At 47.4% G+C, this 70,771-nt stretch overlaps 2 protein-coding genes across 2 annotated transcripts; one reads left to right on the top strand and one right to left on the bottom strand.

The window, feature by feature from the left end:
* The first annotated feature begins 17,021 nt into the window (after positions 1–17,021).
* Positions 17,022–49,379, top strand: CCDC63 (coiled-coil domain containing 63). Its single transcript, XM_032876109.1, has 12 exons — positions 17,022–17,148; positions 20,347–20,441; positions 20,839–21,008; positions 23,834–24,023; positions 27,718–27,837; positions 31,473–31,654; positions 32,671–32,852; positions 34,516–34,736; positions 40,070–40,144; positions 43,595–43,787; positions 46,850–47,053; positions 49,176–49,379. Exons 2-12 carry the CDS (start codon positions 20,433–20,435, stop codon positions 49,319–49,321), a joined length of 1,692 nt encoding a protein of 563 aa, XP_032732000.1. The 5' UTR covers positions 17,022–17,148; positions 20,347–20,432; the 3' UTR covers positions 49,322–49,379.
* A 515-nt stretch (positions 49,380–49,894) lies between these two features.
* MYL2 (myosin light chain 2) lies at positions 49,895–58,385 on the bottom strand. Its single transcript, XM_032876296.1, has 7 exons — positions 58,279–58,385; positions 56,734–56,823; positions 54,546–54,621; positions 53,138–53,242; positions 52,467–52,545; positions 52,330–52,378; positions 49,895–50,297 (listed from the first exon to the last, which is right to left on the bottom strand). The coding sequence occupies exons 1-7, from the start codon at positions 58,279–58,281 to the stop codon at positions 50,199–50,201; spliced, it is 501 nt and encodes a 166-aa protein (XP_032732187.1). The 5' UTR covers positions 58,282–58,385; the 3' UTR covers positions 49,895–50,198.
* Between the last annotated feature and the right edge of the window lie 12,386 nt (positions 58,386–70,771).

Below are 70,771 nucleotides of genomic sequence, written 5' to 3'. Positions count from 1 at the left end.
GAAAAGATGTTGTGGAAAATTTCCCTCCATTCTCTGTCTCCCAGCTGCCCAATTTCCATCCCTTTGCCCCACTTCCCAACCCAGGAAACCCTGTTCTGAATGTCTGTCTGTCCTCCTCAACATCCTTATGCTGATACGTCGAATCCGAAAGCTGGGTAGTTTCTAGCGATCTGAAAGGAGCAGAGCAGAAATGCCAACAGAAGTTGCTTCTAGAACCATAAGAAGCAGAAGGGGTAGGAGGTGGGGCCTGGTTTCTGAGCCTGGCTGCTTGGGTTCAAATCCTAGTGTTGCTGCTTGCCAGCTACAAGGCTGGGTGCAAATTACTCACCTCTCTGGGCCTCAGTTCCCTCATCTGTAAAGTGGGGGTAATGATCTCAATGAAGAGATGACGTCAGCTACTGTTTATTAAGCGCTTACATTAAGTCTAGCATGTAATAAATCCCATATAAGCGTTTTCCCTCTGAAGGTATAGAAACAAGGGGACACTAAAAAAAAGTTTGTACTTGGACCTACAGATTCAGAATTTCCTGGGTCTGGGCTCTGCCACCTGCATTTTTAACAAGTCCCTGGGGGATTCTAAATATGAGAGCCCCCCCCGCCAGCAGAATTCCAGGTTGCTCCTGGGTCCTGTTGGATACTTGCTAGTTTGTGGGCATCTAAGACAACTGGGTCATTTTGAGATCAGAAAAGAATAACAGTTGCCCCCTCCAAGAAAAACGTGCCGTGTTCCTGAGAAGAGGATTTCCTGTCCAAGTTCAGGGCCCAAACACTGACATTTCATTCCCCGTACCGTTGCAAAGGCTTGGGAATCCAATCCTGCCCTGGGGACCTCCTCAGTTGGCAGTGCCCACTCACCCCCACCTTGATTTACCATCTTCAAACTCTTCCCTTTTTCAAAGAGGCCAAGCCCTGCCTCATCCATGCTCCCAACAACAGGCTGGAGAAGTCATGGGTTGTGCAAATTAATTCAAGGGCCACCTTGACTATTGACCTCTTAGGAGTACAAAGTGTTCTTGAGGAGTTTGGCTCGCTTCCTGGAGACAAAAGGTGACACTAATTTACCTCTGACTGCTTTTTGGGTGTTAAAAAAAATCCCAGTGTTCTCTTGGGGCAGCTGCCCCAGTCATTTACTCAGTCAGTGAACCTTACTGGATCTGGGTGCACCCCTACTTGGCACAGAAGACACTGACTTCTTTTTCTTGCCGCTTATTTGCTACCATGATATTTTACTCATTATCACAATTGCCAATTTACTGAGCTCTTTATCCCCATTAACATAATTAATTCTTACAAGGACCTTTGGGGCAGAACTGTTGTCACCCCCAGTTCACAGAAGAACAAGTTGAGGCCCGAGTGCTATGTGTCTCCCCACGTCCTTTTTCAAAGCAAAAGAAATCCAACTGTTAGCAGGGAACATGGCCGCCTGGAATTTTCCAGCCTCCTTTGTGAGTAAGTGGGGCCGTGTGACTGAATTACGGCTAAAGGAAGTACGGGTTCTGGAGAACTCTGAGAGACGTGGATGTGCTCCCTTTGCTCTTGCTTCTTTGTCCCTTCTTTTACCTGCTGTCTGGAACCCAAATGCCGCCATCTTGGACTGTGTGGTGGGGCCCCAAGTGAAAGTGCGTCTGGCTGGGACACCCCTGTGTCGCTGATCCTGCCCAACAGGACTGTTTCATCAGAGAGAAATAAGCAACTTTCTTCTTTAAACTTTTTTTTTTTTTTTTTTTTTTTTAATCGAGCCAACCTCAGTATCAAACACAGTGGCAGAGCTGGGATTTGAGCCTCTATCTGTCTTGGTCTGGAAAACCTATCTGCAGTTGTGAGGGTGTATCCCATAACCCTGTGAAACAGGTACCACCTTGGTATGGGGGAATCGGGAGCCAAATTCCATGTCATCCCTTAGAGGCCCTCTGCCTGACTCATCTGATTTGGAATCTGGGGGAGGATCTGAGGCCACAGGCAGTGGAGGCTGAGGGAATCCATTCCTTTATTCCACAGATGTTTATGAGCACACTGTGGGCCAGCCCTGTGTTTACTGCTGGGCCTTCTGGGTAAGGGCCTTGGGGAATTGCAGTGGGACCCCCAGGCCTTCCCATTCTTATATCCTTGGCATTGTGGCATTGCTGTCCCTCCCATCAAGAAGTGGAGTCTGTTTCTCCAGCCCTGCACTCTGGACTTGGCCATGTGGGTTGCTTTGGCCCATTAGGGCATAACAAACATGATGCAAGCAAAGGCCTGGAAGCCGTTGTGCACTGGGGAGTGTCTATTCCTGCCACGAACCCTGTAATCACTGTCCGAGGGAGCTGAGCTATGGCTAGGCTGCTGGATGAGGGATGCGGTGCTCATTGAGCTCCCTGAGCATGTGAGTGAAGAACTTCTAGATCTTTCAGTCCCATATAAGCCGCCCCAGGACACAATGACCCAGAGTCATGAGAAATAGTAAATGTTTGTTGTTTAAGCCTCTAAGTCTTTTGGTGTTTTGTTAGTCAGCAAAAGCTGACTGGCTCAAGGGGTATCAGTGGGCATATGCTCTGGCTACAAGTTACGATAGCACATCCTCATCTCACAGATCAAGGAGTTGGAGGTGGGCTGGGCAGTGCTGATACTGCCATTCAGTGATGCCATAAAGGGCCCAGGTTTTCTCTGTCTGGCCCGCCATCTTCAGTGTATTGCTTTATTCCCTACCCTTGTCCCCTCCTGTTGTCGAGGTGGCTGCCCTATACTCCACACATGATGTCCTCACAAGACAGCATCCCAAGCATGAAGTTGTGACTCAGCAGGTAAGAGCCTTCGTTTTGTACAGCTCTTTATCAGGTATAAAAATATTTTCTAGAAGTTTCCATCTTTAGTTCATTGGCTAAGACATGTGTCTGCCCCTAGACCAGTCATCGGCAAAGAGAAGTAAGATTGGCACATTCGGCTTTGACTAATCATGATTTGTCCCCTGAGGTTGGGTGTATTGCTGCCTAAATAAAACCAAGTTTCCTCTAGCAAGCGAGTTGTGGGGAGTGGCTGTTGTGGACAGTTCCTGCCACACTGGGGACATGATATGAACAGGGTTTCCGTGGCTGAAATGTGCAGCATGTATCCAAGAAAGTGGCAAGCAGACCGATGTGGTCAGAGGAGAGGAGAAGCAGGGCCTGGAAAATGTTTCCCAGAGTCACTGTCATGGGTGTCCCAGGATGATTAAAAACAGGGTTCTTTGGTCAGGAGAGTTTAAGAAAGGTCGAGCTGCACAACCTACAGTTTGTGTTGCTGTCACTGTTGCAGGCCTTCTGGGAGCCTCTAAAATGCAAATAGGCTACCACTAGTTTTCAGGGACAGGAGTGAAGTAAGTGGGCTGTAGTCTTCCCTAAACTGACTCGTCCACAGAAGGTTATTTTCCTCAGAGCATCTTCTGGTACTTCCGCTCAGGGAACACGCTTTGGGAACTGCTAAGAGCCGATGAGTGTAGTGGTTCCCCACCATGGTGATGGTGCCCAATGGGCAGTGTCTGGAGACATTCTGAGTCATCATTACTGCAGGAGGAGTGCGGGGGGGGTGGGCAGGGTGCATCCTTCCACCCACAGGACAACCCCCCACCCTTTCCCTGCCAGACAAAGACTTACCGGTTCAAAATGTCAGTCGCCCTCACAAAAACTTGTGAATGTTCATGGCAGCATTATTCATGATTCAAAACATAGAAACAACCCAAATGTCCATCAAGCGATGAATGGACAAAGAAAATGTGCTCTATCTCTACCGTGGACCGTGGTTCAGCCATCAGAAAGAATGAGGTATTGACCCATGCTACAAAATGAGTGAACCTTGAAAACATTATGTTAAGTGAAAGAAACCAGATACAAAAACCACATGCTATATGATTCCATTGATGTGATGTACCCAGAATAGGCAGGCCCACAGGGACAGAAAGTGGATAGTGGTTGCCAGCAGCTGACGGAAAGGGGGATGGGAAGTGACTGCTAAGGGATGTGGGGTTTCTTTTTGGGTGATGAAAATGTTCTAAAATTGTGATCATAGTTACACAACTCCGCGTATACCAATTAGCACTGACTTCTGCATTTAAATGGGTGAATGGAAGATATGAGAATTATATACCAATGGAGATTTTTTTTTTTAATCAGTAGACAAGATTGACAGACCCTAAACTTATAGGTAATCAGGCTGACAGAAGAAAGTTGGGGATCAATGAGGGGACCATGAAAGGCAGGCTAAGGAGTTCAAACTTTATTGTCCTGATGGGTGACAAGATTAGTGGACTCATCCCCGACTATACATCCGTATTTCAGGATTCTTTGAGCATCTACTCTGTGGGCGTTTTCATGTACATCACCCACTGTAATCTTTATGATGAGTGTAGTTAGGTCTGCTCCCATTGTAGAGATGAGCAAGCTGAGGCTAGGAGAGGCTCACTGGCTTGACTGAGACTGCGCAGCTGGTAAATTGTAGAGCTGGGGTCTGGACACATTTGGATTTGTTCTTGACCCCAGGGGCTTTCCACTCTTGTGTGCTGACTCTCAGGGAGGGCAGTGACCCAGGGGGTGGCACGTGGGTCATCTGCATTGTCTCTCTCCTGCCACAGCCTTGGTTGGAGCCTGAGGTCTTGGGGGCACCCCAGAAGGCCCCCCCCCCGGAGTGCTGACGATTCTCTTTTCTCCTCCTCCCTCTGCCCATGCTGCAGCTGGCATCTGGATGAGGGTTGGTTGCTTAGCAACATGGATACAGATTCTGCCCTGAGCCAAGGGAACCATCTCCTCATTCTTGGCTGTGGGAACTTCAGGGAGAACAGCCCCGGGGGGGGGCCTGAGGGAGCCAGGAAGGAGTGGGGAGGACAAGGACAGCTATGTCCCTGGGAGGACCTAGAGAAGGAGACACTCCTTAAGGGGAAGACCCAGCTGCAGGGGACAGTGAGAGAGAAGCAGGATACTTGAGTCAATTGTAGCAATATTATTACAAACACAACTCCATTTCTTGAGCACTACCTTTGTGGCAGGCGCTATCCACAGTCCTCCCCCAGTACCATGCAGTAGATTACTATTCTGATGACCTCTTTGCAAATGAGGATCTGGGGCCCACAGAAGCTAATCAACTTGTCATGCAGCCAGACAGTGGGGAAGCTGGGATCTGCACCCAGGCCTCGCTGACACCCAGCTCGGCCCCAATTACAGCCCTAGTTGGGAACTTGCTGGAGAAAATCCACTGTGTGGCTTCAAAGAACCCATGTGGCCTGCTCTACTCTCCCTGTCCCTCTGCTTGTCCTGGACATATCGTCCTTGCTTCATTTCCTCAAACACTCCAACCCCCGTCCAGCCACAGGGCCTTTTCACTGGCTGTTCCTTGTGCCTGGGATGTTCTTCCATCTACTCTTGTCCCTTGGTTTACTCCTACCCACCCATCTGGTCTCCAGTGGAACAGCATTCATTCATCCATCGATCCAAACACAGTTACTGAGTGCCTGATGCCAGGCAAACATTAGCGAATAAAACATACACGATCCCAGTCCTCTCAAAGCTTATAAACACGTAGAAGAGACAATTAATGGACAAGTCACAATTGCATGGGAAACATTCCCTGACTCCCCAGACCTATGATAATAATCATTAATTATCAGTTAATTGCAGAATTATTTATTCAATGCTGGTTCTCCCTTCCTAGGCTCTAGGTTCTGCGAGGCCAGGGACTGTGAGGCTGTATTGTAAGGGTCAGTATTATTATTATCCCCATTTTATAGATGAGGAAAGTAAGGCACAGAGAGCTTAAGCATCGTGCCCAAAGTCCCACAGCTGATAACTAGTGGAGCTGGGATTTGAACCCATGGCTCCAGGGTCCAGGTTTTCTATCAGTAGGCTATGAGAAAGAAAGAGAGAGAGAGAGAGAGAGAGAAAGAGGAAGGAAGAAAGGGAAAGAAAAGGGAGAGAAAAGGGAGGGAGGGAGGGATGGGAGATGCGGAGGAAGGGAGGAAAGAGGTGGGCAGATGGGAAGGAAGAAAGCCCTCATCGTGGTTGTGCATTCGGTGGCCAGCCAGACCCTGCAGGAAGTGATCTGTTTCAGAGCCAGGCCCAGCCTCCTGGGTCCCAGCTTTCCTAGCAGCTGTGTGGCAGCCCAGGGTTGCACAACATGCTGGGAAGCTCCTTACATAACATGCCACCCACCAGCTTGCTTTGGGCCACGGGGAGGGAGCCGGAGAAGACAGTTTTGAATGTCAGAGGAACCTTTTGGGATCTGCATTCCAACCTGTGCTTCTTAGCCGGGCAAACTAGGGTGTCAGGAGTACAATCTCACAGCTCCTGAATCTAGCCCAGGATTCTGGAAAGTACTCAGTTACTCTGCCCCAGTTTTCTAGAGAGCGAATTCTCAACATCTATGAGCCAATAACCTGGGCTTTCTGGGGCCTTCTATGGTCTTATATTAAGGAAGGATTCTGGCCAGAGTTTTATATAAGGCTGGGGCCAGGGAACAGAGCCAATCCCTGTTTATACAAAAGAAGTCTGATGTTACTGAGTTTGGACCATGTGTCAAGCCTTGTGTTAAGAATTTCACATGGATCCCCGCCTCCAATAGCATATAGTGAAGGAGAACTTACTAATTCTATTTGACATAATTTTGTTCCCTTTCTTACCAGCTATGTGACCTTGGGCAAGTCCCTTCATTTTCTGAGCTTCCAATTCTGTTTGACATTAGCAAGAAAAAGGGATTCATTCACAGTCACTTGCTAGTAAGAAGGAAAGCCAGATTTCTCCATCCACCAAAAATTGCTGATCTATGGAAACTTACTACTATTTTTGGGGCAGAGAGTAGGCAGAGCTGATTAAAACTCCACTTCTGCTCTCAATGAGATTACAGTCTTTTTTTTTTAATATTTTATTCATTTATTTGACAGAGATCACAAGTAGGCAGAGAGGCAGGCAGAGAGGCAGGGGTGGGGGGGGATGCAGGCTCCCTGCTGAGCAGAGAGCCTGATGTGGGGCTCCATCCCAGGAACCTGGGATGATGACCTGAGCCGAAGGCAGAGGCTTTAACCCACTGAGCCACCCAGGTGCCCCCGAGATTACAGTCTTGAGAAGAAATAATGGCTAGTGTGTTTTGTTTTGTTTTGGTTATTTTTCCTTGACCTATTGCCTGAATCAGTAATACCTGCCCACGTGGACCACTGCATGGGGGATCTGTAGGGAAAGGTGCCGGGATTGATTAGTAATGTCTGCCACAGAGCCGCAGTGAGGCACCAAGTACCAACCTTGTCTGGAGTTGGAGACAGCCCAGGTAGAGTTTGGAATGGGATCGCTCAAAAGCAAATGAGGGTCTGTATGAAGCTCTACAGAGGTGGGAGGGGAGGAGGGAGTTTGCATCTCAGGGAAGACTATTTAAAATAAACCCCAAAACCTCTGGAGATGATGACAGGTGAGGGGAAAGACATGGATGTGGCTGTGAAGACACGCGGTGTAGCAGCTGTCCAAACTGGAGATATTCGCAGAGGCAGGACAGCAGCCTAGAGAGCTCACAGGCTCTGGGCGAAAAGAAACTCTGAATTCAAATCCTGCCTCAGTCCCTTGTTTAGCCTGCGACATATCACTTAACTTCTCAGAACCTCAGTTTCTTGTTCTATAAATCGGGGGTCGGGGGGTAGGTGATTGGGATGATTGCTGAGTGCTCATTCTTGCTGGGCGAACCTGGACAACAATGATCAGAGTAGCGGGGTGGGCGCCACTCCCAGCAGGCTCCGGGGGTGTCATTCACTGTTGTCCGTGTAAATGGCGCCCCCTGGTGCACCAAAGTGAATGATAGCTCCTGGGGTTAGGCGACATGGCCGAGAGGCCCAGAGAGGTTCTGTCACTCGCCCAAGTCGCACAGCTAGCACCTGGCGGTGGCAGAATTTGAGCTCAAGTCTGATTCCACAGCCCAAGCCTATAAGCACCATCCCCTCCTGCCCACCACTGGTTTGTCAAATCAGGGAAACAGTTCAGTGTCCATGACCGTTGGAACTTCGGGAGATTGCATGAGCTGTGTACCTTCCCCACGTGATTTTCTCACGTAACAAATGAGCTCATGCCTGCAGAAATCCCGAGCACAGTGCCTGGTGTGCAGTGGAAAGTAACTCACAGTGAGGTGCCTGGGTGGCTCAGTCGGTGGAGTGTCCAACTCCTGCATTGGACTTGGAGCCTACTTAAAAAAAAAAAAGAAAGAAAGAAAGAAAGGAAAAGCAACTCAGAGTAGTGAACAAGAGGCATGCTGGGAAATTGAATCCCCCCTTGCAGCTAAGTGTCCGAGGGCAACTGGAAAGGAAGAGGGATAGAGCAGCATTTTCAATTAAAGGGAAGCAGATAAGTCCTTGGGCTTGAGGCAAAGAGGTAAAGGAAGCCAAAAAAAAAAAAAAAAAGATTTGAGGTTGAGAGCAGGGCTCAGATCTCAAAAGGGCCACTGGTGTACCAGGTAGCAAGGAGTTAGGGTATCACAGGGGACAGGAGCTGAGCTGAAGGTGGAGGAACTCAGCTTCCTGAACCAAACCACCTACATCCAGACAGCATGGGGCACCCCCCCCCAAAAAAAAAGCTGGCAGGCTCAGGGTGGGAAAAGGGAACTTGGAATGCTCTTAACCAGAAGAAGGTAGGGAAGGCTCAAATATGTTCATCACATGCATGATTTGAAAACATTCTGGTCACTCTCAAATTTTTTAGTTTGACAACTATTGATTCAACCAGCTTTTATTTTCTGGGTCTTTAAATGATGTGGAATTTGGTGGCATTTCCAAGTGATGCCAATTCAGGGTGGGCAGCTGAGGGGCTGGGCATGAGGTTTGAAGAGATGCGTGTTTAACTACAGCCCTACATCAAGTGGCCTCTGTGTTCAAGCCATAGACATTCCCAGAAGACAAAAAACACACCCTCCCCCAACTCCCTGCTGTTATCAATCAGCCAACAGCTCAGGAGCAGGTGTGCCTGAGTGAATTTTGGGGTCATGGCAGGTAATCCATCTGGCTAGGCTGAAGCAGGTGACCTGACTGTCCGCCTGATCCTGAGCCACCAAATAAGGGGATTAATCTAAACCTCTCAGAGCAGAGGACGATTTTCGAGAAATCCTGGGACCCAGAAAACGGAAGTTGGACATAGTGGCCTGAGGCTTGCTTACTGGGGTCATTTAGGAAAACTGCCATTGTGGTTGAGACACTTCAGGGTGTGGGGGGGGGGGCAGGAAAAAAGTTCAGAGGGGTCTGGGAGGAACAGAAATAGAAAATTGCTGAGGGGGCTGCCGCTGGAGCGAGCTGGGAGTTCATGCATTTTTCAAGGGGTCAGTTATGACCAATGCTAGCTGATTGTCACTGAATAGAGCCAGATAGGCTGGATTTGGGTCCTGCCTCCACTTCTTCGCTGTGTGACCTTGGGCAGGTCACTTACCCTCCCTGGACCCCAGTTTCCTCATCTGTAAAATTGAATAATAATGGTACCCACCTCATAGAGATGTTTGAATGAATGTTTGCAAATGCCCAGCACAGTGTCAGGCTTGTAGTGAAAAGCACTACATATCAATGTAAATATGTCAATTCCAAAGGCTTTAGGAACTGTGTTAGGAACCAGGATTTCAAAGACCAAAAGATGCTTCTGGTACTCTTGTCACTTAGGAAATTCCAAGGGTTTTAGGAGTTCTGTGTCAGAAACTGGGGCCAGAGACCAATACAGTTGACTGCCCCCTGTACAATGTAGGGGTTGGGGCACTGCCCCCCCCCCACAGTCAAAAATCCCCATATAACTTTTAACTTCCCCAAAACTTAACTCCTAATTGTCTACTGTAGGGCAGAAGCCTTGCTGATAATATAGTTGATTAATACAATTTCATATATTATATATATTAGATACTATAGTCTTATAATAAAGTAAGCTAGAGGGAAAAATGTTAAAAATCATAAGGAAGTAAAAGTACATTTATAGCACTGTACTGTGATTTATTGAAAAAAACCCACATATATGTGGACCCATGCAGCTCGCACTCGTGTGGTCCAAGGGTCCACTGTGTGTTGTGTATATTTTCTATGATTTCACAGGGGGCCACCTGGGGAAGCCACCAGGGTCAGGCAGGAGGTAGAGAGAGTGTGGGGAAAACACAGGCAAGAGCCGTTATTGTGATTTCTGCAGGAAGGAATGGGCAAGCCAGGGTCAGGAAGCTGGGAAGGATGAAGACTGGATCAGTTGAATAATTACAGCAGGCCCAGGGGTGCAGGCTCTGTCCCCAGTTGTCACTCCCTGGCCCTGGGGTGATTAGGTCAGGGGGATAAGAGCTGCGAGCTAAGAGCTTGATAAGGCAGGCTTGCGACTGGCTGGTTTGCATGTGAAAGGTGTGCTGGCGGGCGGCTTGTTGGCTCTCTCTGGAAGGAGCTAACCTTGGGAGAGGCAGTCCTTTCCTCTCAGAGCGCCTACAAGCATCAGTTCACTCCGTCTCTGTAACCGATCTGCTGTACCAGTTGGAGTGACTTCGGGCATTAGCACCAGAAGAATGGATTGAGAGAGGCTCAAGAAATAAGATGCTTAATTCAGTGCGACATAACAAGAGGGCTTGAGGTGGAAGCTTCCAGCTTTAGCTTGTCAACTCAACAGTATCATCCAGGACACATACCATTTGTCTCCTTTGCCTTTTTTCCTGCCCAGCATGTTGGTGATGTCTCTCTCCCTGTGGTCCCAAGAAGGAAAGAGGTTTCAGGGACGGTTGCCATGGAACCATGCCAGAACTTCGCAGTGGAAAACAATGCAATTATTTCTTGCACTCAGCGGGTGGAGGTGACTGCAGCAGGACGGTGTTTCTGTCCCACGTGGTGTAGGGACAGGATGGCAGTGGGGCCATCCACTGAACTGTCTTCAGCTGGCAGCTGGGCTAGGCTGGAAGGACCAAGGAGGCTTTGTTCACGTGTCTAGGGCTTGGATGCTCCTCGGGGTGGTTTCTTGTCCCATGGCTAGCTTGGGCTTCCGCATAACATGGTGGTCTTGGAGTGATCAGATGCCCCTCCCAGTGGCTGGCTTCCAGGGCAAAAGGGTGTGTGTGTGTGGGGGGGTTATGTGTGCCAGGGCTTTCTTAAGGCCTCACTTCTAGTGCATTCTTTAGGTCAAAGCCAGTCACAAGGCCAGCTCCAATTCCAGGGGAGTTTTTGGAGTTGGTCACCTGCCACTCCCAGCAAAAGTAGGAAAAAGAAAGAAAGGAAAGTAGAGAGGGGGATTTGGTGAGACAACTGGTGGTATTGGCCTCACACAAGCTTCAGTGTCCCATGAAGAAGAGGCCGGACAGAGCTGGTCTTTTGTTAGAGCAACGGGGTGGCATGGCGAGTATTCATACTTCTTGGAGCACCAGGCTAACATAAGGCACCCAGTGTCTTCTCTTTCCCTCTCTCTCTTTCCCTAGCTCAGCTTGCTCTACCTGTCCCTAACCTCCCCTGGGTGGGGGAGCAGGACCATGAGGGGGAAGAGGATGGTTACACCTATGGGGATGGGGGAGGGCTCAGTTATTTTAAAAAGATGGAAGGATTTGGCACCACTCCTGGTGCCAAATTGAAATCAATGCTGGCTTCACTCCCAGGCTGGTTCCCATCCCCTCCAGAGGGCAGACTGTCTGCAGCACCGAGTCTGGGAAGGTCACTTGCTTGTCACAGGAGGTGGTGGGGGAGGGGCCATGACCCTCAGAGCCCCAGTAGAGAACTAAGTCCCACTCAAGTGGGTCAAGGGACTTTAAAGAAGAGACTTCTTTCAGAGTGTGGACAGGGTTAGGGGCAAGGGAAGGGAGGTCAATGCACAGAGAGTGGCGACACAGGGAAGTCATTACTACCCTTAATAAAGGCTTAAGAAATAGGACTGATGCTTAATTCAGTCTGACCTAACAGAAGTCTTGAGGTGGAAGCCCCAGCTTTGGTGTATCAACTCAACAGTTGACAGGAGGATAGGAAGGGACCAGAGTGATGGAAGCCCAGAGAGGGCTGGGGCTGCGGGGGTAGCCATCCAGAAAGCAGCAGAGACATGGTGCTCAAACAAAGGAGTCTGAAAGAAATGCCCTACCTCCCTCTCCCGCAGCCTGCTGATCTCCTGCGGGTCCCTCCCATTGGCTACACCCACCTGGAAGGAAAACAAGGGAGCCCGTGGGTGATGTGGACTCAGGGCAGGCAGAGAAGGGTAGAGAAAGAACGGGTAGGGTGGGCAAACGATACAGGGGTGTTATGCGTATGCCCAAGAGAGGTGGTTATATTTGCAATTATTTTTCAATATTCCAGAATGTCCCATTAATAGATATGCCACAATGTAAAAAATTAAAATAAAAAAAACCCTCTCTCGTTCATCTCTGAAAGAAAACTTTTTGATTGAAGCACAATATATGTATAGAAGAGATACCTATCAGAAATGCAGTTTGAGGGGCGCCTGGGTGGCTCAGTGGGTTAAGGCCTCTGCCTTCCGCTCAGGTCATGATCCCAGTGTCCTGGGATCAAGCATCGGGCTCTCTGCTCAGCAGGGAGCCTGCTTCCTCCTCTCTGCAGTTTGATGAGTTGTCACCAGTGAGCTTATCCATGTAATCAGGTCAAGAAATAGAACATTCGGGGATACCTGGGTGGCTCAGTGGGTTAAGCCACTGCCTTCGGCTCAGGTCATGATCCCAGGGTCCTGGGATTGAGTCCCACATTGGGTTCCTTGCTCAGCAGGGAACCTGTTTCTCTCTCTGCCTCTGCCTGCCACTTTGCCAGCTTGTGCTCTCTATCTGACAAATAAATAAAATCTTAGGAAAAAAAAAATAGAACATTTGAAGTCCCCCGACTGCCTGTCAGTATGTCTGCTTTAACTCCCTTCCAGTAGATAACCTGTATTCTGACTTCTAATTGTACAGGTGCACTCCCCAATTTTGTATTTTATATAAAGGACATCCTTCAGCATGAGCTCCTTGGAGTCTGGCTTCTTTCACTCTACATATTTTTTTGTTGTTGTTGCTTTTAACTTATTTCCGCTTGTCCCTGCAGAGATATTATTACAAGGGGCATCTTTGTGTCTATGGTTTGTTTGTTTGTTTTTTGTCTGTGACTTTTCTTTTTTTTTTTTTTTTTAAAGATTTATTTATTTGGGAAAGAGAGAGAGAGAACACAAGCAGGGGGAGGGGCAGAGGGGAGGGAGAAAAGAAGACTCCCTGCTGAGCGGGGTACCTATTGCTGGGGTCAGTCCTGGGACCTTGAGATCAGGCCCTGAGCCAAAATTAAGAGCCAGATACTCAAACAACAGAGTCACTGAGGGACCCCTTTAATTTATTTTCTTAGGAAGAACCCCCAGATTTAGGTTTCCTGGGTTGAAGGGTATAAACATTTTTAGAGCTCGTGCTGTGGGAGGTCACATTACTTTCTGAAAGATGTGTGGTTCTCATCACTCCCTATGTTAGAAGCCTACCACTGAGATGACAGTCAATGTTTTGGGCTTTAGTGAAAGGAAGGGCAAGAGGGAGTTAGTTTTGAATCCTGCTGGGGAGGATTCTGAAGCTGTAAATATGAATTAGGGACACCCAAGCCATATGTACTTTTTCCAAAATTATTTGTTATTTTGTTTAAAAATAAAAACATTCTGGGGCACCTGAGTGGCTCAGTGGGTTAAGCCTCTGCCTTTGGCTCAGGTCATGGTCCCGGGGGTCCTGGGATGGTGCCCCATATTGGGCTCTCTGCTCAGCAGGGAGCCTGTTTCCTCCTTTCTCTCTGCCTGCCTCTCTGCCTACTTGTGATCTCTCTCTGTCAAATAAATAAATAAAATCTTAAAAAAACAAAAAACATTCTGACAGAAGTCAGAATCCCATCAGACTGCCTGACCCTTATCTTATGGATTACTACTGTTTTTATTTTGAACCCATAGATGGAGTGAAATATTTAACAATCTTTTTAGGCTTTCAAGTTTGCAGTTCGACCCTGGCAGTCTCAAGAAATTAAGGCTCAGAAAGGTCAACTGACTAAGGGCACACAGCAAATCAGTGGCAGAGCCAGGACTAGAACCTGGATTTCTGAACAATTTGTCCAATGTTCTCTCCCCTATAACACTGTGCCCTCCCTGCCTGTCCTCCCATTTATGAGATTACTTTCATGGTTCTTAGAAAGAGGTTATTGTGTTCTCTCACCATCGTTCCCAGACCCCATGTGATTGGGCCGACAGTGGACATTAAATCTAGACTGGGCCAACTGGATTCTCTTTCCTCAGTTGAGATTAAAACATCAATGTGTTTTTGTTGTTATTTTATTTATTTTTTTGTTTGTTTGTTTTGTTTTTTAAAGATTTTGCTTTATTTGTTTGACAGAGATCACACATAGGCAGAGAAGCAGGCAGAGAGAGAGGGAGAAGCAGTCTCCCTGCTGAGCAGAGAGCCCGATGCAGGGCTTGATCCCAGGACCCTGAGATCATGACCTGAGCTGAAGGCAGAGGCTTAACCCTCTTAGCCACCCAGGTGCCTCTGTTTTATTTTGTTTTTAAACTGGGTTCCAAAGTGGGAACTCAAAAGAAGCAAGCTGGCAGGAAAAGAGAGCAAAGAAAATAGTCTTCAAAAATAAGAGGTCAGGGACACCTGACTGGCTCAGTCAGCAGAGCATGGAACCCTTGATCCTCAGGGTTGTAAGTTCAAGTACCACATCGGAGGTAAAGTTTACTTTAAAAAAATAAAAATAAAAAAAAAGAGGTCAGGTTGAGAGACCAGATAGTTTGAAAGACAGAGTTGGAGAGTTGGAGAGAAGAGCTGATTTGGTTTCTGATAGCTTTCTAGTTCTTAGTTCTTGTTCTTCATAGGAATGTGTCTCCAGTTTACACACGATAACCTTGGTATTCATATAATTTAGCATGATTTTGGCTGCAGTAAGAAAATTTACAGATTCTTGTAACAGAAAGTACAGAGCCACATGGATTTCAGGCATGGTATAATCAGAGTTCCTGCTATATTGCTCTGCAACTCTTTCTAGGCCATTTTCCTCCATCATGTGTTGGCTTTGATCTCACATTGGCTTATCTCATGGTTACAAGAGGGACCATCAACAGCAGGGGCAACACGCCTCCTGTTCCCATCCATGCAGCTAGAAAAAACATTTCCCCTCCAACCCCAGACTATAAATACTTCCTTTCTGTCTGATTAGGTCACTGTCAGTTATGTACCTATTCTTGACGCTTTGCAGTCTCCAGGAGAATGCTATGCCATGATTGGCTTGCATTTGTGTTCCTTGTCCAGTCATTGGCGAGGAGGATGGAAAGGATTGGCTAAGGGTAATTAATTGAGATCTACCCTGGAGATACAGGTACAAATCAACTTCCGTGGGCTGAATGGGAGAGGGCTGGTTACCTGAACAAATTGGGATCTGCTAGGAAGGAAGAAGGGGGAACAGATGCTGGAGAAGGAAAAAAAAAATCATTCTGAACTATTTTGAGTGGATGTCTGATCCTTGTAGCCAAAGAGTCATTTGGACAATCAGCTTCCTGGTCTGTGGCCAATTGCCTTTGCCCAGCTCCTCCGTAGCCTGATTCTAATTTCCTCCTCCATTCTGTGGACTCTGTTATCACCAACATTTCTCACCGCTGGCTCATTGCTTTGGCAAGCTGGCATCTCACTCTGCTCCAAGCCCCGCTGATGGAGCTGAAGATCCCTTTAGCAGAATCAGTTCTGGCAGGTTCTAATTTAAAAAGCCTCACACTTCTCTGCATGGGGGCTGCTGAGATCTGCATCCATAAAGGCAGGGAGAGTAAATTCTTTAGAGGAGAGCCTATTTTTAACAAGTCCTGGACCTAATTGAACTTAATCGTTTTTCAGTCGCTGACACTTGAAATGTGTGAGTCACTAGGCTATGTATGGAGCTGAGGGCTATGGTGGCCCTTTAAATATCAAAGAGATGGTAGCTATCAGCTTCCAGAAGAGCTGCTAGGGTCTGGGGCTATGGCTTCACTCAGGGTTGCCCCTGAGACAGACAGCCCTGCATTCCAATCCTGGCTTATCCATTTACTGCAACAGTCACTATTTCTTCAAGCCTGCTTCCTCATCTGTAAAATAAGGATGGGAACACTTGCCCCAAAACATTTCATGTGAGTCATCAAGGCCTGACAGGAGGCTGCCCAAAATCTTCATTCTACTTGGCATGAATATTCACATGTTTCCTTGAAGAAACATTAATGTGCCTGGTTATGACATGTTGCCCAAGCCCCATACATGATATACCATTACACTAACTTTCCTCATGGTTACAACGTGGCTGCCAGCAACATCAGGGACAGCATGTTTCCTTGTGTACCACATTAACTTTCTGAAACCAAAAATACAGTAAGTTCTAAAACACATCTTGTCCCGAGAATTTAGGGATAAGACAATGGAGATCTTAGTGTGACTGAGCTACAGTTATTCCAGGGCCTAGTGGGTAAGGTGAAAATCACATCGAATCATGATCACCCTAGAAAACCAGTACCCCCATCATTTGCCTTGAGCAATGTGGCTGCTTCTTGAAGTTAGCCCAGAAAGAAGTGGTCAGTTGGTGTTTTGGGGGCATTTGTATGGAAAATGTTTATCTTTAAACTCCATTTGGCCTGTGAAAAACGCTCATTCCAGGAGTAACAGGTGACCTGGGTCAGACTAGGGTTCCCTGTGTCATGCTCACAGAGTGTGGGTGTGGGTCCTCCTGAAGAAAATGATGGGCAATGTCCCCGCTGCTGGTGAAGTTCGTTTTGTCTTAAATTGTTTCTCTCTTGTTTTGCAGAGCAGGAAGAAATGGGTCCGTTTTGATGCGTGTGGAGTGTGTACCCATCGCAGCTGCGGTAAGCTGTGGGCTGTGAGAAACGGCGTGAGGAGAGTGTGAATGCAGGTGCCAGCGATGAAGGAGCCCCTGAGATGGCGACTGAGTGGCGGTGGGAGTGGCTGTTACTGGCTATCTTGAAGGTAGCTACTCTGGAAAGGGGTCACTGGGAGGTGTGTCAGTCCTCCACCCTCCACCTTCTCGCCATTCGCTTGGGTTCTCTTCCAGAGCCTTCCAGGGAAGAACGCCTGTCTGTGCGGGTCACAAAGGCGCCAGTTCCAGGGCTCCGAGAACTCCCAGACGCGGGGCTGGGGGTGGGTGCAGCGGGGCCGCTCAGCGAGCATTGGTCTCGGTGCCCTCGGAACTGCCCCCGCCATCTGACACACAGCTGGGGCTGGCGGCCCCGGGTAAGTTTCACTGCTTGCTGCCCCACAGCTCCCCCTGCTGGTAGCAGCCCCAGCCCATTTCCTTTAAACTGTCCTAAAGCTGGAAAATATCTAAGCTCCCTCAATTAAACATAAATAAACTACAATGTGTAAAATAACTTCAAGAAAGTTCAACAGACTTCCATTTCACCCTATAAAGATCCCATTTAAAAAACTGTATTTCTGTACCACTACTTGGCTAATGCCCCAAGTACATCTTTAACTTACCACCAGGTTGGGCAGCCTTGGTTCAGGTTTTATAGGCTCCTCTCTCAGACCTGGCATTTTATAACCCATGTAGTCATGGGTCTGGCTTTTCCTTTAATGACAGATTGTAAAAATTCAGCAGCAGAGGAGGAGCCTGCCTCCCCTGCCCCAGCTAATTAAATGTTAGTTGGGAAAGGTGATCTCTTCATTCATTCAAACACTATTTGCTAAGAGCTTATCCTGTGCCCCAGACTATAGATGCTGTAGTGGCTGGACTGAGGCCCAGGGAAGCGGAGGGCATGTGCTTGAGGGCAGGCTTTGAGCTTCCTCTCTGGAATGGCAAAGTCAAATTCCCGCTAGCTCTGGGCAGTTGCAGGGAATGTGGGAATTGGAAAGAGGAGTTAGGTAGGCACTAGGGAGCAGTGAAGTCTGCAGCCAGGAGAGTGAGTACACTACCCACATTCACATTTTAAAACACTGATTGCTAAACAGGATGGAAAAAAGGTTGAACCCACCCATAGGCCTCAAGTTTGAGACCCTGGAATGAGAGAGTGGTGAGCCAGGGGCTGGAATACTGGTGGGGCTCTGAAGGCTCAGCTCTGAGAATGGGGGTGAAGCTCTCTGTAGGGAACACAGTGGGCCCAGCCCAGTGGGCACAGACAGAGAAAGACCTATGTTGGTGTCTGGAAGCTAGGGAGAGCCCAGGGGGAGCCTGGCTCTGGGTGTGTGGAGTGGGTATCAGCAAAAAGGTGGGAAGTTGATAGTGCCTCCAGTTCCCCGGGAAAAACACACAACACAACTAAATAACTCAAGGGCAAGGTAAACTGATACTTGACAGTCCTGATTCACAAACAAGGTACATTCATCGAACACCTGTTATGTGCTAGGCACTGTGCTGAAGAGCTTTATAAACATTAGTTTATGCTGAGAGTTCGGTATGAGTATCCCCATTCAAAAGATGAGGAGACTGAGGCTCAGAGAGGTAGAATCATACTGTCATTGATTGTCATATTTACTTGAGTCCTGCTTTTAGAAAGGTGTATCACAGATACACTTAGGTCCAGAAGAGCCCTTGAACATAGAAAAGCTCCTGGGCAATATGAAATTAGAGCTGCATAAAACTCATAAATAGAAAGAGGTCCCAAAGCGAGTATCTTTTGCCTAAGCCTTATCAGTCAAGCAAATCCTGCTACGTCCTCTACCCCCACCCTAGATCACACACCACTCTCTGAATACTGCTTTCATCCACTTGCTTCTCGACCTTGGCCCAGGCGGTTCTTTCTAACCAGAATTCCTTCCCCACTTTTCCTCTCCTCTTGTTGAACTCCTATTCATCCTTCAAAACCCAAATTAAAATTTATTTCCTTTGTGGAGCCCTTTCCACTGTTTTACCTAGACAAAATTCATACCACCTTGAAGGCCGACTTAACACTGAATTCCCTAAAATGTTTAGCACATGGTAGGGGTTTAGTCTGTGTGCTAAATGGATCTAAGCACTTTGGGCAGGAGAACTCATTTGGTTACAAGCAATAGAAAACTCCTCTCAGATTGTTTTAAGACAGTATGTTATTTGTGTAACTGGATATGACCCAGAGGCATCTTTCAGGCTTGGTTAAGTCCAGGGGTTTGGATGATGTCCCCAAGTTTCAGTCTCTCACCATTTTTGTCTTCTCCATGTTAGCTTTATTTTCAGGCTCCCTGCAGAGGCGAGAAGGTTGCCAGTCACTCTCTACCTCATTCAATAGGTTCGAGAGCAGCAGGAAACAAAATCCTTCTCTTCTGAGTGTTCAAGCTTAAACCCCACTATTCGTTCTGCTGGGATGAGTCTGTGTCAAGTTCCCAACCCTGAAATGATCACCCTGACGGGGTCGGGGGGGGGGGGGGATTATGCAGATAAGCTAGGGATCTGGCATTCTGATTGGCCCTTCCAGAGTCACATATTCCAATCTGATAGGAAGGGGTGGGGTCAGTCCCAGGTTCAAAAAATGACTTCGAGTGAAGGTGAGGGTGGTTTCCCAGAGCAAATCCAGGTGTTGTTACCAGAAGCTAGAGGAATACCACACACTCCTCAGCCCTCATAAACAGTTACTACACTGGACCTTCACCAGATGAAACAATCCATACAATACCATTATCATTCCAGCCCGTTTACTGAGCACTTACTATGTGCCAGTGAGGTACCTTAAGGCTTCCCAACCTGTGAGGTGCCTTCTAGAAATTCTCTTATTTTCCAGAGGAGGAAATGAGGTCCAGAGAACGGAAATGACTTGCCCAAGGTTAGTAAGTGGAGGAGGAGGAATTTTTGCCGAGATCTGATGATTGACACAACTAATACTTTAACCCACTGGACTGCAGGACCCCTCAGTGGGTGGCAAAGCTTGAAGTTTCTGCTTTAGAAATCTAGCCCTCCAAGTCTGGGAGTCGGGGTGCCGTGGATCTCACAGCCCTCCGAGTCTTGTAGGGTTAACATTGTCTTCCCCTCCTCTGAATACATGGCCCAGATGAAGTTCAAGTTATGACTTGATAAAAGTGCCTCTTGGTACCTCTGGATCCTGCTTTAAAAGGCAGGTGTCTGTATGTGTGCATTCTATCCTTAGCTGAAGCTGACGCTGGACTAATTGCATGGACTAAACCATCAGAGGTCACATTGCCCTGATGCCATTTGCCCCCTCTTCTTCTGGAACACAGGGAGCAGGAGCGTAACCAATATGCCAGAACCATCTGCCTGGCTCCTAGTAATAAATTGTGAGAGAAATGGGTTTCAGGCAAGCATTGCTTATTAAAAAAAAGAGAGAAGAAGAAGAAGAAGGCTCTTCTCACACCCGGGCAGCCATCTGCCATGTCCTCCACATGTGCCAAAGTAGTGGGAAGAGGAAAGGACTGCAGGGGGTGGGGATGGGATAAGGTGCCACTGGGTCCCACACTGCTAGCCGGGTGGCTCACACATTGTCTTCCTTTTGCCGATGTGGACAGGACATTGCAGAGACAGAGAGAGAGGAGCACTCACTGGCTTTGACCTCCCCGGTGTCTAAGCATAGCGAAAGCACAAGTCCTTCAAGATGCCAATGGTAGGTATCAGCTCCTGTGTATGGAGCGCTTCCTGTGGGTCAGGCACTGTGATAGCCACTAAATACACATATTAGCTCATCTAATCCTGAAAACGAATCTATATGCACCCATTTTACAGACGAGAAACTGGAGGCTCAGAGACGTTAAGTGATTCACCCAAGGTCACACAGCAAGGCCGCCTCTTCAGTATGCAATAATGAGGCCCAGCCTCCTCTCTACCCTGGCAACCCAGAGCAGGTTTTCCGTGTAACAGATAAGCAGTTAACATCACCCAAGGGTGATCTTCCACCTCTAGTCCTGCCCCCAGATGCCTTCCTGCCCTCTGCCCTTGAGCTGACATGTAGGCTTCTCTGATCACCTAACCCGTTGCTCAGTGCCTCTCCCCATCTCACCCAGCCAAAGAAGCACAGGAGAAAAAGCTCCGAAACCATCCTGGAACCTTCGGAGAAGGTCAAAGAGCAGCTGGCTGAGGCTGAGCTTCGGAAGCTGAAGCAGCAGTTCAGGAAGATGGTGGAAAGTCGGAAGTCCTTTAACTTCCGTTCCCAGCAGAAGATCTCCAACCAGCGGTAAGTGATGTTCAGAGTTTCATACTGAGTGAACTTGGAGAAAACTTTGGATTTGGTTTCATGCAGTTTGCCCTCTCATGTCGCCTCTGGGCGGGGACCCGATTCTGAAGCCCTCCTGGGTACCTAGGTGGGACAGCTTCAGTGGCAGGGAGGATTTATTCTCAGAAGCCAGCCTGTCACCAGGACTCCAAGGGGGACCCCATGTCTCAGGGAAGGACCCAAATGAAAACTTCCGGTGCCTGTTTCTTTCTACACGTGGGTTTTGTTCTTCCGCGTCTTCATCTCAGCGTTGGCTGGTGGGGGGTGGCTGCCCCAACTCCTGAGCTACCCAGGACCACACCCAGAGGCCCCAGCTGCGGTGACTCAATTCGAATCCCACACTCCCAGGAAGGGGGGAATCTGATTGGCTTAGCTCGGGTCAGGTGTCTACTCCTGGCCCAGTCAGCTGTGGCCAGGGGGCGGGGACTGGGCCTTAGCATACAAAAACGGCCCTTGAGGTTTGCTACCAGGGTTCTGGCAACTGGAGTGGGGGCGTTACCCGAGAGGAGGAAATCACCAGGCTGCAGCTATCCCGAAAGATGTTTCCTGCTGTGCGTCATTATGGAATCTGCAAGATCAAATATTTGAAATTGGGTTGTCCTAGAAATTATGATGTGGATAGCTTTTTTAGACAATAGAAAAGTGTTCCCTGAGGTTGAATAAACAAATATCCTCAGATTCCCTTCAAAGGAATGTAATTCCTTAGCTACAGCCATAACGTTTATACAGACAGAAATTTCCCATTATTAGAAAGAAAATTATTAGAAACAAATCTTGGATGTTGTGTGAAGTTCAGAGGGTAGGGGAAGTGGGGTGGTTCAGATTTTCAATAGATTTAATTCACACAGAGCTAGTCCATAGGGGATCTTCATGTGAATTATAAAAAGGCACCCTTTCTTAAGACACTTTACTGCCATCTGTTGGAAACACTGTCATTACGTAGGGATTTTTTTCGAATAAGATGAAGCATCCCCCAGGAAAGTATAATAAGTCAAGGAATCAATGATTGTTTTTCAAGCAGATAGAGCTCCCTTTGGATGGTGCAGTCTACAACCTGCACTTCTGTGCCTGGTAGGCCTGATTCACAGCCTACCCCTGGTGAGCATCAGGAAATAGCCTCCTCCCTGGTGGGTCTCTGACAGTTTTTCTTAAATCTTACCCTTTGTTCTACTTTTACCCCAGTCCATTTGATCTGGTTTCACTGTGATGGACCTGAAAGGGAGGGGGTGGAAAAGTAGAGATCTTAGATTCTTCCAGTGCAACACCTGTAAACAGGCCAGGACTCAGAAGAGCTCAGCGAGGTGCCTAGATTGCAGTATTCAAGGAGGTGCTTTTTCCTCAGTGCTCGTCCTGCACCTGTACCCCTCAAGAGTGAAGGCTTCCTTAAATTTAGGGCCACCTCACCCCCAGTCCCAGCCCTGCTGATGAGACAGACAAACCTTCCTTTTGCTTTTATTGTGCCCTCCGAACTCCCAACTCTGGTGGACTCTCCTGCTCTTTTTTTCTCTTCACCTTAACAAAGACCCCCTCCCAAGAAGACCTTAAGACAGGGAGAAAGGTCCCAGCTGGTTTAGAAGACAAGCAGCTCTAGAATTAAGGATACATTTCCACATGTGGCTATGTACATTTGTAGTTGACGAAAGAAGATTAAAAATTCAGTTCTTCACTTGCACTAGCCACATTTCAAGTTCGCTAGCCACATTTCAAGTGCCCAACAGCACTTGATGGTGCCTGGTGGATGCTGTTGGACAGTAGATAGAGAACATTCCTGTCATTATAGAAATTCTACTGAACATCGGCACCTGGGTGGCTGTTAAGCGTCTGCCTTTGGCTCAGGTCATGATTTCAGGGGATCCAGCCCAGAATCGGTCTCCCTGTTCATCGGGGAGCCTGGTTCTCCTCCTTCTGTGCTCGCTCGCTCTCTCTCTCCCTTTTTCTTGCTCTTGCTCTCTCTCAGATACATAAAATCTTTTTTAAAACGTGCATATGCCTGACTTGAGGATCTTGTTACAAAGCAGATTCTGATTCAATAGGTCCTGGGTTGGGGCCTGAACTTCTGCATTTTTCCAAGCTTCCAAAGGACATCAAGGCAGCTAGGCTGTAGACCACATTGTCTGCTGTGTCAGGTGCCCAGACTTTGCCAGAAACTCGGCCTCAGTGCCATTTCCCATTGTTCATTTGCCATCGCCCGGGCCTTTTTTCATTCAAAAATCCCTGTTTGTCCACAGTCCTACCCCTGTCCTCTCCAGAGGAGGGAGAGGGAGAGAGAGGAGGAGACTCGTGTCAGCCGATTTCATAAATCATTAGCACCCTGCGTAGAGAAACTGGGGGAGGTTGGAGGTTACTGCTCACCTCTGTGTTGATGCAAAATTGAAAATGCCTGCCTGATGCACTTGCCTCTTATTACCAGAGATAATTGGTTGTGAAGTCTGGAAAGAAAGTCAGCAAAATCAGACGGATGCCTGTGAGCTGCTGGCAAAAGAGAGAACACCCCCCCCACACACACCCCCGTAGGTAATGGGTTTTGACAGGCACAGCTGCAAATTGTTCCCTAGGAAGAAAAGGCCCCTAGCGAGGGGGCAGAGCTTTGGGGTTGCAGGCGGCCAGAGCTCTAGACCCGGACCTGAGACCTGCAGTAAGCCCCCTGCCACCCTCCAGGGAGGGAGGTGACTTGTCTGCCTCTGCTTGCAGCGCTAAGGAGCCTGGAGCCCAGAGCGAGGTGAACTCCAGAACACAGGGTGTGAACTCTGGGCCGCAGGGTTAATGACGTGCTGCTTTCCCAACAGCAAGGAAATCAAGGCTCTGCAGGAAGAGCAGGATGAGATCACTCTGCTTTTGGGTCTCATCACGTCCTCAAAGAATTTGGATCTGAATGAGAAAAACTACATGGAGCTGTGTTTCCTGCAGCAGACCAAGGACGACTATGAGGCCCTGATTAAATCAATGAAAGTGTTGTTGGCAGAACTGGATGAGAAGGTGTGGTCTTTCCCTTGGAGGGTTAACTGGAGCGTGGGGAGGAAGGGGCTGGAATGGGGGGAGTACCCATGATGCCTTTGGCCAGATCTCACGCCCCATGTTCTAAAAGTGATCGAGCTTCCTCCTCAGCCTTGTGACCTCTACTCTCCCAGTCCATTCCTCCACTATGTTTTCCAGCACCTTCCCTCTCCACTCAGAGTAAATTCCCAACCCTACTGTGCCGATCAGGAGAGGTTAGGTTATGCAGCAATTAATACCCCTACCCTCAACTCAGTGCTTTAAAACAATAGAGGGTTCTTCCCCGTTCATGCTGTGTCTCTCATGGATCAGCTGTGGGCTCTTGTATCTTTTCATCTGGGACCAGGTGGATGGGGTATCCACCATCTTGAATATCGCTAGGTGTTGTGACAAAGAGAGTTCTGGAGAGTCTCACACTGGCAATTGAATACATCATCCTGGGAGTGGCACGTCACTTCTGCCCATGACCCAGAGGCTCAAAATTGTCTACCAAATCGTGTTAATGGTCTTATCCCTTACTATGGCTTGAAAGCTCCTGTGTGTTCTAGCCCCAGCCTGCCCCTCTGTCCTCATCCCATGTCATTCCTTTCTCAACTCATCTCCCTCAGCTGCAGAACACTTGTTTTTTTTTCAAATATGCAAAAACTGTTCTTATTTCAGGGCCTTTGCACATGTTACCCTGATCCCTGCTTCTTGTCCTTTATGGCTCAGCCTAAGTGTAACTTTCTCAGGAACGCCTTTTCTGTACCCTTTCTCCTGATTAAAGTGTATCCCTCTTGCATTAGGTACCTGGCCAAAAACAAAAAAAACAAAAATAGTATGCTCAGTAAGGTACTTTGAGGAGAGTTTTATGAGGCTCTATTTACAAGGGTGTGAGCCCAGAGTAGGGACACTGAAGCCCTGTAGGGTTAGCTGCAGTGGGCAGGGGAGACACTCTGGAACCTGAAGACAGAGAGCAAGCCGGGGCAATAAATACCCCAGCCTCTTTCTTCTAGCCCATGGGCTCCCAGTGCGAGGGAGTCATCATGGGCTCCTTCTGGATCAGCCTCCTGGGGTCCAGAACAGGGTGGGTGGGATAGAGTGGAGAATGAACCTTGTGGGGGCAAACAGAAGATCTCCCCAAACTCCCTTACCTCCTCTCATGACATCCCATGTCATGTCCCTCATAGCCCTTCTCCCAGAGGTAATTAGACTTTAACACAGGAGTCCTCTGTCTCTAACCTGTCACCTCCAGGAATGGCAAGGACCATGTCTGTTTTGTTCCTCTCTCTACCCATCCTGCGCCTATCCCATTGCCTGGCACATAGTAGGTCCTCAATAAATATTTGCTGACAGAGAATCTGGAACTCTCATTCCATATTTCCTCTGCTTCAAATCCTTCAGTAATTTCCTATTGTTCTTGAGCTCAGAGCCAAACTCTAATGGTTTGGTTTGTTGGCCCAGCTGCCTTGCATCCCTCCTGCCCCTCCCACCTTCTCTCCTGCACCCACTGTGTTCTGTCCACACTGGCCACTTTCATGAGCCCATAGTGCTGTCTCTCATTTGCAGGCCTTTGCATCTGCTGTTCCTTCTGCCTGGATTGCCCTTCCCCATCTTCTCTGCTTGGGGAGGTCCTCTTCATACTTCAGGTCACAGCCCAAATGCTCTTTCTGCCAGAGGGTTGTCCCTTTATTTCCTCTTCAGATGCCCCTGCTGTCCGTGTCCAAAATACTTTATTTATCTCCCTTTTCCCAGGACTAACTCTGCTTTATAGCTCGTTTCCAGCCCTAGGTTATAAGTTTCTGTGAGGACAGGAACCATCATACTGTCTTGATTGCCATCATACCCTTTGTTGTCTGGCACAGAGCAGGTGTTTAATAATCAGTGATGAATGAAAATATGAATGAAAGAGAGAGGCAATAACAGTGAAGAAAGTGGAAAATTGAAGAAAAGATGGGGATGTGGGTCCTCAGAAACAGTAGGCAAGCTACTTTTTTAAAAGATTATTTATTTGTCAGAGAGAGCGAGCACAAGCAGGGAGAGCAGCAGGTAGAGGGAGAAGCAGCCCCCCTGCTGAGCAAGGAGCCAGAGGCAGAACTTGATCCTAGGACCCTGGGATCACAACCTGAGCTGAAGACTGATACTTAACTGACTGAGCCACCCAGGCGTCCCAAAAATCTTGGGATCCTCAAGAGAATATGGCGCTCACTGACCTGTACAAAAACCCTCTCTGCCGAGTTCCATCTCAGGGTGGGCAGGTCCCAGAACCCCCTGCTGCTGTGCCCACCTCACAATTTCCAGAGCTGCTTCCTTGCTAGCAGTCACTGGAGGCAGGGACCTCCCCGGGCCCTGCCTGGCCACAAAAAGCAAATAAGCCTGTGCCTTTATGCTGAAGAGAGCACCTCACATAGGCAACATATTCCTGTTGGTGGCCTTGTCTTTGTCTTCCCAAAGACAAATTAGAGGCCTAATTACTCTCAGCGTCACAAAAGCAACATCTGACATAAAGGCACCGAAGGGAAAAGGAGGCTGAATTTAATCACAGGAGCCACTGGGACGTGCTGACACACACCTTCCTTTGAAGAGGAGCTGGAGCCTGAGGTCTCTGGGTCAGCTCAGGCAGGGGTGGGCATGCCTTCAGGGCAGGCAACGCTGTAGGCCAGGGAGGCTGCCCTCCCATCTATTGAACTGACGACATTGTGTTGAAGGTGCTGGGTGCTGCCTGCGCAGAGCCCAGGAGAGGAGAACCAAGTAGAACAGACTTCTGACTGGTTTGAACCAAAGCCTGGCTGCTAATATCACTCCTAAACAGCCTTTACATGCCTTATGAGATTATGAGTCCCAGTGGTTCTCTTGATGCCTGATCATCTGAGCGGCCATCTTGTTTGATGTACCGGTGAGAACAGATAGGGCTACAAGCAATGTAGTTCTTGACTAGAAGTGGCTGGAAGAATAGAAGTTTGTTTTTCTCACATAATAAGAAGTCTGTCTGGACAAAGGTCATCCCAGGGATTTTTTTAGTAGCTCTGTAATGATGGGTTGGTCTTTTTTCTCTCTGATCCTCTTGGTCTCAAGATGGCTGCCAAAGCTTAGCTGGTGTGGCTTCTCATATCATCACATTCAGTGATGTGAAGAAGGGGTGAGGGGCATGTTCTTACACTCTAATGAGGGAAAGAATATTTCACAAAATCTTTCCAGCTGATTTTCCATCATTGGCCAGGGCTAGAGTATATATCTACTTCTGTGTCAATCACTGGCAAAGGGAAATGAAATTCTTATTGTTGGTTTGGGGTAGACCCAAATTCTTTCCTGCTAGCTATGGCAAGAATGTATGTCACTTATTTGAAGTCAGAATCAATGATCCTAAGGGCATGGTGTGCGAGGAATGCTTTTGGCCACAGGTGATATGAAACCCAACCAAAAGAAGCTTGGACCAAAAGGTGAATAAGATTCATGTGTGCAGGTAAAAGCAAAACCTCTAAATTGCCTCATTTTACCCAAACTGGCTAAGTGTAGTTGAGTTGAACATTCATTCAAGAAAGAAATTAAAATTCTATTTGTAGGAAAAGAAGGAACATTGCAGTTTTTATTTTAGCATGCTTACATTAGTGATCTGTAGAATTTGTACTCATACAGATGTTAATTTAACACAGCTGGGGGTTTTCTTTCTCTCTCTCCTTTTTTTTTTTTTTTCCAGATTGTTCAGATGGAAAAAAAAATTGCAAACCAAAAACAGATCTTCGCAAAGATACAGGAAGCCAATGACCCCCGGAAACTGCAGAAGCAGATCCACATTCTGGAAACCCGTTTGAATCTTGTACGTAAGGTGTTCTCTGCAGCTTTGCAAACAGCTCTGCCTTCCCTTGCTCAGAGTAGAGAATGTCGTCTGTGGAGCCATTAGCAGAACCTACCCATCCTGTTGGTTGAGTCAGGAGAGGGTGAACTAATGGCGTTCATACAAGCCAGACAGCCTTTTTAGACTCATCACCCACTCTGTTCCACCCACTCTGTTCCACCCACTCTGTTCTACCCACTCGGCCCATTGTTACCCAAGGTGCCTTTCTCCTTCTTGCTCTCAGCGCTTTATGCACCATGCTGTTGCCCCCACATCCTCTATTCTAATCCCCCACCTCTCCTGGGATGACTATTTTTAGTGCCTTGACTTAAAAACTTGCTCATTTTTAAAAAGCAGCTCAAATATTACCCTTCAGCAAGAGAATTAGTGAGACTTTCTTCCCCCATTGCAATCTGCTCATGCCTCTATTAGACCTAGTGCTTTTTGGTTGTTGTTGATATTGTCTCTAGGAAATATTCAGCATAGACATGCATAACTTGGTAAAGAGAAAAGTGATGTTTCCTGATCACTTCAATTTATAGTGACTTTTTGCATTAAGCAGGGTTCTCTGAATTATGAACTGGCTTACACAAAAAAGAAAATGGATTGGCCGTAGAGCAGAAAAATTTAGGGGCAAAAGTGGGGCCTTCAGGCATAGCTGGATCCAGGTGCTCCAAACATGTCTTGAGGATACTTTCTCTGTCCATCTCTCCTTTGGGTGGAGATGACTTCATTCTTGGGCAGCCCCCAATGTGAACAAACACCAGCAGAAAAGGACCATCTCTTTCCTAAGAGTTCAGTCACAAGTTCCAGGGAGGGTTCGCATTGAGCCATCTTGGATCAAGTGTCCATCCCTCAGCCAATCACTGTGCTCAGAAGAATACATGGACTTGAGTCACATGACTACCCTTGGATCACTCCCCCACCCCCTAAGTCAAGAGAGGACAGCCCTATCCAACAATGTGGACTGAAAGCTGAGAAGAAGTGGTAAAAAAGCAAAAAGAAAGGAAGAAAGAATGCTGAGCACATACAAACACGTTCCAGTCTGACTAGTGAAATAACAGTTCCCACAACATAATCCAGGAGAGAGGGCAAGTGAATTGATTTGGAGGGAAGCCGGTCAGTGCCTCACTATACAAAGTGCTTAGCTTCCCCCAAACTCTGACCACCAGGCTTTAACCAGGGATGGCTGAAGTTAATTGGATCTGATTTCTGTCTCCCAGTTACCTGGAAGTAGACTGAACGCAGGCAGTGTCTTTTTAATATCCATGCCCAGTGATTTGCACCCATGCCTCAGAGGGCCTAGGATGTGTGTTAAAAAGTAGATTCCTGGTTTTGAGTCAGAATCTGTAATTCTCTAGATTCACTGGTTTTGAATCAGAACCTGTAAGGCTTAGACCCAGGCATCTGCACTATTAACAACCTTGGTGAAACTGAAGGGTCCCCTTGGTTAAGAATCATTAATGCCCAGTACAGCGTGAGGCTTAGAGTAGGTACTTAGCAAACATCTATTGATGGAATGAATGAATGAATGAATGAACAAATGCATGCATGATTTTTTTTTTTGCATGCATGATTTAATGATCACTTGTCTACAGAGGTGTGCTTTTTTGTAATAGATCTATTTAGAGTTTCTGTTTCTTCCTGAGTCAATTAAGCAGTTTGTTTCTTTCTAGGAATTTGTCCATTTCATCTCAGTTATCCTAATTTGTTGTTTTACACTTGTTCTTAGTACATTGCCTTATAATTCTTTTTATTTCTGTAAGGTCTATAGTAATGTCCCTTCTTTCATTTCTGAGAGGAGTGCTGCTCCTTTACTTCTCAGACGGGTCCCCTTTACCCCCTTCCCTGACCAGGTCTGGCTGTGCCTTTTGGTAGATTAGGTAGCCATCTCTAAAAGTTATTTCAGGGTCCCAGAATACCACAGGACTTAAAGCCTCCTCCACTTATTCATTGGGGTCTGAGAGCCCTCCCATTTTTATCCCACAATCAGAGGATAGGTAGCATGTCAACAGTCCCAGAGTAAAATTCACACTAAAGTCTGAAGGACTCATGACCAATATCTTCTTAATGATAAGTAGAAGACAGAGAAAGAATAAGAATGATTCTGTTCCTGGATTCCCTTCCATTGTGTGGTGGCCACAGAAACATCCTACAGAGAAACACAGGGCCAAGACTAGGGCTAGGCAAATAAAGAGCCCAGGATGCAAAATTTGAGGCACTCACTCTTAAGCTCATGGAAATGCAGGGCTGACACTGGGAGAGTGAGTATCTTCTTAAATTTTGCATTCTGGTGGCATACCTCGCCTTCCCCCTTCTTGCAGAAACCCAAAGTTTCTCAGAACATGCTTTGGAAAACTCTGATCGAAGCTACTTTATATCCATTAGGAATATTTTCTGCCATTGTTTCTTTTCAGTGTCTACGTGAGCACTTTGCATAAAAAACTTTTTTTAAGATAAATTTAATAAGATGTACAGAAAAGTGGAGGGAATAAAATAATGAACACCCACATGCCTATCACTTAGATTTAATAATCGGTAACATTTTACTATATTTGTTTCACCCTTCTTTCCCCTGAAGTATTTTAAGGTAAATTACAGACATCATGCTATTTCACCCCTAAATACTTCTGTTTGTATCCCTAAAGATCAAGCATTTTCTTTCATAGCCATGAAACCATATCATACCTTAAAAAATTAATGCTATTTCCTTAATATTGCCCACATTAATCTCCGGCTGGCCCCAAAATGTCTTTTAAAGTTGGAGCCAATCAAGTTTCACGTGATCATTAGGTCTCTTAAATTTATCTAGTTGACAGCAGTGGTTCCCAAGCAGAGATGATTTTGCCCCTAAAGGGACATTGTATCCAAAGAGACATTTTTGCTTGTCACAGCTGGATTGGGGGCCGTGCTGCTGGCATTCAGTGGGTAGAACATAGAGATTGCTTCTTTAACACTCCAAGCACAGGATAACTCCCAACCACAAAGAATCATCCAGCCCCAAATGGTGCTCTACGGTTCTTCCCAGCCATGAACCGGTTGAAGAGTCTGGGTCAGCTGTGATATAGAAAGTTCTACCTTCTGGATTCGGGTGACTGTTTCTTCATGGTGTCATTTACCTTTTCCCCTCTCCCCTGCCATTGCTAAAAACTGGAAGTTAGGTATAAAAGTCATCAAGAAATTTAAAATCTAGGGAGTTGGGGAGGGGGGAGCAAGAAACTTGCCTAAGACCACTTAACCATGGCGCCCGGGTGGCTCAGTGTAGGTTAAGCCTTTGCCTTCGGCTCAGGTCATGATCTCAGGGTCTTGGGATTAAGCCCCGCATCGGGCTCTCTACTCAGTGGGGAACCTGCTTCCCCCTCTCTCTCTACCTGCCTCTCTGCCTGCTTGTGATCTCTGTCTGTCAAATAAATAAATAAAATCTTAAAAAAAGAAAAAAAAAGACCACTTAGCCATTTGGGGGCCAACTTCAGCCTCTCACCCAGCGCTCCAGCCTCTGTGCTCTGGACCTCTGGTGGGAGGTGGGGGGGAGACCTTCCCACCCTTTGGCTGCTTTCTGGAAGCCTGTCTCGTGCCCCAGGAGGGAGCTCAGTTTTGAAGCACAGCCCTGCCCACAGGTCACCGTGCACTTTGACAAGATGCTGACCACCAATGCCAAGCTCCGGAAGGAGATCGAGGACCTACGGTATGAGAAGGCTGCTTATGACAACGTGTACCAGCACCTCCAGCGACGCTTGCTGATGCAGAAGAAAACCATGAATATGGCTATTGAGCAGTCTGCCCAGGCCTATGAGCAGAGGTGGGCTGGGGGGAGACCGTAGGGGCAGAGATGCCTCTTAGCCCCCTGCTGAGCACCTCTGCCCCTGGGCTTGTGTCTTGAGGGATCTTACGTCTTCATCGTAACTCTGAGCTCTGACTGTGTGCCAGGCACCATGCTCGATGCTCTGGGGATCAGTCAGCCCTCACAGCCGCCCCGGGGGCTATAGCCACCTTTTATTACAGACCAGGATATGAAGGCTTTGAGCTGCCAAAATACTTAACTTGAGAGCTAGGTAAACAGTGGAGGGTTGAGATTCAAACCTTTCTTCTGGATCTTCTCCTCCAGATGCCCCTGCCTTGAGTCCTGGGTTATCTCCTGGCCTCATACTTGTAGGGGTGAGAGGAATATTAGTTGGGCTGTGAAGAGCATAGGTTTTAGAGTTGGAGAGATCGGGGTTTGAATTCTGGTTCTGTCACTACTATATTATTGTAGGACGCTTTGGGGGTTAGTGAGGATTAAATAGTATATGTATATAAGGATTGGCTGGACCACAGTAATTGACAAGTGCTGATAATGATGAGGTGGTGATGGTTGTGGTGGTGGTGGTGGTGGTTGTGATGATCATGGTGGTCATGATGGTGGAGGTTATGGTTGTGGTAGCGATGGTTGTGGTGGCGGTGTTGGTGATGGTGGTGATGGTGATGGTGATGTTGGTTGCGATGATGGTGGTGGTGACGGTCGTTGCGGTGGTGATAATGGTGACGGTGGCAGTGATGGTGGTAGTAGTGATGGTGGTGGTGGTGGTGATAATGGTCATGGTGGCGGTGGTGGTCATAGTGGTGGTGGTGATGATGATGACAGAAAGATCATTTCCTGGTTATGGTCTAGGAGCTGGCAGCTCCAGTCACTCAGGTAAGGAGGGCTGTTCCTCCGACCCCAGATCCTCCATGAGTAAAAGAAGTGATGGTCATCAGCAGCAATTCCCTCCAGTCTGGTAGGGAGAAGGGAGGGGAAAGGGAGCCTCTGGACACTCAGACCCTGCCCACCTCGCTCAGGCTGGAAGCCATGGCTCGGATGGCCGCCATGAAGGACCGCCAGCAGAAGGACATTTCTCAGTACAATCTGGAGATCCGAGAGCTGGAGCGCATCTATGCCCATGAGACCAAGCTCAAGTCTTTCTTGCTTATCAAGCTGAATGACCGTCTGGAGTTCGAGGAACAGGCCAAAAAGGAAGAAGGTATACTCTCCAGGCATTCTTTGTCACTCTCTCTCAACTGAGGGGGCCCAAGTCGTCCTGAGTAGGGTTGTCAAATTTAGCGAATAACATTATGTCTAGTTAAATTTAAATTTTAGATAAACAGTGAATACATTTTTAAAATTTAGTAAAAAGTTATTTGTTGCTTATCTACAATTAAGGCATAATTATACTTGAACAAAATGTACGGTTTGTCTGAAATTCAAATTTAACTGGGTGTCCTGTATTTTATCCGCCAACCCTAACCCACAGGCTGTGTCCTTACTCTGAGGCTCCCCTTCCATTGTCTGGGGGAGCAGACAAGGGTGTTGGGTCCCCAGCTTTGGTGATCGGCTAGGAGGATTTACAAGAGTCAGCTTGCAGTGACATGCATGGCTACGCGGTAGGGACCCAAAGTGCATGCAAGCAAAGAGGAAAGCCACATGGGGCAAAGTCTGGAGGAAATCAGGCACAAGCTTCCAGAATCTTCTCCCAGGGCAGTCACATAGGACATGCTTAATTGCTCCAGCATCCCCCTGTGACATTTATGAAGAGGTATTTACTAGGGGAGCTCATTAGAGCCTCCATCCCTAAGATCTCACTGTGGGCTGGCCATGTAGGGGTCCTCTCCCTTGTGTGCCCCAGTTCAGCCTCCTGGAAGGAAAGCACGTGTTCAGCATAAACCATACACAGCACAGTGAGGCACTCCTAGCATTGAGGGAATGTCTGATAACCATCCACGGAACCGTTTACCATTTAAGTGCCCAGATACGGCCAGGGGCCAACCTTGCAAGTAGAGCCCTTTCTGAGGCCAACAGTCTCACGGCTGTTGTTTTTACTCTCTCTTAAACAGACTGAAAAGTCTGAGCTCTTCAGAGAGCCCCCCCACCACACCCCGTGGAAACTGTATTTGTGTTTTGTTCTTTTAGCATCTCCTGTCTCCTCCTGCCTTTACATTTGGGACTGTGGCGTTGCAGAAAGTGTGTTTCCGAGAAAACCCACCTCTCACTCTCTAAATAACAATAACAACAGGTAAAGGAGTCGCAGGCCAGATGTGCCTAGGAAGATCTAGAAAGATCTTTGTGATGGCCCTTTGGAGGCTAAATCAGAGACAAGACTGAGTTCAGGAAAGGTGGGGCTGTGGCAGGCATTAGGCGGGAGAGAACAGAGCTTGGAAAACTTTCTTGGCTTTAGTTCCTTAAATTTGCCAAGGTCTGAGCCTACCAACAGGATTTCTTTGACCTTCACCCTGCTCAGATGTCACCTCCTTTGAGAGGCCTTGCCGCGCCACACAGCTCCCCCATCACAGCCCCTGATACTGCTCTTTTGGGACCAGAGCCACAGCGTGGTGATGGGGTGATGTGTTTCTTCTGTTTACATGGGTATCTCCTTTTCTTTCCTCTTTTTGTCTTATTCCTCCACTACATGCTCCAGGGGACAGGGATTTTGTGTCTGCAGAGCCCAGCACAATGTCTGCACATAGTAGATGCTCAGTAAAACATCTGTGACATGACTAAGGAGTTAAGAAAGTGCTTGCCCCCTCCCCTGGAAAAGTCTAGCCTCCTCCCCAGGGCACAGTGACAATATTACGGAGCACGTCTCCCTGCCCAGCACTGCTCTGAGAGACTTCCCTTCAGATTCACGGTTGCTGGCTTCTCCTTTCTAGCTCTCAAGAGAAAGAAGCACAGGAAGAAGACCAAGGGTGAGAGTTTCGAGAGCTATGAGGTGGCCCACCTCAGGCTGCTCAAGCTGACCGAGGACGGGAACCTGAATCAGCTTGTCGAGGACTTTCTGGCCAAGGAGGAGAAGAACTTCGCCAGGTTCACATACGTTACAGAGCTCAACAATGACATGGAGATGATGCACAAGAAGACCCAGAGAATCCAGGTCAGGCGGCTCTTCTTTCCTAGGCCTGGGACCCGCACACCCTCACCACAGCCTTTCTCAAAGCAGCTTCCTCGAAACACTCCTCGAGATGCCCTATAAAGAGGGCCTCGAGGTCTAGTCGGTTTGAAAAACACTATATTCCTCCAGGGATCCTCCTTACCTTTTAACCTTTCTGAAATTGGTATTTGTCTTCCAGTTGACGCAAACACACAATGTGGTCCTGCCCCCACACCCCCAATAGTGACACTTGTAATCTGTGGCATGTTCTATAATCCAGGGTTCCCTAAGCTATAGCCATGGCTGGATACAGCCTGTGGTGGATTTTTGTACAGGCCATGAGCTAAGAATGGTTTTTACATTTTTACAGAGTTAAAAGGAGAAATAAAAAGAGGATATACACAAGAGAGATCATATGTGGCCTGCAATGCCTAAAATATCTATTATCTGGCCCTTTGCCTTAAGAGTTTGCTGAACCCTATTAATCAACAGCTTCACAGAATTGAGGAGAGATGGTCAATCCATCTTGAAGAGAACTGATGTACTTGAGCGTAGTAAAGGCTCTGACAAGTCCTGCAGTAAAGAAACCTATTTACCTTTGTTGAGACCATAATTTCACAAACTTTACTGGCTCCTTGGGCTGCTTACTCTCCAGAACACACATAAACAGCCTTTGGAACTGTCTGTATAGCCATAGAATCTAAACTCCTTAGTGTGACACTCAGGGCCCTTCAAAATTTGGCTTCAAACTGCCTTGGAAGGTTCACCTCCTCTCAGGACCCCAAAGGCACCCTCCATGGCTGCCAGTCTCAGCTGTCCTGTGCGTTTCCCTCTTCTGAGGCTTTCCTCGTGCCATTTCCTCCCCCATTCCTGCTTTTCTTCTGACGAAATACTGCTCATTAGTCCTGACCCGCACAAATGTCACCACCACTGGGAATTCATAACTCCTCCCATTGGGGGTCCCTGTGCTGTTTGTATGGTGAAGGGAGCCTTTGCAATGTCACTGTCTCCTGAATATGGAGCAGGTTCACTGGTCATGTACAGATAGCTAGTAGCCCGAATATAGGTGAAGACATTTTAATTTACTAGTGGTGAATTAATTTTTATGAGGATTAGGACAAACATAGCTTGCAACCTTGTGATTTAATGGGTATTATTATTTAGGATGATAAGTAGTAATAACAGTAAAAAAATAATGATGAACATAATAAAATGAACACAATTTGACTGATTGAAAGAAAACTATTAATAGACAATAATAGATTGGAATAGGTAATAATCGTACAGGTGGCATGTGAACATGACGAGAATGAAGGTGGTGGTACCAGTGTGGTCATGGGAAACAGAGGACATGCCCCAAATGGGTACATCAAGGCAGGATTTTTTAAAGAGGGACTATTTCAAAGGTTTAGGGAAATCACAAATGGAAAGTGCAGGACCGGCGAGAAAGGGCTCTAGAATAGGTGAGAGGAAGGAGCTGTTTCTGGAATCAGGAATGAGGTATGTGAGGAGGGTGTCTCTGTGTCTATCCTGGAGGGTTTGTGGCCATGCTAGTGATCTGCAAAGGTCAGAGGGCAGTGGGGAGGGAGCAAGTACCCCCAACCTCTTTCCACCCACTAATCTCCAGCTGGTGCCTCCCAGTGGCTGGGTGCAACCCAAGCCAGGGGACAAGGGAGCCCAGAGCCATAGGCCCTGGGTCTGCAGCAGAGGGTGAGGAAGCGAGGCAGGTGGATTTGGGGGAAAAAGGAGAATGTTCAGCTCAATGTGTGTAGAGGGGGCAGGCCTGGGGGAGATGAGCTTGAACGGCCCTATGTCTCCCTTCTGGAAGGTGATCTTCTAGGGGACAAACATCCCCTAGTTGTGCCTTCTAGGCACAAACGTGTATTCCCTCTGCTTTCCCAATGCCCAGGATGGCCCTGCACACAGAGGGAGGCACCAGGAGATAGCTCCAAAACAGCAACTGACCTTGACCTTGCCACTCACCATGAGGATAGTACCCTTTTCTCCTCCAGCCACTCAGACTCTGTCAGGACCAGTGTGCCTGGTGACAGATGGCCACTCCTGCCCTGTCCCGGCCTCAGTCTCCACATCTATAGAATGATCTCTTCGGACTAGAGCAGTACTTTCCAAACTTCTATAAAAAAATTAAATAAAAATAAAGCTACAGAACATTTTCATTTAAACACAGGTTGTGAGGAAACATGGTATAGAAAACAGGTAAAATGGAGCAGTTTGGGATGAAGGGGTTGGGGTGCGGGAGGGGTGGCTGGACCCTTACCTTCCTGTCTTCTTGTGGCACCTCTGCTCAAACTAGGGCTCGGATAGGAAAAATATATAAACCCCAAACAACTAGGATTCTACCAACCGACTTCACCCCTTCTGGAGAGAGCACCAGGGTCAGAGGTTGTAACTGGTTGAACCCCACTCTCATTCTTTTGCTTGGTCTCCCCTACCCCCCAAATTTAAAAATTATTAGTTACCAACATTTAAAAATCCGGATATTCCACATGAGAACCTGGATTTCTGGTTTCTCTTGGAAAATCGGATCTACAACTCCAGCTCCGCAGCCCCCCTGGAAGCTGAAGGCAGCTGGCTCACATCCACCCACACCAGCTGGATCCCATCTGCTCCTGTGTCTGAGGCTTGCTGCCCTGAGGGCCTTTGAACCTTCTGCCTCCGGGGTAGGCGCTTCGCCACTGCCCTCAGGTGGCCATCCGCAGTATTGCATGGAAAGTCTTCCGGCGCAGAGATTTGAAGGATGAAAGGATGGATGATGGGTCCATTTGGGACCTGGGAAGTGGGCAGGACACTGATTCTCATTTTCTGGGAGACCGCGTCTTACTAGTACCAGTGGGATGACAAGGACAGACCATAGGAGAGAGATGTGAGAATGCTAGTCAGAAACTGATTCAATCAAGAAATGGTTACTAAACAAAATTGATCTTGATCTTTCCCATTCACCATGATCTTTCCCATTCCCATACCCCCTCTCTAAGCTACACAGCCTGTGTCTGGCCTTAACACGAGTGTGTCTGATGAAGGACAGACAAGTCCATGATCTCCCTGGGCTTCAGGCTCCTCATTTGTAGAATGATGTTTGGACCAGAACAGTAGCTTCTGAGCTTTTCTTTGAAGTTATAGAACTGTGGCTTTGGGGACTTAATGGACTACCTGCTGAACAGTTCCTGAAAATGCTTGTTTCTAATGAAAATGCTTTATGCTTTAAAAATCTTAGATGGATATGTTCATTATAGAAAATTTGGAAAATACCTAAGCATTGTATCTTTTAAATCATCCATTATCCCATTCCCTAGAGATAATCATTGTTGACATTCTGATCTATTTCCTTCTTACTTCTTTTTTTGGGGGGGCGTGATGCTTTTAAAACTTAACATCGTGATTATATATAGTATAAAGAGAATTACATATTCTTTTAAAAAAGATTTTATTGATTTATTTGAGAGAGAGATTGAGTGAGAGAGAGAGAGCACAAACCAGGGGGGAGAGACAGAGAGAGAGGGAGAAGCAGGCTCCCCACTGAGCAAGGAGCCCAATGTGGGGCTCAATCTCAAGGCCTTTGGATTATGACCTGAGCCAAAGGCAGGTGCTTAACTGACCGAACCACCCAGGTGCCCTGAGATTTACATATTCTGATTGCAAAAAATATTCTTTTGGTTTTGTTTTACGGAGCACCCACTATGTGCCAGGCACTATTCTGGACACTGATTATGGCACAGTGAACAAAATGACAGGAAGTTCTGCCCTCCAGTAGTTTCTGTTCTGACAGAGAGAAACAAACAATAAGTGGCAAGCCTAATAAATACATAAATTATAGAGTGCATTAGAAATTGGAAATGATGTGGATAAAGAGATAAAGTGTAACAGGTAAAGAGGGGTTCTGGAGCCAAGTGAGGGCATGGGAAGTTGAGAAGCTAAGATTTGAGCAGACTTGTAGGTGAGGGAATAAGCTATGCAGATCCTTGGGGAATGAATGTTCCAGGCAGAAGAAACAGCAAGTGCAAAGGCCCTGAGGCAGAAAAGGTGCCCGTTTATAGTACTGGGATCATTCTAGACTGTTCATGCTGTTTTGAAATTTTTTCCCCTGAAATTCATCATAGATCTATCCCAACATCTTCTGTGTCCTTTTTAGTGGCTTCTGGAGACCCTGAATGCTCTGTAGTAGAATCATAAGGTACTTCTTAAAAATGCAGATTCCCCAAGTTCTATCTCCTACCTACAAACCCAGATTCCCTAAGAATTGTCTAGGAATCTGCATTTTGAACTATATTTTTATTTAAGACTCATTCCCCTCATGACATGAATGTACCATCATTGATTTAACTGATCCACCATCCGTACATGTTTAGATCGTCTCTAACTGGGGGCCATAATAATAATAACATGACAGACAGCCCTGATCAGCCACTTAGCCCACATGTCCTACTATTTCTATGGGACAGAGTCCTAGAGATGAAATTAACTCAAAAGGTAGCCTTTTGCATTTGGACACACTGTTCTAGCCCTAGGGGTTCTCGAATCTGGTCCCTGGATCAACAGTAGCAGCAGCTCCTGGGAACTTTTGAGAAACACACATTCTTGGGCCACACTCAGACCTACTGGCCCAGAACCTCTGGGAGAGGGGCCCCGCAGTCTGTGTTTTCACAAACCTCCGGATGATTCTGATTTTTACTAGAGTTGGATAAGCCCTGCCCTGGGGCTGCCTTATATCTATTATAATAGCGCTAGCCACATATGGCTATTTATGTTTAAATCCATTTAAATTAAGTAAAATTAAAAATTAGCTCCTCAGTGGCCCTACCTATGAGTGGCCAGTGGCCGCAGGACTGGATGGTGTTGAGAGAACATTGCCACCATTACAGTTTTACTGACCATGCTGTTCTAGACAATTCTCCAAGAAGAATGAAACACCCACCCATGCCGTCATCCTCCTTTTAATTAAGAAATGTCAGGGGCACCCGGGTGACTCCGTTGGTTAAGCATTCAGACTCTTGATTTCAGCTCAGGTCATGATCTCAGAGGCCCTGCTCTCAGAGGGCTCTCAGATTGAGCCCCGCATTGCATTGGACTCTGCGCTCAGTGTGGAGTCTGCTTGAGATTCTCTCTCTCTTTCTAAAATAAAAATAAATAAATCTTAAAAAGAGACATGAGAAACATGAGAAAGAACCTCCATGGGCATAAGAGGGGCCCATGGGTTTGGGGGCTCCTGGAAACATAATTTAAATCCCCCTCATCTCCTCAAGGCACAGGCTTAGCTGCAGGTGTGGTGGGGAGGAGAGCACCCACTCCTCCTTATGGTCTGGTTCTCTTGTGAGCAGGATGAGATCATCTTCTTGAGATCCCAGCAGAAATCATCCCATGATGACAACCGCTCCATCCTGAGAGAGTTGGAGGTAAGACCAGGGTGGGGAGAAAAGGCGATGGGAGTCGCTGTTGTCTGTCTGTCTGTCAGGTGATCTGTCCAGTGGTTCTCGAGAGGAGTACCTTATCTCCCCCATGAAACTATGGGCCTGGCTCATGTCTGGACATGTCCTGAGCCTTTGTCTCGAGCCACCTCTGCTATAGATATTGCTGCAGAATTTTGTCCCTAAAGCCTCTTTGTCCATTTTAAAGACTCCCTGACTTCAGGGAGCCTAGCCCAGGCACTTGTGTCTCTAATTTCATCCCAGACTGGCAAATCCCAGACAGAGCTCTGCCTCAGTAATTTTTTTCTCTCCCCTTTGTCTTGGCTGTGGCCTGTTTTCAGTCAATAACAATTATTATGAACATTTTTTGAGCAATTACCTCATACCAGACACTGGGCTAAGTGCTTTGCTTGTACTATCTCATTTAATCTTTACAACAGTCCTATGAGGTAGTTGCTATGATCTCTACATTGTACAGATGAAGAAACAGGTTCAGAGAGGTAAAGTCACTTGACCAACATTATGGAGCTGGGATGCTGTATAAGTGCTTTGCACTGTATTTAGTTGCTAATCACAAGAAACCAAAGTAACAATTGCCTAAGCAAGGTAGCATTATTTACTTTGTTAAGAAATAAGTTTGGAGATAGGTCCTTCAGGGAGGGTCATGATGTCATCAGTGACCCAGGCTGCTCCTGTTCGCCATCTTTAGTATGTGGCTTACATTCCCAAGGATGCCTCATGGTTGTACGGTAGCTGCTAAAGATCCAGCCATCACATATATGTTCCAGGCAGGAAGAAAGTCAGGAAGGCAAAAAGAAACAAACAACTTTGCTGAAGGTTAGGCAGCTTAAATGTTTCTTTCTGTGAAGACTCAGCCAATGCCTTCTGCGTTTACATCTCACTGACCGTCTCTATTGCAGAGGAGGATTGGAAGTAGAGCTTGAGCTGGGAACATTGCCACCCCAAATACAATCAGGAATTTGTTATTAAGGTGTAAGGGGAGAATGGATAGCAAACATCTGACAAAGATATGAACCCAGAGTGTGTGGCCGCATAGCCCTGCTCTAATGCAGCAGTTCCTGGCGCAGGAACTGAGCTCCAGGGTCATTTTCCTTTCCTTCTCTGTGACCTATTTTGTTCTTTGTTGATATGCACCTGGTTACAGGGATGGCAGTGCCATTCTCTGGTTGACCACCCGGGGGCAGCAAAGCATAAGGCACCCATATTGCAAGTGGCCTCTCCCAGGAACCTAGATACGAGGATTTAAACTTCCAGGCAGAAAAAAAAAATTTTTTTTAAACTAACAAACAAACAAAAAACCTTCCAGTCAGGGCCCAAGTCCAAGGAGACCCTCCTCAAGCTGAGCACGTGCTTGGGGGTCCCATGTCCTTGGCTCAGGGCCACCCAGCGTCCAGATGCTTCTTTGGGGTTGGGACTGGTCCTGTTCTGCAACCAGGCCCTGGGAACAAATGCTTGGGTATGACTCTCCAAAAGTCACTTCCTAGCTGTGTGACTTTGAGAAAGTGACTTCACCTCTCTGAGCCTCTATTTTCTCACCTGTAAAATGGAGATAATGACCATCCTCGCTGCAGTGGCCATGAAGGTAACGTCAAGTCACGAGTGCACACGCTAGGCACGCTGTAGGGTAGAGAATCCTAAATGTGGCTTTCATTGTGGTGTCAGCAAAAACCCCAAATCACCATCGCCTTGGTTCAAAATGACTGCTCAAGAGATAAAACCTGAAGGTCACTTTAGGTATCTTTAGTCACCTGACTAAAGGTCAGGTACTTAGGCCACTCAGTAGAAGGAAGCTAAACACAAGGTCACTTTTCTTCTTCGACCTCAATATTCCTCATCTGGGCACTGAAGCAGTTGTGAGGAGGTGCTGAGGTGACGTGCGACCTGTGAGGTGCCGTCACCGTCACATCAGGCTGTCCCTTTAACCATGGGATTCCTTAACCCACCTTTAAGGAGGAGAGGGCAGCTCTTGCTGTCCCCGGAGGACCCGCAGCCCTGGGAACTGGGGACAGGAAGCTGCCTGGTGTGGTGTGATGGAGTGACAGTTCAGATCTTGGCCTCCCTCTCCTGGCCGTGTGGGTTGGAAACTCCGTTTCTGCACCTGGAAAATGGGGTGTGTGGCTAGGGCTGACCCTTTGGAACTGTTATTTGGGGTGAGGCATATGGAGCCACGGGGAATGGTTCTTCACAGGGTCTAGTTCATCTCAGCAAGCCAGGAACTCAGAAGGAGAGACAGGAAGGCACCAGAAGCTCTCACCCCAGAGCAGGGATTCTCAGCCCGGGGCTGCCAATCAGGTTCACTTCGGAGGCTTTAAAATTCCTAAGGCCCAGGCTGCGTCCCAGACCAAACCGTCAGAATCTCTGGGGCGGCGCGGTGGTTGGGGGGCGGGGGGGCGTGGCCAGGGCAGCAGGTGTTTTGAAGCTCCCAGGTGATACCAATGAGAAGCCAAGATTGCAAGCCAATGGACTTGCAGGGTTTCTCAAACTTCATCACGCATCAGAGTCACCTGGATGTTCATTAAAACACACGTTGCCGGACCTTCTGAGTCAGGGTCTGGACTGGAGCCCAAGAATTTGCATTTCTAACTAGTTCCCCGGTAAAGCGAATGCTCCTGGTCCTGAGACCCCACTTTGAGAACCACTGGGCTAGCGTGATAATGTTTTAAACTGCAAGTGGTAAAATCAGTTTTTTAGATCAAATCATTCAAAGTAATGAAACAGAACAGAAAATATTAAAACACGCCATAGAGCATTGATTAGTGAAACTTTTACTTTATTTGATTAGATAATACATATAAACACACCCATACGCACGTGTACGTACATATGTATGTATGTTGCATGCATTGGGCTGTGATGTAAAATGTATTCCTTCCTGGGGGGTCACAAGGTTAAAAAAGTGAATCACCAACTTCTAGAAGATACTGTAATCCTGGGACACCTGCGTGGCTCAATCAGTTGAGCATCCGCTCTTGGTCTCAGCTCAGGTCTTAATCTCAGGGTTGTGAGTTCAAGCCCCACTTTGGCCTCCATGCTGGGTGTGTAGCCTATTTAAAAAAAAAAAAAAAAGGAAAGACGTAGTAATCCAGTGTACATGTAGATACATGTATATGTAAGTGAAACAAAATGTACATTTAACAGTATTTCCCCTCTTTACCTGAAATGCATACTAGTATTTTCTCTTCCTTTCTCTTCTGTTCTATTTACTTTCTTTCTTTAAAATGCTAATTGAGCATTTATTAATTAAAATGCTTAGTAGATTGATTTTGTACCTCCTGAGTGGTTTGAAATCCTGTAGTTCAGAGACCCCATTTCCAGAGAACCCCAAACTCCCATCTGCACTGAAAGTCCTCATGGGGCCACAGAGTCCAGGGCAGCAGTCTGGCTAATGCGGGCTGGGAATTGGGGGTCTGTTACCAGGAGAAACTGACGAAGACCACAGAGGAGGCAGACATGTATGAAAACAGCTACAAAGAAATCAGCAAGACCTTGGAGTATCTCAAGAACTCAGTGGAGAATCTGTTTAAAAAGATTAATTGTGATGCCACAACCATCCTGGGGCACTTAGGGGAGACAGGGAAAATCACCGACAACAACCTTCCACAGTACTTTGGTGAGTCAAGCTGGGGCCCATTGGACCGTTAGGATCCATTTCCAGAGCTTTCTATGAGCAGGCATGAGGGCTTGTTCTTGGGTGGCGGTGAGCCTGGTAGCGAAGCATGTGGGCCATAATGCCAGCCCGCCTGGGTTCAAATCCTGGTTCTACTCTTACTAGCTCTGTGCCACTGGGCAACTTTTTGAATCTGTGTTTTAATTTTTTCATCTAAAAAAAAAAAATGAGGAGTAAGCCCAATACACACCTCAATGTTTGTTGGGAAGATTAAATAAAATTTAATTGTAGTAAAACTATATGATCATGTCAATAGAGACAGAAGAAGCATTTGACAAATTCAACATCCGTTCATGGCCAAGATTCTCAACGAACTAAAACTAGAAGGAAACTGTCTTAACCTTGAAGGGTGTCTACAAAACACCAATAGCTGGGGGCACCTGGGGGGCTCAGGTGGTTAAGTGTCTGCCTTCGATTCAGGTCATGATTCCAGGGTCCTGGGATCAAGCCCCACATGGGGCTCCTTGCTCAGCGGGGTGTCAGCTATCTCCTCTCCCTCTGCCCCTTCTACCCATTTGTGCTCTCTCTTTCTCTTAAGAAAACACAACAATGACAACAAAAAAACCTACAGCTAACCTCACCCTTAAGGGTGGAATTTGAGTGTTTTCCCTCTAAGATCAGGAACAAGGCGAGAATGTCTGCTCTCACCGCTCCTACTCAGTATCATAGTGGTGGTCCTAAGCGATGCAATAAGGCAAGAAAAAGAAATGGAAAGCATACAGGTTGGAAAGGAAGAAATAAAGTGCTCAGAGCAGTGCCTGGGATGTAGCAAATGCCTATGAACTAGAACACACATTTCTAGCCATAGGACTGAGCTCAGGATGGAGAAGGAGGGAGGCACCTCCACAGATCATGACAATTTGAAATGAATGGCTTACCCTGCTCTTAGAATAAAACCTACGATTCTTAATACAATCTGTGTTTGGGAGTTTCCCATCATGCCCCCTCCTGCCAGGTTCAGTGACTTGCTAGGAGGCCTCATAAACTCAGCATGTGGTGGTACTCTTGGCTATGATTTGTTAGAGCAAAAGGATAAAAAGCAGCATCAGCAAAAGAAAAAAGGGGCCCATAAATAAAAAGCAGCATCAGCAAAAGGAAAAAGGGGCCCGGGGTAAAGTCTGGAGGAAGCCCGGGACAAGCTTCCAAGGGTCCTCTCCCAGCAGGGTCACACAGGATGTGCTAATCCCCACAGCACTGTGTTGTGACAATGTAGGTGAAATGTTGCCTACCAGGGAAGCTCACTAGAGAGACTGTGCCCATGATGTGGAAAAAAACCCCAGGTGTTTAGCAGAAACATGTTTTGTATACACAGTTTAGGCACATCGAGCTGCTATTATCAATCAGTTAATGATGATAGGAACATTCCTGAAACCCAAGTTCCCTGATGCCACCCTGGGGCCAACCTGGGAAGCAGGCCCTTCAAAGGATAGCAGTCAGACTGCTGTGTTAACTCTTTCCTGCCCACTGCCTATCAGGGTCTGCACAGCCTGTCCCTTGCTTCCATTTCTCACCTCCCTCATCCTACTCTCTGTCCTTGCTTACCATCTCACATCACACTCTCCTGTGTATTCTTGCAACCCTCCCCTCAACGCATTCCCACCTCAGGGCCTTTGCACAAGCTGTTCCTGGTATCCTTGTCTTAGAATTATCAGATCTCAGTTCAAATGTCCTTTCTCCAGAGATGCCTGGGTGGCTTAGTTGGTTAAGCTGCTGCCTTCAGCTCAGGTCATGATCCCAAACTCCTGGGATCAAGTCCCACAATGGGCTCCTTGCTCAGCGGGGAGCTTGTTTCTCCCTCTCCCACTCCCTCTGCTTGTGTTCCTTCTCTCACTGTGTCTCTCTCTGTCAAATAAATAAATAAAATATTTTTAAAAAACCATATTGTATCCAAATCCAGTGGTTACACAATTCAGATAATGATCATCTGGATAACAAGGTTCCTTGGTAAATTTGTCTTTCTCTCCGTCTTCTTCACACACACTGAAGCTTATGGGCTTCTTCAGGTCAGGGCTTGCATCTTTCCAGTTACTGTTCCTGTCCTTTTCGTTCCCCCCACGCCTGGGGAACTTCCAGCACTGCGCCTGACATGGCTGGTGTCTGATAATCATTTGTTCAGTGGGTGAGTGAGTGCACCACTCTGGTGAGTGCACAGGGCTCTGAAACACAGAGGAGGGGCAGGTCCCCAGAGTAGGCTACTCAGAGAAACGTTCCTGCAGGGGGCAGAGACCTGATCCAAGTCTTAAAACACCAGCAGGCATTATTGGGGGAGGGGTGTAGGGAAAGGCATTCTGGGCAGAAGGAACAGCGTGAGCAAAGGTCGGGAAGCCTGAGACAGAGTGTGTACAGGAGAAATATCAGTTGTAGGGGTGCCTGGGTGGCTCAGTGGGTTAAGCCTCTGCCTCCGGCTCAGGTCATGATCTCAGGGTCCTAGGATTGAGCCCCGCGTCGGGCTCTCTGCTGGGCGGGGAGCTTGCTTCCCCCTCTCTCTCTGCCTGCCTCTCTGCCTACTTGTGATCTCTGTCAAATAAATAAATAAAATCTTTAAAAAAAGAGAGAGAAAAATCAGGCATTTAAGGGGCTGCCCGGGGCTCCCTGTTTTTGGTGTAACCCAGTGCTTCTCAACCTCCTTTCAGTATTGCCTCTTTAGGAGTCTTATTAGACACTCTTTCCCCAGCTGTGGTCCTCAGGCAGTTTTAACACTCTTGGTACACTATATAGTCGTTTATGTTCTGTATGTATATCTGTTTTATGTTGTAAAGTCAGGTGGGGTTTTTTGGTTTGTTTTGTTTTGTTTGCCTCGCAACAACCAAGTTTTGCTCTTGGGTTGAGACTGCCCCCTGGAGGATGCATGGTGTAGCCCATGAGAGACACCTCGTCCTGTCCCTTCCCTTCCTCTCCAGCGGGGGACGTCACCCCCAATCCCACCACCCCCACCTCACCTCACCCCCACCTCCGACCCAGGTCTCTGGGCTGCCATCTTGGTTCTGATCAGTTTTTTTTTCCAGCCATCATCGAAAAGAAGACCAATGACCTGCTGCTGCTGGAGTCCTACAAGCGGATCCTGGAAATGGAAGGGGCAGAAACCGAGACCCAGCCGCCCTTTGTCAACCCCTTCTGGGGCGGCTCTGCCCTCCTTAAGCCTGCAGAACCCATCAAGGTCATCCCCCCAGTGTTCGGGGCTGACCCCTTGGGCGAAAGGTTGGATGAAGGTGAGTCCTTGTCCTCCTGCGACTTGCACAGGTTGCTAGGAGACCTGTGCTGGGGAGAGTCTGCAGTGTAGAGCCTCAGTTTCCCTTTAGGAGCCTCATTGGGTTCCACTGTGGCTGTGGCACTGGACCTGTTTCGCTGGGGGCATGCTTCTCTCTACAGCACAATGAAGACCCCGGACTTTAGAGATCCTGGATATATACATATTTTAAATCACTACTTTGTGACCATTTAAAATGAACCTTAAAATGTCCACAGTCTACAAACTGGCAGCACACGAGAATCCCTGATCCTCTCTTTCACCCATGCCCCTGAGTCTTACTCCTCCTGTGATCACCCTTGGGCCACCCCCACCGTGTCCCCCAACCTCCTGGCTAAAGCAGATGTGGCTCGGCTGGTGACTGGACCCAGATGCCTAAGTGGCCCCAGTGGCCAAGCTTTTTCCCAGGCAGAAGTGCATGATGCTCCCCTCACTGCCAGTAGCAGCCCTTCTTTCTGGAGGTGGAGAGAAAATCAGCCCATCTGGGTTTGGGAGGGCAGTGTGGCCCCAGGTGTGACAAGCCTGAGACTGGATACACCCATTAGGCCCATAATCTCACCCGTGCAAACTGGTCCTTCAAGAAACATTTACTCAAGTAGGACGATATTCACTGTAGTCCATCGTCCTACTTGAGTAAGTGTTTCTGGAATTACCGTTTACCCATCCATGCATAGGAATGCTATGCAGACACGGAAAAGAATGCAGTGGGACCCTATAAACTCCCTCTCTTACACACACAGGGTATATAAGTTATAGATATAATTGTAATATATATGGATTATAGGAATATATATATATATATATATATATATATATATTCAGTAGTCCTCAACCAGGAGTCTCAGAGGACTTCTGGCAATGTCCGGAGATATTTTTGTTTGGCGCAGCTGGGAGGTGGGGGGTGCTGTTGGCATCTAGTGTCCAGGAATGCTGGTAAAAATCCTGCAGTGTACAAGACAGCCCTTGACAGCCCTGAAGTATAATAGAGTGAGAGATGTATATAATGGGAGAGAGAGAGACAGAGAGGAGGAGGAGGGGGAGTGAGGGAGGGAAGTAGGGAGGGAAGGAGGGAGGTATCTTGATAATGCACATAAAAACAAAGGATTTATATTAAGGCTGACTTACGGTGGGTTCTTGTGATTTACAGAGAACTTTGAATTTCTAAGTTAAACAATTCTGTATTGTTTAAAAAAAATTATTTTTACAATGATCTTGAACATCTTTAGTAATCAGAGGAAACTGGATTAAAAAAAAAAAAGTCCCACTTCTCTAAGTAGCCCTTCAAGTGTGTGGGTGTGTCAGTGATGGGGTGGGGGAGTAGGGGAAGAGTGCCAACACACAGATGTGTGTTCGCACGTGCACACACACACACACACCCTCCTGTTTGATTAGTCGAGGCAACTGAAACTTAGCAGGAGTGAAAGCTGAGTCTGGCATTAGCCACCCTAACACCGCTTCCCTTGAGCTTGTGAGTTCCTAAGAGGAGGGTGGCAGGACCCAGCTGCTTGTAATGCTGCCCTCACAAGGTCAGGAACTTGCAGATGATGCCTTCACTTCTGCTCAAGTGAATGTTGATAATCATTGGGTTCTCTTAACACTAGTCTCTATGGCCCATATCTGTGAATTCAAAAGGACACCCCCTCTGAACAGATAGAGAAAAGGGGCCCCTTCTGTGTGGACATTGTTTGGCAATTGAGTGGGGGTTGGATTTCAGCCCATCCATTCACTTGTCTCCATCAGATGTCTGTGCAGTCTACATCCTGAACAACTGCACATGGTGGCCCTGTCTCTTTGACATTAAACTAAACTCACCGTTATATCCACTTCTGGGAAAAAAACAATTACTGTCTTGCGCATCCCTGTGCAGTACATCTTTACTGATGCTTTTCCTCCCTGAACCTCAAGAATGGTCACACTCCACTCCCAGCAGTGTGGAGGGTCCCCAAACCAGGCTTGGACGTCCTTGCCTTGGGCGTTCCTGAATGGGGCAGAGAGGCACCGTCCCTGGGAGGGAAGCAATCTACACCCACCCCACGCTGGGATTCATTTCCAAACTCCTCACACAAGTCCTGTCTTTGATGCAGTCGAGCAGCCCCTGGACCACAGCAGCCTTCAACAGCTCGTGTTCAGCAACTACATCGCAAGAGAGTTTCGAAGCAGGGACTTACATTCAGAGAGCGTACCTGAGAAGGGGGATGATCCAAGGCTCAGGAAGAAGTTAACGGGTTGAGACAGACGGGGCTACATTTGTACCTTAACCAGAGAGAATAAATGTTTTCTTCCATAATCCTTGCGCTTCCTCACACTCATTACAAAGAGACTGGACTATGCTTCTGGCAGCCACCCTGGGATGGGGTACAGAAATTAGGACAGAAGAGCTGAGACAGAAAGCAAGAGTTGTATGAGGTCACCATGACTCCGGAAACTCCCTGAGATTGGGACCAGAACAAACAGCTAGTACTTCTGAAATTAGAAATTAACCTCTGATAGTTAACGGATGTGATTTTTTTTTGCCAAATGAGCCATATTCTTAGAATGAATGCGAGGCCTCTTCCTCTTCATTTCTCACGGGGCCTGTCTAAGCACATCTATGGGAGAAACATTCCAATGGCATCCTAAAGGAGAGGATGTCATAGAAGCTAGGCTCTGCAGAAAAGGGCTGTGGTCCTCTAGTTAACACCCCAATAAATCGTGGCCCTTGATAGAAATAGTCCTGAGTGGCTGTGGAAGATCTATTTCAAATAAAGAGTTACAAGGATTCAATAATAATGACAGCAGGGGCATCACTCACTCATACTCAGCCTTCATGGGAACTAGCAAAGGATCCTCTTTATTCAAGGCACTTCTGTCAGAGAAACACCAGGAACAAATACACAACATCCTGTTTATTTGAACACAGCTTCGGGATGGATTCCTAGCTGCGGGATGTGTGGCCACGTGGTATCTATAGGCCACTGAGGCTGCAAAGAAGATGGAAATGGGTAACAAGGCAGCCACACAGCTGACAGGCCAGTAGTAGGGACGGCAGCATTACCGGGCAAAGTGAGAGGACGGCAGGGACCACCTCCCCACCGAAGACAAGCCCAGGGTTGGCTGGTGAGCCCCTCTCAGTCCTTCTCTTCCCCATGGGTGATGATGTGCACCAGGTTCTTATAGTCCAAGTTGCCGGTCACATCCGGGGGGAAGGCGGCGAACATCTGCTCAATCTGTAATGAACCAGCAGCACATGCTCAGTGTGACGGGAGGGAAAGCAAGAGGGACCACCATGTGCGGGTCCCTGTGCTGAGCCAGAGGCAGCAGGCCTGGGGTGGGTGTGGGGACACGACGCTGAGCTCCCCCTCCAGGAAGGCCTTGTCACCCCACTGCTGCAGAGAGCTGTCAGCCCCAAGGTCATGGCCTTCCTGGGGCAGCCCACAGCCAACTGATCAGGGTGGGATCCAACTTGGGGGGCTCTCTCCATGGCTTCCTGGGAGGTGGGGTGCAGCCAAGACACACTTGGGGATCAGCAGCTCCCTCTGTGCCTCCCTCCTCCCTTGCCCTTCCTTGCTTTTCTGCAGGTGTTGACCCCACGGGCTGTCCTGCGGGGATGTTCCTGGGAACCCAGTCCAAAGCAGGTAAAACAGGGATGACAAATGCATGTATACAAAGGGGCTGAGCAGGTTGTGTAAGGGAGCAAGGGGGCCTGGTGGGGACTGTGGCTAAAAGCAGTCGTACAACCCATCCAGGCAGAGCCAGCCAAATGCAGCCAAATGGGCTAGGAGGTCAGACTTTTTGAGGGAATCTGACTCTTGGAGGGAAATGAGAAATCTAGATTTTTTTTTTTTCAACATGCAATTTCCACATTTAAAGTATTGACTAGTTATTTTTAAAAATACCTCTCAGCCGGGGTGCCTGGGTGGCTCAGTGGGTTAAGCCTCTGCCTTCGGCTCAGGTCATGGTGTCAGGGTCCTGGGATCGAGTCCCCCATCGCATCAGGCTCTCTGCTCGGCAGGAGGCCTGCTTCCCCACCCCCTCTCTGCCTGCCTCTATGCCTACTTGTGATCTCACTCTCTTTGTCAAATAAATAAATAAAATCTTAAAAAAAAAATACCTCTCAGCCAATACTAGCTAACACTTACACTGTCCTTGTCATATACTTGAACACTTTATACATCTTAACTGGTTTAATCCTCACAGCGTACTACCAGGAAAGTTTTAATACCCTCCCCACTTTATAGATGAGGGAACTGAGGCACAGGGAGGTTAAAGAGCTTGACCCAAGTCACCAAGCTGGTAGGAAGTGAAGGCAGGCTCTTTTAAGTGCTCGAGTTTTAGGGGGAACCTAAATACAATGTTTAGTGAAATGTGAAAACTGATGGCTTCAAGCCTGAGAAGGGGCTATTTTAAATACTTCATTAATAATATCAACAGGGCCGGGGCACCTGGGTGGCTCAGTGGGTTAAAGCCTCTGCCTTCGGCTCAGGTCATGATCCCAGGGTCCTGGGATCGAGTCCCGCGTCGGGCTCTCCGCTCAGCGGGGAGCCTGCTTCCCCCTCTCTCTCTGCCTGCCTCTCTGCCTGCTTGTGATTTCCGTCTGTCAAATAAATAAATAAACTCTTTAAAAAAAAAATAATATCAACAGGGCCGTTGATATTATTAACAGGACTTTGGGCGAATTAGCAAAAGCGCCCCTTCTTCCAGGCATATTACTGCCTCCTACCAGAAAAAGTCATATATACGGCTTAAAAAATATATATAGATAGATAGATAGATAGATAGATAGATAGATATTACAATGGGACACTTTACTGCCATCTGCTGGAACACAATTGAAACCAGCAGATAACTCGGCAGTGTATTTTACAAGCACAACAGCCAGAAGAATTGCACAGTGCAGAACCTACATGACAGTATGTGGCACCAAATGACCCTCACTCCATCAGGAAATTGGTGCTCAAACCAGGGCTCTGAGCCCTGTGAAGAAGGTGGACCTAAAGTCAGACAGACCTAGGTTTGAATCTAGGCCCCCACATTTAGCACTGGTGGTATCCTTTCAGGCAAGTGACTAACTTCCCTGGGCCTCAGTTTCCCCATCTATAAAGGGACAATACTACTAGTCCCTACTTCATAGGGTGGTTAAGAGAATGAAATGAGGTAGGGGGCCCAGAAGCAGGGTCTCTGTCAGCGTGGAGTCAGGGGTGTTTTAGGAAAGAGGGTCACACAGGAGCTAAGGTGATTGTGTGTCCAAGATGCCATTACCTCCTCTTTGGAAAATCTCTCTGCCTGTGTGGTCAGCATCTCCCGAACGCTGCCAAGAGAGAACAGCAGGTGTTGGCACCAGGTGTGTCTGTGGGAAGCAGGGAACCCCCATGTCCTCCTCTACACATCCCACTCACTAATCAGCCTTGAGCACTCCTTTGCCTTCAGGGTCAAACACTTTGAATGCGTTGAGAATGGTCTCCTCGGGGTCTGCCCCTGAAAGAGAGAGCAGGGTTGAATATGCCATGGGTGGCCGGGGACCCACGGTACCCCAGGAGGCAGGGCCCAGCTCCCTCCAAAGATGGAGGGGCCAAACCCAGGCTGTTTTGCTTGGAGGAAAGGCCCTGCCTTCCTCTGAGCGCTGAACCTTGGTAATCGGAAAGAGTGGGCTGGGAATCCAGTCACTTCTGAGAAAACCCGTGCTGAAACGTGAATCTAGATTTAGAAAGACTGCGATCTGAATCCTAACTCCAGCATTTGCTAGCTGTGTGGCCATAAGCAAGTGGCTTTCCATCTCTGAGCCTTAGACCAGGGATAAGAAGAGAACCTACCTCCTAGAGGCTAAACAAGGGAATGCATCCAACGTGCGTGGCATGAGGTCTGGCTCAGGGTACGCCTTGGAGCAATGGGAACCGCTGCTTTTATTTTTTCTCCCCCCAGGGTTACTCTGCCTTCATCTCCTGCCAACCCTTGTCTGCCCTCCTGGTGCCCTTCATGCCCAAAGATGAAGATACACACACACACACAGATGCACAAATGCAGGCACACATACACAAATATACATATATGGACTTACACATGAACTTACCCTTAAGTTTCTCCCCAAACATTGTTAGGAACACCGTAAAGTTAATTGGACCTGGAGCTTCCTTGAGCATTTCATCAATTTCCTCATTTTTCACGTTCATACGCCCTACAGCAGGAAACACACAGTCAGGGCCCCCCAGGCTGGGTCAGAAATAGCTCTGAGGACCCTGGCATCTGCCCTCATAATTACACTGGAGGGAATCTAGAATAGGGCCAATCAGAGATGGAGTGGGCACGATCAGATTCACTGGAAAAGATGTTCTCCACAGTGTCATTTATAATAGCCAGACAGCTGGAAACAACCCAAACATCCAATGGGGGGAAGGGCTCACTATTTTTATAATAGTGTCTTCAGAACCCAGAACATTTTTTTTTTAAGATTTTATTTATTTATTTGACAGACAGAGATCACAAGTAGGCAGAGAAGCAGGCAGAGAGAGGAGGAAGCAGGCTCCCTGCTGAGCAAAGAGCCCGATGCAGGGCTCGATCCCAGGACCCTGGGATCATGACCTGAGCCGAAAGCAGAGGCTTTAACCCACTGAGCCACCCAGGCACCCCAGAACCCAGAACATTTTAAACAGATATTTTAACTTTTTACTTAAATGGGAAATGCTCATATTATAAATTATCCCTCTCAGCTGGAGGTGAGAGAGACAGATCAGAATCACCTGAGGGAACTTTTTCTGATTATAACTGCTGTAACCCACACAGCCTTGGGGATTCTGATATTAGCATCGGCCACAAGCCCATATAGCGCCTTTGTGCAAATTTTTAAAAGCCACTCCTTCTTAAGATAATTTATGTTTTAAATATAAAAATCTGCAGTGGCTGCAGACATGAATAGTAATCTGTAGAATGGTGTAGTGCATAGCCTGCACAGCTGTTCATGGTCGCCCTGAGTTCTGGGAGTGAGAGTGGAGAGGGGTGAGTGGTTGCAGGTTGGACACATATATTTTGAAAAAGCTCCATATACTCATGCTCACACTGTTGAGATGTTAAAGAGGTGAATCCAAAATAGAATGATTCTAATCTTAAAACAACCACAACAAAAAACCCCACAAAAAACCAGATGTACCTAGAAAAGACTTAAAGGCTGAAATGTGACAGTGGAATGTGACCTAATAGTTTTCTTCTTTATACTTTTCTGAATTTTGCAAATTTTCTCTAGCGAGCTGGCATTGCATTCAAAATCACAAAAAAACACATTTTAAAAGAAAAATGAAAAATATGTCAAGACACTTAAAGCCTCAACACTTTGCTGTCTTCTGAAGCTTGTCTTAAAGGCCAGCCATGATTGAGCTGTTTCTTTGAAAAATGACAAGCTCTTGACCTTTACAGTGGTCCTCCCTTCCACCCCTCGGGAGGGTGGGATAAGGAGATCCTCCTGCAGGCCTGGCGGGGGGACATACCAAGAGCAGCAAAGGTGTCCCTCAAATCATTCTTGTCGATGAAGCCATCCCTGTTCTGGTCCATGATCGTGAAGGCCTGTGGAAGGGGGAGGTTGGTTGGTCAGCCCAGAAGAAGTTGAATGGAGGAGCCCAAGAGATTGGGCTATGGACTGGGAGAAAGGAGATTCTGGGATTCAGGGAGCATGAAGGCCATGAGATCGAAAATAAAAAATTGGAAACTGCCTGGCCGTTCCTTAAAATGTTAGGCATAGAGTTACCATAGGATTCAGTAATTCCAGGGCTAGGCGTTTACGCAAGAGAACTGAAAACATCTGTCCCCGTGGAAACCTGTGCCTGAATGTCCTAGCAGCTTTATTTACAATAGCCCCAACCTGGAAACCGCCCACGTGACCATCAACTGATAGATGGGTCCACTGTGGTCCAGCCCCGTGATGGACTCCTCCTGAGCGAGAAGAAGGAAGGAGAGCCTGACACCTGCTGGAACACGGGACACGAGGGAGGCCTGGCTCAGGACACTGAGTGAGAGAAGCCACGGCAAAAGGCCACGTGCTGTATGATGCATTTCCACGAAATGCCCAGAACAGGCAAATTCATGGGGACAGAAAATAGATGGGCGGTGGCCAGAGGCTGGGGGAGGGGAGGCAAGGGGAGTGACTGCTAATGGGTACGTGGTTTCTTTCTGGGGTGAGGAAAATGTTTGGAAGTCACAGCTCTGCGACTTCAGTAAATAACCACCAAATTGTGCTGGTAGCATACAAAGGTGAATTTGGGATTGTGTGAATTACATCTCCACAAAATTGTTATTTAAAAAATCAAGTTAATACCCAGGTCCCCTCCCCCACCCCGACCCCTACCATCAGAGCCCAGTTATCTATAAAATGGGGCTGGTAATCTTTCCCAGGGAGCACCCATGAACACTCCCAAGAGCCTTTTAAATGCCCAGGTCAATTTACAAACCACTTATCTTTTGCATGGTTTTTTGAGTTCTTTGCAGCTGTTTCTGAAAGTATTTGAACCCCCTCCCCATGCCCCCCAGCAGCTGATCTCATTCCAGAGATTGGGACAGGGTGAGGGGGAAGGGGCGTGGTGTCTTCTCCCTGCAAGGTGACAATTTCAAGTTCAGATATGAATATTTCATCCTGGGAATTCTTTCCCTGGTGGCCTATGGGACACAACATTCCTGTGATCTGAACATTAGTGAGGACAAAAGAGTACAAGTGTTCGCGTCCCACTTGGAGCCCCAAAATCCCTTTTGATACAGAACCCACCTGGCTCTGTGGTGTATTTTCCTCTAAAGGCCCAGGTGGGAGTGTGGATGACTCAGTGTGAGCCATCACGACTGCTGGAAAATTAATTCAGAGTCTATCCTTCTAAGCCTGTGGGCAGTGGCTTAATTTGGCCTAATTGGTACTTAGGTTTACTTAATAAGGCTCATTCCCATAGAATGCGATGGCGTTTCCACCTGGCTAGTGTTCAACAATGGGGGACTATATAATTTAAAATCCAAGAGATACTCTTTATCATCTCTCAGTTTGGCAGAAATAATATTTTAGGCTATTAATACCCAATGTTGATGGAGGTATAGGGGGAAAAAAGCCCTTTTTCCTTTTGAAAAGGCTGATGGGGGCAGGGATTAGTACAGCATTTCTGGAGGGCCGTTGGGTCTGGTTTTTAGTTCCTTGACCCAGCGGTTCTGCTTTTAGGAATTTACCCCAAGGAAACAAGCAAAGATGTGTTATTCATAATCGTAAAACAGTCTAAACAAAGGTAACCTGCAACCGTAGGGAGTGGTTTCAATAAATGATAGAAAATGTTGATGAGGAATTGCCCAAAAGAAAAATAGCGAAATAGTTTAAAAGTATATACGCGTAATACAAAAATGACAATATCAGAATGTTAACTGATTTTGTCTGGGTGGTGGAATTGTAGGTCGTTTTTATGTTCTTCTTTGTGCTTTTCTGAATCCCCCCCCACCCCCCCGGCCAATATTTTCATCAAGAAACGTGCTTTGCTTTGATGATCGAAAAAAAATATTAAAAATAATTTCTTTAAATAGTCCACGCACATGTTGAGGCGGGATCTGGCGTCGTTTGGAGGATTAAAAACATCTAGCCCAGAGGTTCCTGCCGGGAGCGTTCTAACAGGTGGGAATCTCCCTCTGGGCGGATTTTTCAACAGCTGCACCCACCTCCTTAAATTCCTGGATCTGGGTCTGTTCGAACATGGAGAACACGTTGGAATTGGCGCCTTCTGCTCTCTTCTTGGCTTTCTTCGGTGCCTGGAGGGGGTTGCGGGGGAGCATCAGTGAAAGGAGTCAGAAGCTGGGGAGTTAGAGAACTAGGTCAGGGATCCCATCTTTGAGCGAGCCTCAGCTGCTCATCTGTGAAATGGGGCTACGAGGCCCACACTCATCTCCAAACAGCGATATTGGAGGGATCAGAGGTCACGGAATAACGTGTCCCCAAGCACGCTGGTTCTGGTGGAGCTGTAAGCCTTGCAGAACCTCTTTTGCAAACTAGGGGAGGTGGGGATGCGTCCCGGTCTCCGGGGAAGGAGGCAACACTTTCGGACCAGCCCCAGCAGGATCCAGCCGACTTTGTTTCCGTGCATGTCACAAAATTTCCGTAACGCACAGAAGGAGGATTGATTGGAGGGGGGGAAACGTCATGCTCGCTGAACCATGAGGGACACCCTTATGAAAGGACACTTTTTCAGGGTGTTAAAACCCACTGCTCCCCCCTCCCCCCCCATTTTCCTTTGATCCGGGTGGCAGCGAAATCTCCAAATCTCCTCTCTAAATGCTCTGTCCTTGCGTAGGCAAACAGTGCAGAGAAGAGCGGAGTTAACTTCTGTCCCCACCCTGCCCCATGTGAAATAGAGCAAATGCTTGAACACCATCCATACGTGATTTCATTTAATCCCCCAGTCAACTAGATGCGGTTTTTTGGTAAAGATTTTATTTATTTATTTGAGAGAGAGAGACTGAGAGGGGAAGAGAGGGAGAAACAGGCTCCCCACTGAGCAGGGAGTCCTACTTGGACCTTGATCCCTGGACCCCTGGGATCATGACCTGAGCCGAAGGCAGACGCTTAACTGACTGAGCCACCCAGGCGCCCGGCTACTACTACCATAGCCATTTTACCAGAGAGTTAGCCTGGGCTCAGAGAGGTTGGGTCACTTGCCCAAGGTCACACAGTCACAGAAAGGCAGAGCGGAGTTGCATTCTGGAGTCTGTGCTCCTAACCATTCCCCCAGGCTGGCCCTGATTTGGCGGCTTCCTGCTTTGGGAGGGGGGACACCTAACCAAACAACCCAGGGAGACAGGTTTTAAATTTGCAAGTTCAAAAGGTGAAAACAAAAAGATTCTTTTCCCCAGCTGCCTGAACAAGAGAAAAGAATTACAATTTGATCCTTAAAAGCGTTCAATCCCATTTTGCAAGCCCTGGGAGTTATTGATTCCTCGAGAGGTCAGTAGACAAGCCATAAAAAAGCCAACTCTCTTATTTTGTTTTTGCGAGTCCCTGGGAGCTGCTGTTATTTGTGGCTTATCGGGGCATTGATTGGGGTTCCTCTGTGAGCACATACCAAGCACTGCTTTTTTCACCAGGGTCTGGGGCCCTCAAAAGCCACCTTTTGCCCCCTCCCCTCTTGTCCTCTGCTCACAGGTGCTGTTTCCTAACCCCCACCCTCCTACCCCCCCACGGCATCACACCTCAGAGCCCTCACTACTCACCATGTTGGAAAGGACACTGCACTGCTTCCCAAGAAGAATCCCTCGGGCTGCCTAGCTCTCCTCAGCTGGGGAACAATAAATACTTCCTCTCCATGTTTAAAAATAACCCCATGACCACTTTTGGCAGTAATAGGTGAGGCGGACGCCACCTAAGCCCCGCCCCCCCCAGCCCATGCCGTTCTTCTGAAGTAAGGGGAGCTCACTCGCCACCCAGTGACACATGAGACCCAAAAAGGCACTCAAGGTTAAAGAGACAGGCGGCTGGGTCACAGGGAAAGATGCTGCACGCTCTCGGCAATACTTGGGCGGCAGGCACTTGTGCTTGTCAATTTTGAGAAAGAAAACTGCAGAGAGGAGACTGCTACAATTCTCTGATGTGATCAGGGTCCCACCCCAGGGCCTTTGCACCTGCACTTCCCTCTGCCTGGAGTGTTTTCCCATCAGACCTCTGCGAGACTCTGTCCCTCACCTCCCTCAGATCTTCGCTCAGGTATTCCCTCCTCAGTGAGACCTCCCCATCACCCTGTTTAAAATAGCCACTCACCCTCTGCCTTCCTGAACCCCTTCTGTGCTTTGTTTTTCTGCAGAACACTTATCCCTTCCTGACATACTGTGGAATTCACTTATTTATTTTTTTCAGTGTCAGTGAACAGTCAGGTCAGGAGAGCAGGGTCCTTTTCAGTTTTCCCAACTACTCCCTCCCTGGCTCCTAGCTCATGATAGGTGCACAGCAACTGCTCAATAAATACTTGTTGATTGAGGAAATAACATCTTTCACTTACCGAGCTCTTGCTCTGTGCCAGGAACCATGCACACATGTCTCATGCTCATAGTTCGTTTTCCAGACACGCTGTGGGTAGAGACCACCTTATCCTCTGTGTCCCCAGCTTTCATCCCCCCCACTGTGTGCCAGGCACCGTGCTAGTGAGGGGGAGACTGCTGCCCAGTGACCAACTCCCTGCCGTGGTGACACTGTGAGTAAGGAGTAGATGGACAGAGATACTAAGACATGCATAACCCAGATAATTTCAGGTAGTAACTCATCCTACATAGGAATAAGATAGATGTGAAAGTAATATGCAGGAGCTGCCTCCCGTTGGCTCCAGGGTCGTCTCTGAGCAGAGACTGGAAGAGAAAGCTCCTAGCAGTGGGGACAGCAAAAGCCTTGGAGCAGAAGGTGAATTGATTGGCTTCTTTGAGGAGCAGAAGGACCTGTGTGGCTGGAGCTGAGGGAGTGAGGGAGTCCGGGGTACCAGGTGAAGCCAGCAAGGCAGGCAGGCTGATCACAGGCTTGGGATTTCATTCCAGATGCAAGGAGAGCCCTAAGGGAGTTCAGAGCAGGAGATCCTTTGTCTAACCTGTCCTGGGGGCTGCCAGTGCCCCGGGACATACTGATTTGGGAACAAGGCCAACAAGCACCACCGTGGAAGGAGAGACCCTATCAAGCAAATGAATCTACAGATACCTTCTCAGTTGCTCTGATGTTCTGGAACCTTCCATGGGTGATGACGGGAGAAAACTGACAAGACCCTTGGCTCCCGGGAATGAACAAACTAGTTAATAAAGGAGTAAGGCAGACTCTGCCCTTCTGGCCTAAGTGGGGGGGCTGTTAGAATGTCTCCAACCTGGGAAGGTTTGAAGCAGGAAGAGTGGAGTGATGTAGCCCACAGGCTGGGAAAGCAGACACAATTGCATTTGAACCTGAGCTCTGCGTGACCTTGGGCAAGTGACTTCACCTCTCTCAGTGCATAAAGTGGGAATGATAAAAAGACCTCCCTTATGAGGCTTCAGGCAGGGTGAAAAGAGATGAGGCCCAGGCAGGCATCACTCACCACCCCTCTCAGCTGAAAACAAAATTCAGTTTTGAGGGCACGAACCCAGGAACCATTTATTGCCGTGACAAAAAAAGATGTAAATTTTCTTTTTCCTCTTTCCAGTCACAGGTGCGTCAGAATTACCCAGGAGCATCTTCCGACAGAATCTTTGATAACAGAAGGTATGTTTTTCTGTGCGTGTGCAGGTGTGTGTACACGTAACCGTGTGTATACACACGCAGCACATACACACGCACACTCATGCGCACACGGGTGCACACACACCCGCACGCACGCTCCCACACCCATGTCTGTGCACATAGCTCAATCAAGAAGAGCTTTTCTGTCCAAGATTCTCTGACAACCCCAGAATAAATGTTTCCTTAGCTAATAGGCATACCATGGATTTTCGTTAAAACCCTTGTGTGAGCAGTCAGGGGCGATAAACAGCCAAGCAACATGGTTGTTGCAGCCGCCGTGGCTGTGCAGAATGTGGTGGGGGGTGGGGGGCCCCTGGTTCAGGGGTTTGGATGGGCTCAGGCCCTCCAGAGGTAGGTGGGTGTGTCAGTGTGCCCCCGAAGGGCACCCACACAGCTAGTCCTCAGTGGACATGTTTTATTCAGCTGGATCTTTGGGAGGCATTCCTGGGGGAGAGTTCTGGTTCAGTAGCTAGAGATGCAGGGTCTCAAACAGGGCTGTAAACTTCCTGGGACCTCAGTTTCCTCCTCAGGAAAATGGAGACCATACTAGTGCACACCCCATGAGGCTACTGGGGGGTGAGTGAGATTATGTGTGTCAGGTGGATTCTGGGAACATGGCGGCCTGAATAGCACAGAGCTCCCGGGCTGCTGCGACTTAGGGCCCATAGGTCGTGTGTCAGGCCTTGGGATCTGTTGAGAGAACTAGAGACCCAGAGGTGCCCCCGCTTCCAGTGGGTTGGTCACCACTGAGGAGCCCCCCAGAGCCCTGGGACAAAGTCCGAGGAGTGGAGAATCTGGGAAGACTTGGGGTTTGGGTCTATGTGGACTCTCAGACGTTTCAGCATCAACCTCAAGAGTGCGTTAGAGAGGGATGCTTGGGTGGCTCTGTTGGTTAGGTGTCTCCCTTCGGCTTAGGTCACAATCCCAGAACCCTGGGATGGAGTCCCTCATCGGGCTCCTTGTTCATCGGAGAGCCTGCTTCTCCCTCTCTCCCTGATGCTCCCCATGCTGTGCTTGCTCTCTGACAAATAAGTAAATTAAATCTTTAATAAATAAATAACATCTTTAAAAAAAAAGAGAGTGCATTGGAGAGAGTGGGTGGGCTGGAACCTCTCTGTCCTCAAGGCCATAGGCTCACAAGACCCGAGACCCCCTCGAGACCCTCTACCTTTCTACTACCTGTGGGATTCCTACAGCTGAGAAGTGTTCCCCCATCACGCAAATCCCACGGAGCCAAAGAGAAAAGTAACTAGCCCACCTGAGGTACCCAGAAGCCAAAGAGAAGAAGGCTGGGCAGGTGAATCAGAATAGCAACTTCTAGGAGCACCTGGGTGGTTCAGTGAGTTGGGCTTTTGCCTTTGGCTCAGGCCATGATCTCAGGGTCCTGGAATCGAGCCCTACATCAGGCTCTCTGCTCAGCAGGGAGTCTGCTTCCCCCCCCACACACCTCTCTGCCTACTTGTGATCTCTGTCAAATAAACAAATAAAATCTAAAAAAAAAAAAAGATTTCATTTCACAACGTAATCTTAAAAAAAAAAAAAGAATAGCAACTTTTAAAACAATCAGAAAACAAACCCAGTGTGTTGGTTTCCTATTGCTGCTATAAAAATATTATCATAAATTTGGTGGCTTCAAACAGCACCAGTTTACTATCTCACCATTCTTGAGGTCAGAAATGGAAACTGGGTTGGCAGGGGTGGAGAATCCTTTCCTTGTCTTTTCCGGAGCCTGCCCACATCCCTTGGCTCATCTGGGGGCCACATCCCTCCAGTCTCTGACTCCAAACTCTCTGATCCTCCTGCCTCTCTCCCGTCTTCTAAAGATCCCCTGTGACTCTACTGGGTCCACCTGGATAATCCAAGATACTTCCCCGATTGCGCCATCCGTAACCACATCGGCAGAAGTCATGTAGGCTAATATAGTCACAGGTTCCAAGGATTAGAATGTGGATGCCTTTGGGGAACTTTAATGCCACCCACATACCACATCTAGAGAAACAGAGCAGCTGGAGAAAAACAGATCAACCGCTGAGTAATATTAATTACAACAATAAAACTTAAGTTAAAATTCATGCAACTATACACCAGAAAAAGATCAATTTTATTGAATGGTAATTTAAAAAAAAAAATTACCCATTGACAATTTCAAGAGAAGAGGTAGAGGAGAGGGGAAAAAAATGTAAGTAGTGCTTATAGATGGACTCTGCTTTTAAGCAAGAATGATTTTGATCCCCAATTCAAAGGATATTAATTACTTAAATATTTATTGAAGCCTTACTATGTGCCGGGCCCTGTTTCCAGGGCCTGATATCAGTAAAACTTCATTCAGGTAAGCGGAGACACGTATATAATAAGTCTGAGAAGAGTGGGTAGTTATCTTCAACTGTAATATGGCACACTATTCTCCTTTAAAAATGTAGCAGTGTAGGGATGCCTGGGTGGCTCAGTTGGTTGGACGACTGCCTCGGCTCAGGTCATGATCCCGAAGTCCCGGAATCGAGTCCCACATCGGGCTCCCAGCTCCATGGGGAGTCTGCTTCTCCCTCTGACCTTCTCCTCGCTCATGCTCTCTCTCAAATAAATAAATAAATAAAATCTTAAAAAAAAAATGTAGCAGTGTATTAATTTGATTATTTTTTAAATTGAGTATGTGGTTTACTCCCTAAAACTAAAACAAAATAAAACAAAACACCAAGGGAAATTCAACTGAAACTATAAAGTGACTTCCTAGAGATTTAAGACCTGATTTCTAAGCTAAAATTTAAGTGGATGAATTGCAAAAATTGGGTGGTCTCTACTTCGATCCAAATATGAGGTTTGAGTTCAGGCCAGCTTGCCTGTGTGATCTTCTGCAGTTTCTCCCGAGTCTCAGTTTCCCCATCTGTAAAATGGGGATGATAACAGCACTCACCTCGTAGGGTTTTCATGAGGTTTGAATCAGATGGGCCATTGTGAGCACTCCATAAATGCTAGCTGTTTGACTGGTTTTTAGACCGCCACTTGGGTCCAGGAAGTTTCCAACCTTTTCTCAGGCCTAGGGGCAGGAATCTTTGAAAGGGAGACAGTCTTTTTTCCATTCACCATTTGGAGCCTCGCCATGGAGCACCGTGGAGTATCTCAGGGTCCATGTCTCCATGTGAACTTGGATTTAATGCCTTTGCCTTGTTGACTGTGTTTTCAGTGGGTAGAAGGGAGGCTTGGAATGAGGGAGACAGGTAAGGAATACTGGAATTCCTGGAAGGCTTTGATCCCCACTTTGCTAATCACTGCTACTTTTGATCTCCTCCTTTTCCTCCTCCTCCTCCTTTTTCTCTTCCTCCTCCTCCTCCTTCTTTTTTAAGGGTTTTATTTTTTATTTATTTGAGATCGAGAGAATGAGCAGGAGGAGGGTCAGAGGGGGAGGCAGAGGGGCAGAGGGAGAGCTGCTGAACAGGGAGTTGAAGCAGGGCTTTCCTGATGTTCTCCTAAAGTAAACATTAACATTTTAAATTTCAGGGCCACCTGGGTGGCTCAGTTGGTTAAGCATCATCTGACATCAGCTCAGGTCATGTTCTTGGGGCCCTAGGATGAAGTACTGCGTCCAGATCCCTGCTCTGCAGGGAGTCTGTTTCTCTCTCTTTCCCTCTGCTGTGCTTGTGTTCTCTCTCTCTCTCTCTCTCTCAAATAAATAAATAAATAAATAAACAAAATCTTAAAAATCTTAAAAAATTTTAAATTTCAAAATGATGCACGGTCAAATAGGCAAAATGAATCTACGGAGTTCCTGGGTTTAGTAAAAAAAAAAAATATATATATATATATATATATAGAGAGAGAGAGAGAGAGAGCAGTTAAATCAGAATTTGAGATAAGCAACGAGTAATTGGGGGGTTTGGGGGGTGCTGGGGATGTTCTGTATCTTGATCTGGTTGCTGGTTCCACAGATGTACTGTGTTTGGGAAGATTTGTGGAGTTGGGCTTCTCTGTCAATGCCCTTCTCTGTGTCCATGTTACATGTCCACAAAAAGTTAAATCAGTGCTATGTGAATGAGTGTATTTTTTTTTAAAGATTTTATTTATTTATTTGACAGACAGAGATCACAAGTAGGCAGAGAGGCAGGCAAAGAGAGAGGAGGAAGCAGGCTCCCTGCTGAGCAGAGAGCCCAATGTGGAGCTCAATTCCAGGACCCTGAGACCATGACCCAAGCTGAAGACAGAGGCTTTAACCCACTGAGCTACCCAGGTGCCCCTGAATGAGTGCATTCTTAATATAAAACAATTTGAAGTACCACAGAAATATATCGACTACAAAGCTTCCTTTCTATCACTGTGGCCAAATCCTCCCTGGAGGGAATGAATGTCTTTGTTTGTTTGGTATAAAGTCTTCCAGACTATATGTTTTTGTTTTTGTGTTTTTATAATTTTTTATTTTATTTTAATTCCAGTGTAGTGAACATACAGTGTTCTGTTAATTTCAGGAGTGCAATATAGTGATCTAACAATTCTGTGTATTACTCAGTGCCCATTGTGATAGGTGTGCTCTCAAGCCCCTTCACCTCCCCACCCCTCCCCGGTAACCACCAGTTTGCTCTCTATACATAGTTAAGAGTCTGTCTTTTGGTTTGTCTCTTTTTTCTCCTCTGTTCACTTTTTTGTTTGTTTATTTCTTAAATTCCACATGTGAGTGAAATCATATGGTATTTGCCTTTCTCTGGTCTATTTCACTATACTCTCTAGATCCATCTGTGCTTTTACAAAGGGCAAGATTTCATTCCTTTTTATGGCTGCATAATATTCCAGTGTAGAGAGGTATATACACACATATGTAAACCACATCTTCCTTATCCATTCATTTGTCAGTCATCACTTAGGTTGCTTCCATAATCTGGCTCTTGTGAATAATGCTGCAACAAAGCTTAGGGGTGCATGTATCCCTTCAAATTAATGTTTTTGTATTCTTTGGGGAAATACCCAGCAGTGTAATTGATTGCTAGATCATAGGGCAGTTCTATTTTTAATTTTTTGAGAACCCTCCATACTGTCTCCTGCAGTGGCCACACCAGTTTGCATGTCCACCAACAGGGCATGAGGGTTCCTTTTCCTCCACATCCTCACCAATACTTATGTTTTCCAGATATATTTTTAATCATTTGCTTTTTTAACCTGAGTTTAACCTGAGTCTCTTAAGTGTCTAGGGCAACGAGCTTTTGCCTATGTCCACACTGTGTCACCACCCAAGTCAACACAGAACATTCCAGATCCCAGAGCTTTCCCTAGTGCCCATCAACATCCCCCCAAACCGTAACCTTTTTTTTTTAAACTCTAGCACTATAGATTCATTCATCATCGTAGAACTTCATAACATTCCTTCTAGACTTGCTTGAAATAAAATTTCCATTTTAGAATTCACAGAAAAGTTGCCGTGTTCCCATATACCTCCCCTCAGTTTCTCCTAATGTGGGACATTTGTACATGACTATTAACCAAACTCCAGAGTTTCTCTGGATTTCTCTGATTTTTCCACTGCTGTCCTTGTTTCTGTCCCAGGACACCACCTTGCATTTCCTGACCCTTTCTCTCTCTCTCTCTCATTTGTACATGCAAATAGACATTTGTTCACACTGATATCATGCCACACACATGCGTAACATACAAATACACTTTTTCACACAAATGGTAAAACACACACACATACACACACACACACATGCCACTTGGGCCTTTCCACTCCAGGACACGCCTTGGAGACCTTGAGAGGAATCCTGGCCCTCACCTCACTAATGAGATTGGATGCATGTCTTCCCCTCTGTGCCCCACTGAGGGGCTGGCGACAGGGCCGGGGCTGGCGACAGGGCCGGGTCACGCAGCCAGCCCACTTCGTACGTGCTCTTTAGAACGCCAGCTAAGCGGGGCGCCAAGAACAAAACAAAAACTCCATAAACTTTTTTTGGAAAGGATTAGCTGTATTTTTAAAAAGGTTTAAAACAGTCATTGTGGGGGAAAATCAGAACATCGTGGGATGTTCTTACGCTAGTTTGACCATTACGCACTGTTTTTATCTTTCATTTTATATGAGGCCGTGGGAGTCAGCATCTTTTCTGTTTTTAGGTTTTTCAGAAGTTTTAATCCAGCCCCAGCTGGGGGTATTTTAAAATTAATTTCTTTTGTAGGGTGCTTTCTCCTCTCTAGCTCCTGGATTTCAGATCCAAGCCATTATGCCCCACCTTGTAAGGTAAACAGGAAAGCCTTCTCCATATGGTTGTTTTGTAAAATTCTTTGACAAATGAAGTGAGTTCATATATTAATATCAGTTAGTTAAAAAGTTAATCTAGTAACACATTAAAATTTAGGACAGAGCCTGGCTCAGAAAAGTGCCAGATACATGCTCACTATGTTACCACTGGAAGTAACTGGCTTAGCGGGTCAACTTGCCTTGGGCGTCATGTGCCTTTAAGGGGGGTGGTGAAGTCAATCATCTCCAGATAGAACAAAGGCATACCAGGCCCTGCCAGCCCCAAGCCTGGTGGCTGATAGACTCTGTCATCAAGTGATAGCACCTATCTCCCTGTGTCAGGGCCCGCAGGCGTCAGCAGGAGCCACCAAGTGGGGAAGGCAGCTTCTCCAGCAAGTCAGACATGGGGGGACCAGGCCTCGTGCTCAGTGGAGACGGGTCAGCCACATTAACGGGGACACTCGCTGTGTGCAGAGTGCAGTTTGGGCAAGCGACATCAGTTCAGCCTGCCTCAGTTTCCTCATCTGTGAAATGGGGAAAATAGTAGTCCTTACTTTCAACGTTCTGAGGAGGTTTGAATGAGTATGAGTATCGTTAGCTGATATTTGGAAAGTGCTAGAACAGTGCTGGGCATATGGGGAGTGTTCGAGAAACTGTCAGCACTTACTCTTGGCTGTTACCTGGGTCCGGGGAGATGGGAGTCAAAGAAATAACATGATCAAATACGAGTTCATTTTTTCTCCCCTTCCTCTCCCAAACCCTTTTTCTATTAATGACTTTACTGCTCTTTTAGGCACCCAGACCAAAATCCTCAGCCAATTTCATTCTGCCCCACCGGTGACAAAGTCCATCTATTTTGCCTCTAGAATGTCTTTTTTTTTTTTTTTAAAGATTTATTTATTTTAGAGAGACTGTGCAAGAGTGGTGGGGCTGCACAGAGGGAGAGAAGCAGACTCCCTGCTGAGCCACTCGGGTGCCCTGCGTGTAGAATGTCTTGCAAATTCATTTCCCCCAGTCCTGTCCCAGGTCTGGACTGTGTTAATAGATCTCTATTGGTTTGAGGCCTGTCCTCTTATGACTTTCTACCCCTATCTTTCACACCCCCCCCCAGTCTAAATACTTTCCTCCATGCCTCACTCTAATGATGACCCATACATGTTCCAGAACCCTCAATGGCTCCCCACCACATCGGGAAGAAATCTCCCCTCCTTGGCTCAACAGTGGAGATCTTTTACCACCTGACCCTGCTCTACCAGAATGGTGCAGTGATTGAAAACTGGGTTCCAGGTCAGCTCCTCTACTTCCTTAACTGTGAGGGCCCTGAACCAATGACTTAACCACCCTAAACCTCAGATTCCTTACTTGATAAACAGGGGAAACAGTGATGCTGACCTCAGAAGATGGTTTTTTTAAAGTAAAACTAGAAAATTGTGATACTAACGATAGCAGCTAACATTTATTATGTGTTTACTCTGTGCTGGGCACTGTTCCAAGTGCCATCCACATGGCAACTCCTGCTGTGTGTGTGAGGGGCTTTACATAATGCTGGGCAAAGAGTACACACACGGTGAGTGTGTATTCCTGTATGCCTACACACGTGCACGTGTATGTGTGGTTATTATGGTTTACCTTTCCAGGCTCATTTACTGTTCCAGCACGCCCCCATCCCACACACACACCTGCTAGGTTCCTCACACAGAGCTCTCACAGGAAGATGCTCTGTGGTGCCTGGAAAATGTGCTTGTTTTTTGAGTTGTTCCTCCTTCCATGACAGCTTCATGATGGAGAAAGGACACCCTTGAACTGGCTGAGTACATCAGGCATGTGTTGGCTCCTGGAGGGGCTGTAAAATCTGGTGGTGGGTGCTTAGGGATAGGCAGTAAAGACGGGATAGGAGGCCTGAGCAGGCCCCCAGCCACTGCCCCTTGAGCTTGCCAATCTGAGGTCCGCAACGAAACCAGACTCTCACTTATCTAGAGTTTTCTGTGTGACAGGCATTGTGCTCAGTGCTCTACCCATCATCTTAGTTCATATTCAAACAAGATTTGAGGAAGGTACTAATATTCAACCCATTTTCCAGATGAGGAAACAGAGGCTCAGATAGGAATGGTCAGTCTTCAGGGCCCACTTCAAGTGCCTGCCAGGTTTCAAAAGAGAATGTCAGACCCTACACCTGCGCCTTTCCCCACCCTGATATTCTGATTTTTGGGCTTGGGGATCTGGGCCCCAGCTCTCACCACTCACAGGGAACCCAGAGGTTGGATCTGGCCCCAGGCAGCCAGACAACCCTTTGGTGGCTTTTTCTCTCCTGATATTTTTAGCTCTTGGTCACCTGCCTTGCCTGTATGGGGGACAGAAGCACCCAGACAATTCCATTTTTACTGGTGCCCTTCAGATGCCCGCCTCCCCACACCCGCCCGCCCCACAGGCTCAGCTGTTTTAGTGGCGTGCCTGGCATTCCGGGGGCATTGTTCTTCTCGGTGAGGCCCAGATTCCAGCAGCAGCTGCTGCCCCAGCCTCCCCCCACCAGCTTTTCTGCACCTTCCACAGCCCGCCTGTCAGAGCCCCTTTGCTGAGGCCATGGCATCGTGACAGCCAAACCTGTCACCATGGCCCCACTCTGGAGCTATATAAAGGTCGCACTCCTGGCTCATTTGTCATCTGACCTGAGGTTCTCAGGTGAAGGACCTTCTAGCACACTTTCAGCTAACACACAGCTTTGCAGGCCTGGGGCCCCTGATCCCTTCCCTGCACGGACATAGGTGTTCATGGGGCTTTGATTCTGGTGAAGGAGCCTCTGCCTCAGCTCTACTGACATTTGGGGCCAGATCATTCTTTAATAAGGGCAGGGAGGCTGTCCTGGGCATTGCAGGACATGAAACAGCATTCCCGACCTGCACCCAGCAGAGGCTAGTATATAACAACACCCCCGCCCCTTGCTCTGCCTTGGAACAACCCACAATGTCTCCAGACACGGCCAGCTGTCCCCCTTAGAGGGGAAATGACCTGGGTCGAGAACCACTGACCTAGAGAATTATTACTATGATGAGAGAGAGGGTTCCCTAACAGTAGAGAGTTTGAGGGTGGTTTAGGGGTACTGAAGCCCACCAATCCCCCCGCCCTTGGCCCTTCTTCCTGGTGTCTTGTCGTCTAGCCCTAAGGAAGAAGGGAAACTTGGAGTGAGATCTGGGATAGAATGCTCCCTCTGCCACTTGCTAGCTGGATGAGGGATGGCAAGTATTCCTTGTAGAACCTCTCTTTTCTCATCTGTAAAATGGGTTGGGTAAGATTACCGACCCTATGGGGGTGCTGTGAGGCTGCATTGAGATCATGTTGAACAAAAGTACTTTGTTTTTGCCTTCCTATTTCCCGTGGTATTCTAGCCTGCCTTTAGATGAAAAGGCAAGACTTTTCTGCTCATGGCTTTTCTGCTCACTCTTAGGTAAAGGATGGCCCTATGGTCATTTAATCCCTAGCAGTCTTACTTCAGTACCTAGAATGTTCAGCCCAAATGGGAGCCCAGCTCAAAACTTCTCCCTTGATTTCATGTCCCTCAGCTCAGACATGCAGAGACTGCACAGCTATCCCGATCAAATCTCTGCCACCACCACCTGGGTGACTCCAAAAACTTCCCCAAGTGTCTCCTTGCTTTCAGCCTTTGGCCCTCTGCAGACCATTGCCATATGGCAGCCAGAGGGACCTAATCAAAGCTGGTTGTCACCACTCATACTTTTGAATGACTGCCAACGCTCTTAAGATAAAGACTCTTCCATTCGTCTAGACTTTTCTTCCCTTCTCTCTCTATCTAGATCAAGGTTTCTCAGTGTCACCATGCATGGCCCTAGAACTTTCTTTCAGGTCTCTGAGGGTACCTACAAAGGAGGAATAGCAAATGCACCACCCCTACCTCATTCAGTGCCCATGGCAGACATCACTAGCCAGTCACAGCACCCTCTCTAATTGAGCCAGGATGACCATGCTAAATTGGAGTTGGCAGGGGAGATGAGCTGACATCTTTGACCTCTCCAACATGGTTGGACGTGGGGGATAAAGTGAGGTCATCAGCACTATTGACATTTGGGACTAGCTAATTTTTTGTTGTGGGGAGCTGACTGGTGCACTGGAAGATGTTGAGTAGCGTTCCTGGCCTTTCCCCACTAGATGCCACCCAGTTGTGACAGTCCAGGATGTCTCTAGACATTGCCACATGTCTGCTCATGGCTTTTCTGCTCACTCTGAGATAAAAGAGTGCTCAGGCCTTTCCCACG

This window comes from Lontra canadensis, unplaced genomic scaffold (assembly GCF_010015895.1).
Source record: "Lontra canadensis isolate GAN:19392208 unplaced genomic scaffold, GSC_riverotter_1.0 scaffold58, whole genome shotgun sequence".
Taxonomy (NCBI): domain Eukaryota; kingdom Metazoa; phylum Chordata; class Mammalia; order Carnivora; family Mustelidae; genus Lontra; species Lontra canadensis.
Note: the sequence above shows the minus strand (reverse complement) of the source record. Positions and strands in the feature narration are given on the sequence as shown.

Excerpts from the sequence above, each read along its gene's own strand:
- CCDC63 (XM_032876109.1), top strand. Across the intron at positions 27,838-31,472 it reads TGGAAACCCGTTTGAATCTT|GTCACCGTGCACTTTGACAA; the intron begins GTACGTAAGGTG and ends CCCTGCCCACAG. Across the intron at positions 32,853-34,515 it reads ACAGGCCAAAAAGGAAGAAG|CTCTCAAGAGAAAGAAGCAC; the intron begins GTATACTCTCCA and ends TCTCCTTTCTAG.
- MYL2 (XM_032876296.1), bottom strand. Across the intron at positions 52,546-53,137 it reads GTTTGGGGAGAAACTTAAGG|GGGCAGACCCCGAGGAGACC; the intron begins GTAAGTTCATGT and ends TCTCTCTTTCAG. Across the intron at positions 50,298-52,329 it reads AGAGATTTTCCAAAGAGGAG|ATTGAGCAGATGTTCGCCGC; the intron begins GTAATGGCATCT and ends GGTTCATTACAG.